General features: G+C 38.5%; 2 protein-coding genes and 1 long non-coding RNA gene across 3 annotated transcripts; 1 reads left to right on the top strand and 2 right to left on the bottom strand.

The window, feature by feature from the left end:
• The first annotated feature begins 24,608 nt into the window (after positions 1–24,608).
• LOC106984155 (uncharacterized) lies at positions 24,609–46,708 on the top strand. Its single transcript, XR_008296809.1, has 3 exons — positions 24,609–24,678; positions 42,896–43,058; positions 44,447–46,708. It is a non-coding gene; the product is annotated as an uncharacterized LOC106984155 (long non-coding RNA).
• TWIST1 (twist family bHLH transcription factor 1) lies at positions 34,672–39,161 on the bottom strand. The gene is made up of 2 exons (XM_015082350.3): positions 38,118–39,161; positions 34,672–37,601 (listed from the first exon to the last, which is right to left on the bottom strand). Exon 1 carries the CDS (start codon positions 38,760–38,762, stop codon positions 38,160–38,162), a length of 603 nt encoding a protein of 200 aa, XP_014937836.2. The 5' UTR covers positions 38,763–39,161; the 3' UTR covers positions 34,672–37,601; positions 38,118–38,159.
• A 23,692-nt stretch (positions 46,709–70,400) lies between the features above and the next one.
• On the bottom strand, positions 70,401–71,187 carry FERD3L (Fer3 like bHLH transcription factor). The gene has a single exon (XM_027072036.2). It carries the CDS (start codon positions 71,185–71,187, stop codon positions 70,693–70,695), a length of 495 nt encoding a protein of 164 aa, XP_026927837.1. The 3' UTR covers positions 70,401–70,692.
• Positions 71,188–72,089: the final 902 nt, after the last annotated feature.

Below are 72,089 nucleotides of genomic sequence, written 5' to 3'. Positions count from 1 at the left end.
TTAAAATGTCAATACTATCAAAAGTGATCTATAGAGTCAATACACAATGCCTATAAGATTCCAATGGCATTTTTCACAGAGGTAGAAAAAAACTGCTAAAATTTATATGGAATCACAAAAGACCCCAAATAGCCCAAGGAATCATGAGAAAGAAGGACAAAACAGAAGGCATCACACCTGATTTCAAACTATACTATAAAGCTATAGTCATCAAAACAGTATGGTAAGTGCATAAAAATAGACAAATAGACCAACAGAATAGACTTCAGCACCCAGAAATAAAGCTAAGCATACAGTCTACTATTATTTGACAAAGGAACCAAGAATACTTAATGGAGAAAAAATATTTAATAAATTGTGCTGAAATAACTGGATATTCACATGTAAAAGAAGGAAAATGAACCCCTACCTTACACCACTCACAAAAAATAATGAAAACAGATGATAAACTTAAATGTAGGACTTGAAGTCATGAAACTCCTAGAAGAAAACCTAGGAATAAAGCTCCTTGACATGGGCCTGTGTAATGATTTTTTTGATATGACACCTAAAGCACAAGCAGAATAAAAAATAAACAAATGAGACTACATCAAACTCAAAACCTTCTGCACAGCAAAAGAAACCATTAATAAAGTGAAAAGGCAGCTGATGGTTGGGGGAAATGTTTGCAAATAAATATATATTTATATATGATATTATATATATATATATATATATATATATATATATATATGAAACATGTATCTGACAAGGGATTAATACCAAAATATATAAAGAACTAATACAACTCAACAGTAAAAAAACAAATGGGCAAAGGACCTAAATAAACATTTCTCCAAAGAAGATGTATGAAAGGCTAACAGGTACATGAAAAGATACTCATTTGCAACAACATGGATGGAGCTATAGTGTATTATGCAAAATAAAATAACTCAGAGAAAGACAAACACCGTATGATTTCACTCATGTGGAATTTAAAAAACAAAACAGGTAAACATGGGGGGGGGGGGAAGAAAGAGAGGCAAACCAGAAAACAGACTCTTAACTATGGAGAACAATCTGAGGGTTGCTGTAGGGGAGGTGGGTAGGGGAATGGCTTAAATGGTGGTGGGTATTAAAGAGGGCACTTATTGTCATGAGCACTGGGTGTTGTAATTAAGTGATGAATCACTAACTTCAAGCCTGAAACTAACATTACACTGTATGTTAACTAATTGGAATTTAAATAAAAATGAAAATGGATACAGAAAAAAAAAGAAAGAAAAGAACTCAACATGCTTTCATATTTTCAAAGAGCATTGTTATTTCTTGCAAATTATTTTTCATTTAGTTAACATATTTTGCTATTAAAAGACCTTAAAGATATTTAAAACCCAGACCAAACCATCATTCCCACAAATATACCTATCTGAATTATTTGGTTGGATGTGACAGAGACAGGCTAGTTGGTTGCCAAATCAATTTCCTCTTTCTCCTGGGCACACAGCTAACTAAGCCAGTGCTACTCAAAGGGCCAGTCCACTACTAGAAGCTAGCACCAGAATGTAAATCAACAAACTGCTTCCTTCATCAAGAAAGTTGTAACTATACTCAATAGTGTCTTTAGTGACAGTCGATTTACATGCAGAACAAGGTCCTTATCTTACCAAATATCAGTAACAAATAGTTTAAAGATGGGCAGCCACTCCATGAACCACAATTTTGATACCATTTACCTAGACTACAGTCTGCCCTGTAGTAAGATCTAACCACTGGAATGTGGTTGGAAAGGAAGTCTACCACTTCCAGGGAGTGCAGATATAAATCTCCCATGTTCTTCCCCATGTGCAGTGACATTGGAAGCTATGTGATTGAAGATGATGTAGTTGGGCCAAGAGTCTAGGTCCCTTACTTTCCTACATAAATATTTATACTGAACTTTATATGTGAAAAATATACATTTCTATATAAAATCACTGAAACTGGGAGGATCATCTATTTTAAGTGTAACCTTAATTACTGAATTGTATAATACAGTATGTTTACATGTCAAGATCTTCAGTCAGAAATAATGCACTTCTAAAATCCACTGGCTTTATTTTTTAAGGAGTATCTCATTTTCAAAAAAGTTAAGTCAGTGTCTAACAAGTTAAGTTTAAATTTTAAACATTTTCTTATTTATTAATGTCACATTTTATTTTATTGTTTTTTAGGCCCTTAAGTAAGCCTTTCATTTTTGTTAAGCAGGCCTTGCCTGTCAATTTGCAATTGGAGCAAAGCGATTACAAATGGCCTGACTTGGGTATATATGCTCATATTACTTTTCTTTGGCGAGCACTCTAACCTGTAGGCCTTATGTATAAAGAATCTGAGTAAATATCTCTATCACCTAGAATAAACTAGGCTCTGGAAACTGTCTGTTGAATGAATGATGAAATGAACGCTGTCATTTTTCATATACACATTATCAGCCCACCCTTCCATACCGAGAAAATTGTTCATTTTAAGATGTGGATCATCACTTTTGATGCTTAAATATGAATTTGCATTTGTGCCTCTTTGCCTTATATAATGTAAAACATCTTTTTGTGTTAGTAGAACCCCATACAGAGCCCTCGTAATTCTGTAAATTGTACCTATTACCTATTAGTATACACAATAATAATAGCCAAAATTTATAGTGTGTCAGATGCCAAGCTAGGTGGTTTTAAACTAGTGTCACTAATCCTCATAATAACTCTCCCAACAGGCATTATGAAGCCATGTTGCAGTGAAAAACTAGGGATTGTTGAGGATACCTGTCCAAACCCACAATGTGAGTAATGAATAGCTATGACTTGTATTACATAGGCCATAACATTTCTATCTCATTCTACCATGCACATTGACTAATATAACTTGTACATTTCTACATGTCTTTAATGTGATTTTTACTGCACACGTTATTTGTAATCAACACATTTAATTACTATTCAACAGCCTGTGAGACAGACTAATTTCAAGTGTCTTCCATATGATGAATACTTCCTCTTCAGCATGAAATTAGGTGTTGTTCTAAGACCTCACTCTAGGGATTCTGTTTATTGGTTGGAATATGATACTAATATATTTCTTGTATGAACCTCTAATTCTTTTGTGATAGGTCCAACCTCTCTGGCAAAAAGAAGAGCAAGTAAGTGGGTAGTTCCAGACTTTCAGCCTACTTCCCAGTCTCTTAACATAGTTTAGTGATTAAGAGGCTGGGCTCTGAAACCAGGCAAAGTCAGGTTCCAGGCTCTGGTATTCTATTTACTGGCCACATTGACCTTGGACCAGTTTCATAATCTCTATAATTATCAGTTTCCTCAGCTTTCTATCTCTTGGAATTGATTTGATGATTAAATAAATGAATGCATATAAACCAGTTAACAGAGTGACAAGCAAGTGCTAAATGCTAAATAAATAGCAATTATTACTGGTCTAGATTTCTTGTTTCCAATTTCTAGGTTTGCATTTTGAATCTTTCACTGGAAACTGCCCTGTTGCATAGAAAGGAGACTGTGGCAGTATATTTCATCAGGGGCATTTCCTCTTTGGATGAATACATGGAAAGTAGGACTACAATACAATAAGCATAAAATGGGAAGAAACCTCGATAGAGAAAAATATTGAGAAATATGATAGGAATCCTTTAGAGTGATTTCAGTGGCATGTAAATTTATATGCTTATCATAAACATCTACCGTCCCTAGTGAATATGAAAAGTATGTAAATTAATAATTAATTTTAGAAGTGTTTTATATATCAACAATAATATCTATGGACCTCTGGTACAGGAATGGTTCAAAGGAAATAGGATCCAGCATTTTGAAACTCAAACATGGTATCTTTCAAACTCCTTATTTTTCATTTTTTAATTATTTTTTTGCCTTTCTTTTATAATAATATCTAAAATGATGTTATAAGATTTTGGTGTTTTAAATCCTTTTTAAGTTATCCTGAATATGGTAACAAGTTAGAAAATTTAACATTATTTAAAATCGCTCATGCTAAGAACATTTTAGAGAACTCTCTAAATATGCTGCAAATCCATGTTACAACATAAAAAACAAATAGAAACTGCTGTCCAAACTGACTATACAATGACAAAACAAGCATAAAAAGACAAGAAATAAAGCAATGCCAAAAAGTGACAGTTGGCAAGATTTTAGCATTTAAACACTATCCACCCAATGAAATGTTTTATTAAAAATATTTTTTTTAATTTTTTTTTCAACATTTATTTATTTTTGGGACAGAGAGAGACAGAGCATGAACGGGGGAGGGGCAGAGAGAGAGGGAGACACAGAATCGGAAACAGGCTCCAGGCTCTGAGCCATCAGCCCAGAGCCTGACGCGGGGCTCGAACTCACGGACCGCGAGATCATGACCTGGCTGAAGTCGGACGCTTAACCGACTGCGCCATCCAGGCGCCCCTTAAAAATATTTTTTAAACAATAAATCTCTCATCTTGAAAAGATAATTCTAGAGTTTCCTGTTTCCTCCACATTGTAGAACTTGGTGTTCTTTAGTGTAGGTGGAAAGAATCAAACACGAATTTGGTTTTTAGTGTTAAGCACATCTAAATACAAACCAAACTTTTAAAAAGTAGCATGAAAAATTATTTGGATTTATTAAACTAACCAGATATTTAATATATTAATGAAATTAATCCTTTCATGAGCTCCAAACAAAACAACTTATGCAAATCATCTAAAATGTTTTTATAATATACCAACCCAAATTTGATGGTCATAACAAAATAATTGTGTATACAGTATATTTTGCATTGCTATAAACATAACTTTTATTGGAATGAAAAGTAATATAATTGAAATTACACAAAAAATATGAAAAAATAATACTCATAATTATACCTGTATTTTAAAGTCTTTTTTCTACAAATACTTTAAAAATTCATAATTAAGGGGCACCTGGGTGTCTCAGTCATTTGAGCATTCAACTTCAGCTCAGACCATGATCTTGCAGTTCATGAGTTCAAGTCCCATGTTTGGCTCACTGCTGTCACCCTATCAGCACAGAGCCACTTCAGATCTTCTGTCCCTCCCCCTCTCTGTCCCTCCCTCACTCATGCTCTCTCTCAAAAAATAAATAAAACATTAAAAAAATTCAGTTAAGATTATATATACTAATAATTTTGCATTTTACTTTTTTCACTATGTCATAACTACTTTCAATATTAAAAATCCTTTCTAAAAATAATTTGATTATTGCATAATATTCCAACATGTGAATAGGCGCTATAATTTATCTCCTAATATAGGATATTAAAGATAGTTCTAGTCTTGATATTGTAATTCGATTTCAAATATTTTTAAGTGTGAATTCTTATTCACATTTACACACACACACACACACACACACACACACAAAAGCCTAGTAACTATCATTATTGGCCCAAAAGGTCCAACCCTTTAGATTCAACATCATTGACATGCCCTTCAACACTGTTTAACAATCAGGATATATTTGCTAATCTCAGATACAAGAGTTGGATATTTTTTAAATTTGCATTCCTTTGATTAAGTGGGTTTAAATTTTTTTTAGTTGTATTTATTTTAGTTGTATTTATTTTATCTACTATCTATTGCTTATGACCTTTATTCCTGTTTTTTTTTATTAATTTATGTCCATTTAAAAATATTCATATACCCAGAGTAAGAAATTTACAAACTATTGTATGATTCTCTATTTAGAAGCTATGCTATTCAAGTCAAGGATATGTTTAGATTTTCTTCAGTTAAAAAGCATGGATGTTATATATAAAACACACATAAGAAGGTGGAGAGAAGTAGGCAGACAAACTAGTGACATTAGGACACAAGGAATGGACAGGGTAGTATAAGTAGAAGCCTATTGGGCAACTCCCTACCCTTATCCACTGGTGTCAGTGGAGGCCAAGTGAAGAATCTGGACTTCCACTGACATCTGGCAGTAATGATGTGGCAGCTTCCTTCACCCAATGAAGTGGTGTCAGAGAGGGCTTGTTAAAACCTAATAATTAAACAAAATACAAAGTATTCTAACATAGTACCCAAAATATCCAGATTTCAATCAAAACTCATATGACATGCAAAAACTCAGGAACATCTCAAACTGAATGAGAAAACACAAGTTATCAAAAATAAAAGATGCCAACACCAAGATGGCACAGATGTTGGAAGTATGTCACAAAAATTTTCAAGCAACCATTGTTAAAATGCTTCAATGAACAATTACAAATACACTAGGAACAAAATACAGGAAGTCTCAACAATGAAATAGACTATATGAATAAGAACAAAATGGAAATTTTAGAAATTACAATTACAAAAATTGAAAATCTCAGTGATTAAGGGTTTGGATTTATCTCAAGAGAAGGCCCTTGTTGGGATGAGCACTGGGTGTTGTATGTAAGCCAATTGGACAATAAATTATATTCATAAAAATATAAATAAAAATAAAAGGACAACAACAGTAGTGATATAATGAAAAAAAGTCAAGAGATTGGAAGTCATCACTGCCATCCTTAAAAGAAAAAATAAACTAATAAAAAATCAATGACTTTTCTTGGAACCATTGTGGAGCTGAAGTGTAAGAGCAAATCACCACCCTGAATCTGGAGAGACAGGAGAATCCAGAACATCACAGCTAAGATCTACCTACCAGAAGCAGAAGCTGGTGGAGCCATAAACTGGTAGTAACACTTAGCTGACTATTTGATTAATTGTTGGAGACTGAGTGTGGACTAGTGTGAGAGTGAGAGTCTTCAGGGGTCTGCAATCTTAGGCAGGGTCTCTCAATTTGTGGACTTACCTCCCGGAACCCCATCAAGGTCTCATGATGAAAAGCACAGAAAGATCCCTTTGTGTCTCTGGTAGGGAAGGTGAAGGGTAATCATTGTGAAATATATTCTGAATATTCTCCATAACAAAGCTCTAGTGCTCCTACTCTCCAGGGGAGAAGACTTTACCAGAGCCTGATCCAACTCAAGGAAAGGGCATTTTTCCCACTCCAGTGTCCTCTAGACTTTTTGTCTAACCTAAGGGAGAAAGGGATCTTTACGTAAGAAATACGTAAAGATCACAGCTCCCCGTCAAAGGCCCACTAAAAGACTGATTTAATCACAATGTTATAGAATGCTTTCCCTCCCCCCACTACACCTTGTAACAGGGCTCCAATGTAACAGTGGATTACAGCTAAACAAGTCGCAGGACAGAAACTCTCTGAAGAGAAGTACTTTTGGGAAGGCCAAAGTCAACAGGGAAGAAAAGGGACAACTCCTAGTTGGGATGTATTTACTGTTTAAGGTTAACATAAAACTTCACACTAAAGACCTGTTTACCTCAGTTCCTATTCCTGGATACATCATATCCAGACTTCAACAACAAAATCACAAGGCATGCTAAAAGTCTAAAAATCCACCATCCAAAGAGATAATGCTTCTCATCCAAGAGAACCCAACTCAAATATGACATGGATTTTGAATTATTGAACAGAAGGGATATTTTAAAATAAATATAATTAATATGTAAGGACTTTACTGGAAAAAGCAGACAACATGCAAGAACAGATGGGTAATGCAAGCAAAGAGAAGGAAACTCTAAGAAAGAATGAAAGATGAAAGAAGCTACTAAAAGTCAAACCCACTGTATATTTTTTGATTCATTGATCTCCATATTGTTGATACTTATTGTCTGGTTTCTTTCTTCTACTTAATTTGGAGTTGGCTTTCTTTTATTTTTCTTGTCTTCTTTAGGTGAATTCTTGAATCATTGAGTTTAGATCTTTCTTCTTTACAAAAATAATCACTTAAAAATAGGAAGTCTCCTCTAAACACTACTTTAATGGCATCTCACAAATTCTTATATCTTGTGTTTTCATTCTTATTTAAATCACAGTATTTTCTAATTTCTCTTGTGATTTGTTATTTGATGTATGGGATTATTTAGAAGAGCATTGCTTAGTTTTCAAATATTTGGTTATTGTAAAGTAACTTTTGTTATTTGATTTCAATTTAATTTCAGTTGTGGTAAGAACTAAGTATACAATCTATGTGATTTCAGTTCTTTTACATTTTTGAGAATTGTTTTATGGTTGGGAATAAGGTCTATCTTGGTGAATGTTCCATGTACTCTTGAAAAGAATATATATTCTACTGTTTTGGTTACTATGTTTTATTAATCATCACTTAGTTGATAATGTTTTCAAGTCTTCTATATCCTTACTGATTTGCTATGAACATTTTCTGTAAATTACTGACATTTTCAACTACAACTGTGGATTGGTTTATTTTTCCCTTTTGTTCTCTCAGTAGTAGAAGCAGATATGTTGAAGCTTTGTTACTGGGTGCAAACACTTTGAGTTTTTAGGTCCTCTTGATGGAATTAACTCTTTTGTTATTATGAAATGGCCCTCTTTATCCCTCATAATATTCTTTGTCATTAAGTCTTCTTTGTTAGATATGAATATAATCACTATAGTGCTTACATGTATGCATGGTATATCTTTTTCCACCCTTTTACTTTAACATCCATGTATAGTAAATATAATACTACATATATTTTATTGTTATATCTTTATGTAATATAATGCATTTCTTCTAAATTGCATTACAGTTGGATGTATGTATTAAATTCATTCTTACAATTTTTGCCTTTTCATTTGAATGTTTAGACTATAATTAATGTAACTACCAATATGATTGGGTTTAAGTCTGTTACCTTTTCTATTTTTCCTGTCTTTTATTTATTCATGTATTCATTTTTTTTTATCTCTTTTCTGGCCTTGTTTTAAATAACTCCTAGTTTGGCTTAATAGGTATACATTTTCGTTTTGTTTTTTCATTTCTTTTGTCTTTTATTTTCTTGAGCTTAAATATGATGCCAAAGTTTTTGTTTTGATGTGATTTCTTTAATAGTTGCTCAAGAATTTACATTATGAATCTTTAACATATTGGAGTTTATCATCAGGTAATATTATACCCTATAGTGTAGGAAAGTAAAAGCTTTACAATTTATGTTTCTATTTTCTGCTCTCTTTATACATTACGTGGTTGATTGAATTTTGTTGCCGTCCTTTAACAAGAGTTTGTTTGGCAGTTTAGTTACTCTCACATCAGCTTGATTATGTCAAACCTTAGTATTCATAATAATCAAGATTAGAATGGAAATTAATGAGACAGAGAATAAACAAATCAACAAAATCAAAAGCTGGCTCTTTGAAACAATCAACAAGGTTAACAAACCTTAAGTTATATTTACCAAGAGAAATTTTGAAGACTCAAATTAATAGAATCAGAAATCAAAGAGGGGACATCACTGCTGATATTAAAACAAGATAAAAATAATTATAAAAGAATACTATGAAAAACTGTAATGCCAATACATTAGAAAACATAGATGAGGGGCGCCTGGGTGGCGCAGTCGGTTAAGCGTCCGACTTCAGCCAGGTCATGATCTCGCGGTCCGAGAGTTCGAGCCCCGCGTCAGGCTCTGGTCTGATGGCTCGGAGCCTGGAGCCTGTTTCCGATTCTGTGTCTCCCTCTCTCTCTGCCCCTCCCCCGTTCATGCTCTGTCTCTCTCTGTCCCAAAAATAAATAAACGTTGAAAAAAAAATTTAAAAAGAAAACATAGATGAAATGGACAAGTTCCTAGAAAGACACAAACTACAAAAATTAATTCAAGAATATACAACCTGAATAAAACTATAACAAGAGATTGGATTAGTAATTAAAGCTTTATGCACAATGAAAAGTCCAGTCTCAGATGGCTTCATTGATGAATTCTACTGATCATTTAAAGAAGAATTAATATCAATTTTTCACAAAATCTTCTCAAAAAAATGGAAAAGGAGAAAACACTCCCCAGTTCAGTCTATGAGGCCAGTATAATACTGATACCAAAACCAATCACAAGAAAACTACAGACCAATATCTCTGATGAATATGTATACAAAAGTCCTTAACAAAATACTAGTCATCTAGGAACACATAAAAATAATTATACACCATGACAAAGTGAGATTTATTCCAGAAATGCAAGGTCAGTTTAGTATCTGAAAATCAATTAATGTAATACACCATTTCAGTAGAATAAAAACAAACCACATTATCGTCTCAATAAACTCAGAAAAAGAATTTGACAAATCTAACATCTTTCATGATAAAAAAAAAAAAACCCAAAAACCAAAAAGCAAAAAACATTCAACAGACTAGGAACAGAAGGGAATCTTCTCAACCTGATAAAGGGAATGTACTTAAAATCCAGTCTAACATAATGCCTAATGTTAAAAGACACAATACTTCCCCCTACTAAGATCAATAACAAGATAAGGATGTCCACTCTTGCCCCTTCTATTCAAAATTACACTGGAGGGTCCAAGAGTTAGGTACTACAAAGAAATAAAAGACATAGAGATCTTGTCTATAGAAAATTCTAAGAAGTTTACTAAAACAACAAGCAAACACACAAACAACTAATAGAACTACTGAATGAGTTTAGTAAGGTTGCAGCATCATTACAAAAATCAGTAGTGTTTTCATAACTCGCAATGAACAATCTGAAAATGAAATTAAGAAAAATTCCCATTTATGGTAGCATCAAAAACAATAAAGTTTTTAAGAATAAATTTAACAAAAGAAGTGTAAAACTAAATCTGAAAACTATAAAACATACTTGAAAGAAATTAAAAATATCTACATAAATGGGAAAAAATCCCATGTTCAAGGATTGGAAAATTTACTATTGTTCAGGTGGTAGTATTCTCCAAATTAATGTAGAGATCCATGCACTTCCAATTAGAATCCCAGCTAACTTCTTTGTAGAAAGTGACATGTTAATTCTTAAAGTTTACATGGAAATTCAAGAGATTCAGAATAGACAAAACAATCTTGAAAAAAATCAATGTAGGAGGATTCACATTTCTCAATTTCAAAACTTATTACAAAGTAACAGTAATCAAGGCAGTATGATGGTATCTTAAGGATAGACATATAAATCTAATGAATAAGACTGAGAGACCAGAAATAACCCCATGTATCTAAAGTCAACTGATTTTCCGCAAGAGTTCTAAGACCATTCAGTGAGGAAATAGTAGTTCTTTCAACAAATGGACAACTTGATAGCCACATGCTAAAGAATGAAGTTGAGCCCTTACCTCATAATATATACAAAAATTAACATACATGTAAGAACTAAAAGTATAAAACTCTTAGAAAAAAACACAGTGATAAGTATTAATGACCTGGAATTTGGCAATGAATTATTAGATATAACTAAAAGAATGAGTAACAAAAGAAAAAATAGGTAAATTGAACTTCATCAGAATTTAAAACCATTGTGCTTCAAGGACACTATTGAGAAAGGAAAAGATAACCCACAGAATGGGAGAAAACATCTGCAAATCATATATGTCATGAGGGACTTGTGTCTACAATACATAAAGAACTCACATAATTCAATAACACAAAGACAACACAATTAAAAAATGGGTAAAGGGTGTCAATACACAACTTTCCAAAGAAGATATACCATGGCTGGTAAGGACATAAAAACATGCTTGGCATCAATAGCCATCAAGGAAATACAAATCAAAATCACAATGAGATAGTACTTAAACCACACTAGAATGGCTACAATCACAAAGTCAGATTATAACAAGTGCTCACAAGAATGTGGGAAAAAATGGAACCCTCAGGCATTTCTGGGGGGAATGTAAAATGGTGCAGCTACTCTGGAAAGCACTCTGGCAGTTCTTCAAATAGTTAAACATAGAGTTATTATATAACACTCAGCAATCCTGCTCCTAGCTACATCCCCAAGAAAATGAAAATATATATCCAAACGAAGACTTGTACATAAACATTTACAGCAGTATTACTTACAATAGCTAAAAATTGAGAAGAACACAATTTTCCATGAGGTGATGAATGGATAAACACACTATGGTATATCCATGATAGAATATTACTTGGCCATAGAAATGAGTGAAACACTGATACATGCTACAACATCGATAAACCCTGAAAACATTACACTAAATGAAAGAAGCCAGTCACAAAAGACTACATATTACATAATTTCATCTATATGAAATGTCTAGAATAAGCAAATCAGTAAAGATAAAAGTAGATTTCTAATTGCTTAGGGTTGGTGAGCATAGGGGCATTGGGAGGTTATTGTTAAATTAGAAACGGTTTCTTCTTGAAGTGATGAAACTATTCTAAAATTGACTGTGGTAGTCCTTGAATATATTTATGAATATACTAAAAATCATTGACTTGTATACTTTACAATTTTTTGTAATGTTCATTTATTTTTGAAAGAGAGAGAGAGAGAGACATGAAGTGTGAGCAGGGAAGGGGCAGAGAGAGAGGGAGACACAGAATCTGAAGCAGGCTTCAGGCTCCCAGCTGTCAGCATAGAGCCTGATGCGGGGCTCAAACCTACGAACTGTGAGATGATGACCTGAGCCGAAGTCAGACACTTAACCCACTGAGCCACCCAGGTGCCCTGACTTGTATACTCTAAATGGATAAGCTGTATGATATGTGAACTATAGCTCAATAATGCTGTAAAAAATCTACTTTTCAACATATCATTTGTAGAACTGAACAATATTTAGAACATTTGAAAGAATATGTGGGCAAATGTTTTTTCTCTGTGAAGCCATGTGTTAATAATACCTTTGTTTCTGATTTACTTACATGTAACTCATTAACATGGTTTCTAAGGAGGCAATTGATGACTAAGGGAACTGGTAAACCTTTTACTTGGTGAACCTTAGTTGGATGTTTTTCTTTTTTCCCTCTGAACCGTGATGCTGTGCTTGACAACATTAGTTTTAACTTAGTTCTGGAAAGGTTCATTTCCAGTTCCAAACTCAGATCTCAGGAATTGCAAGGGAGTCCTAGATTTTGTAAAAATGCGGAACATATTATTTCCTCTGATTTGAATGATGAAGTAGATTACGTGTGACACTGATGAGCAAGATAGCAAGTTCAAACGCTTGAAGTTTTTAGCCATATGTCAAGTAACACATAGCACCCAAAATGTGCTTTGCACTAGTTCTCTTTCTTGTGCTTGAGGCATTGGTGGGAAGTGAGAATGGCTAGCAGAAGAGTCCTTCCTTGAAGAGGCAGGATGGATAGTGTGATCAGTAATCAAGAAAATAGGGGTTTTTATTTTGTTACCCTTAAAATTTTGAGTGGTCAGAAAAGTTTTGAAAAAATACTGAAAATAATCAATCACATAAAGATTTGTAGACTAATGCTTGGTCCTAGATGTCAAGTGACCCAGCCTACCTCCCTCTCTGACACAATAGAAATCTTCCTATTATTAAGTCAGAAACAGTTTTACAACCTTTCTCATTGCTGGGGAATAGTCATCCTTACCTCAGTTGTTCCAGAGTTACTGCAAGTAAATCAGATTTACCACAGGAAGGGGGAGAGGAGAAGGGGGAAACCATTCATCCCAGTAAACTAATGTTATTTAGGAATGAAGGTACAACCTTCCAACCTGCCACCCTCACTATACACACACAATTTTGCATTTGTGAGTGTTTGTGAGTGTCTGGGAAAGGACTCAAAGTGTGGCAAAGCTAACACCAAATTCAGACTTGGGGTAGCAAGATTGTATGTTGACTGTGCTGCATCCAACTTGGCATTAGCTGAGGGATTCTCAGTTTCAAACATGCACAGAACTATAAGAAAAAGCGTTCAGAGATAGCTTTTCTTCCTTTCCTCAAAAACTAAGAGTGATATTTTTCACATCTTTTGTGATGATGATAATAGTAACCAAAATAATAACAAAACCGAATAGTTATTAGGGTAAGATGTGACAGACACCGGTCTATCCTTTACAAGGATAGGTAATCATATTTAATTTGCACACCCTCTTGAGACACATACCATTATTGTCCACTTAACAAACAGGGAAACTGAGTGTAGAGAGATTGAATATCATATTTCTGGGTAGCCGCAAGGGAGATGTGAATCAAAGAAACAGACTTTGGAGGCCATGGGCCTCACTAATATGAGACAGTGAAGGAGGGATCTGGGGCAGGTGACCAAGGCACATGGCTGGCATATTGGTTCAACTCACCAATCATTTACTGGAAGCCTCCTCTATACAGTGAGTATACACATGGACCCAAAACATATCTTCTCTATTCCATATCAAAATCCAATCACTAGAATTAAATATGGATGGAAAAGAAAATTTAATTTATTTTTAGAACTTATTTTGCTATGACTGGAAAGAAAGACTTTCAGTTGTGTATACAGAATTTAATTTATAAAGCATTTTAAAAAACAGATGAGACTCTGGGACTTCAGATTGCTAGAGATTATATAAAAATGACTACAGGGTCCTATAGAAAGTACCATAAAGTTAAAAGAAAACAAGTCTCCCTGCTGAAGAGCTGTAGCAGAGTTGTTGCCTAAATTAGATCAATCATATGATTTAAACAATTTCTCTAGGGGATGGGAAGGGGACATGAAGAAACAGGAATATTTAAGATATTTTTTTTAAAAGCCCTTCTGGAGACTTGAGAACAAACGCCGCTTGAACAATGTGGGCACCAAGCCCAAAACTGCCAAGTTGCCTTTGGGAATGCAGACACTTAACTGTGTTCCTGGATGGATAACAAAACAGACTGCTTTCCTCTTCTCCTACCTCCCCTGTAATAAATAGTCAAAGATGCATCATGTGAAAATACTGCGTCTGGGCTTTGAGACCATATGCTGACACTGAGAATCTGAAATGGGCTGACTCATGGGTCTTGTGAATTTTTTCTTCATTGTCCTGATTAATAAGGTTAGTTGAAGTCAAGTTATGAGAAAATCGGTTGAGAAAGGATGGATGATTTTCCTTTCTTTTCAGAAAATACCACCCAGTATTTAATTACACATGCTGTATTTATAACAACAAGGCAATATTTTTGTTTGACTTTACTGAGAGGAGTTGTATTTTGAAAATTCTTTTATCTTTCTAAGAAAGCAGGATATTTAAAAATATTATCAGGCTCTAACTAGCTGTGTATCCCCAACCCCACTAGAGTGGCCATTTTGACTAGAAACAAAGTTGGATAAGGGATGAGGTCATGGCACCTTGAACCTGAAAACCAAAATTGAAATCCTGGCTGTCTGTTAATGGCTGTGAAATCTTGGAGGTGACTAAAACAGACAATATCTTATCCCCATAAAATTTACATATGCAAAATGGGGTGGGAATGACAGGGACTGAGCTGCCAGGTTGGAGAGGCAAGAAATAGGCTATGAGGAAATGTAAGACAGGGTTATAGATAGGGCTGTGGACTATTTGTGTGGATTGGTCTAAAAAAGAACAGATGTTTGAAGAAGCTCTTCCTTTTTACAATGAAAAGAATGTTTCTTAGATTATTTGAATTTTTATCATTTAGTGGATTTACCACTTCTGATTTTAATTTAGGCTTTGATTAATTACTCCAGCTAGTTTTTTCATTGTTGTTTTTTTTTTGTTTTTTGTTTTTGTTTTTTTGTTTTTTAGTTTTATTCAAAAATCTTGTCACCGTATCTCCTAGGAATCCCACCTACAATTGTCAGGATGGTAAATCAAATACATTTCATGTTTTCTGCAGTGTCCGTAGGAATTGAGGGAAGAGATTTCTTTTCTCCTTTGGATAAAAAGGAGCTCTGTTATGCACTGAATTGTGTCTTCCCAAAATTCACATGTTGAAGTCCTAACCCTCTAGTACCTCAGAATGTGACTGTATTTTGAGACAGAATTTTTAAAGAGGTAAGATTAAAAGAGGTAATTAGGGTGGACTTAATTCAATATGACTAGTGTCCTTATAGGAAGAGGACATTGGGCCATAGGAACACACAGGAAGACACAGGGAGAAGGCCACCTGCAAGCCAAGGAGAGAGGCCTCCAAAGAAACCAACACTACCACACGTGGATCTTGCATTTATAACCTCCAAAGTTGTGAGAAAACAACTGTCATTTAAGTGCACTCTGTGATCCTTCCTTATGGGAACCCTAGCTAACTGATACAGGCTCCACAGTAATGTGGAAGCCATTTAGCCCATTTCCCTCTTCGGTCATTTATTTTTCAGGTTATTTGACCTCAGCTCATAGTAAGGATGTAGAATTATAATCATTTTTTAACATTTATGAAAGAACCTTAGTCTTCACCTTCTAGGACCTAAGGTATGCTTCCCTAGTTCAATTCTCTTCTTTTTTTAATTCCCTTTTGGCAGGGAGGTAAGGTATCAGACTGGGACCAAACCTTTCTTCTCTATAAAAGAGGAGAAACATTCCGACAAAAATGGCATTCCCATATGATTTCTGAGATCTCACTGGAATGCAACATAAAAGTTATATCCTATTCTTGGGGGTAGAGATAAGTCTGAACTGCAAAACTGTCTTAGAAGAGACTGAAATAATTTTGTTTATTAATTACTTCCTTGATTTTTCATTTCTCCCTCTCTCATTTCTCTCTCCTATACCATCAACCATCAAAACAAAAAAACAAAAAAAACAAAAAAAAAAAGAAAGAAAGAAAAAAAGGCAGAGAGGGTTACAGGTTAATAAACAGTATCTGTCAGCAGGAAATGATTTGGGATGGTATAGACGAGCTCTTGCTCATTGATATCTTAAATTTAACAGAAAGTCAGAATGCTGGACCAGCAGAGCAGGAAATTCCTTCCAAGCCCCTACTTCTACATCTGCTGCCTGTATTTAAATCCATTGAGTGAAGTTCAAGAATGTCCCCAAGTTTCCTCAATTAATCTGTCAGTTAGACATTGCCTACTAGTGCCTCGGTAGATGAAAGACCTCTAAGTCCTTTTTTCCAGAAACATTAATACTGTAATAATGTTTGCAAAGCAGTAATGAGACTAGGACTCCATTCATACACAGTCTGTGCCACACACATCCATACAGTTATCAGAATAGTACATTTGTAAAGTCCTTTGTATTTCTAAAGTTCTTCTTAACAATTCTCTCATGTAATCCTCAAGACAACTGTTTCGGTAAGTAGGCAGTTACTGTCCCTGTCTTAATAATTTCTGAGAGGGTATGACAGGGGAGGAGACCAGCGAAAGAGATGTCAACTAACTCAGGCAGCAAATAGGTGGACCTAGAACCCAGGTCTCATGCTCCCCATCTAGTACATTCCATTACATAAAAATACATAAATGCTGTGCTTATGTACACATATTTGACTTTTTTTGACAATCTGAATATACTGAATATACTGATCAACCTGAAATTACTGATCAATCAAGTGGAAAGAGTTCCTCTGGTCGTACATGTAACCACTGCCGTAGGGTCTGGAGTATCTGGGACACAGGTGTGCTTTGTTATGTCAGTGGGATTCAGGGCAATTAATGTTTTCTTTCTCCTGTCGCCTATTTAGCACACAGCAAGGCTGGCCTGCTAGAGAATCCTCATGTGATCCTTGATTGCATTACAAAATATGATCAAAAGACTCTACCTCAATGGGCATGATTGTGCTGCTTGCTAAACTCAATGGCAATTTATTTAAATATGATACTCTGCAGGAGAACTCCTTCAAAGAAAAGGCACAACAGGCAGTTTATCATTTCCATGCGAGGCATTTGGAGTTATTGCCTCTTGAAAGCATTGGGGAAACAAGGATAATGCTGGTGGAAGAGTTAAAATGTGATATGATCATAAGCCCCGCTCTCTATGAACAATGCCAGTTATGTCCTAGAGTTAATAGCTTGGTGGTCCCTTCTTAACACAAATCAGCCATCCAAACAGAGGAAAGAGATGGGTGTGGGTGGTAAGGAAATTAGGAGCATGGATTCTAGACAATAACACATCTGAGATAATCGAGTGATGCAAGCACATTACTATTCAGTGTGTGGCAGAGTGCCGCTAATTCACTAAAAAGCTAACTCAGGCAAATATAAATTAAAGCATGTGCAGGACAGAATTGTAAAAAATAAGAGCAATTAGCACTGCAGTATGTGCACATCTGCAATAATCCTGTTGGATGCATCTTCTATTAATTAACTTTATTGGAAGAAAAAAATCAGGTCAACAGAAGGAAATGCATAGCCTTTGGCCACTACAAAGCATTTCCAAACATTGACTAAGTTTGCCATGTAAATGTGTCAAATGCCTTCCTTTAAGCCCAGAATAGAAAGGCAAAATGATTCTTATTTGTAAAGCTGTGATTTTTAAGCTCACAAAGTTTAATCTTTAGAAGTGCGTTGTGACAACTTTTGTTCATGTGCTAATTTTTCTCCCTGGTAACATATTTCCTGTGTTTTAGGGGGGACATTATGTTTAAAAAGTAGGTTGAATAATTTCATTTATTTATACATGAACTGCAACCCGATCAAATCTATGATTTGGAATATGTAATGTGAAAAATTGTAATTAGGCTCCTGAATATGATAAGACTTCATTATATAATCTTTATTCAATAATATGTTTTAACATCTCTATGTTCAAGTGCAGAAAGCAAGATTTTAGATCTAAATTAATATATAAAAATTCAATCAGTGTGGAAAGTATTTTTAGACTGTAATTATTAGTCCTTTCCACAGTATAAAAATAATTCAACTCCTACTTAATAGGTTGCTAAATATTTCTCATTAAACGTTTGTTATTTTACTAGTAATTTTTCAAGTCACTAGCATAGGCGGGCAAATTATCAGTTTTCAATGAATTAAAATATATATTGAGAAATGAGCTTTTATTAAATATATCATCCATTGTCTCTCATTCTTATAGTCAATTTGCTTTTAAAACAGAACTCTAAAATGAAAAAAAAAACCCTATATTTGGTGAGTTAATGTTCATATCAAAAAACAAAAATTAGTTTTCTTAATTAAAATTGAAAGCAGTTTATGCTTTCTGATTCATGTAAATTCTTTATCTTTCTGATTCCAAATGTGCCTACTTTAAGTAACTGATACATTGGTTTTCACCTTTCTTTTCCATTTACAAAGAAAGCAAATAATATGACAGTTAATGAAGCAATATATTAATTCATTACTTAATTATCATTGTCTAATTATTTTGACAAAACTCTAGCTCAACAGAAATACTTTTACAAGTATATGGTTACCATTAATATGACAATTCATTTCCAATAATACCATCAAGGGCATACCTACAATACAAGCACTAGAATTCTTTCTTTACTTGTAGATTTAAAAATGTGAAGCATTGGACTCAATCCAATGATATATTTTGCTGTGAATTAGGTTTGTGATAATAAAATATGTATTTAATTATTTAAATAAACCACTTTTGATATAGATGTTCTCATTCAAATATATTTTCTGCACTAAGTAATAATTAAATATTAAAATGGAAACAACAGGCAGGTATAAGTTCTTGAGGAAAAGTATTACATTGTTTAAATCAATTAAATACAATATAATTACAAACTGGATCAAATGTTTTCATCAATAGAAATTTTCTCTCTTGATTGATTTATGAATTTTAGTTTCTGTATGATGACATGTAAGGTAATGTCTGAAAAACAACACTTTAAAAAAATACATCCACTAAAATCATGAATTTTTGCCTTCTGCGTTATGTACATCAGGAGATTTTATTTCCTGAGACCTAGTCTGTGTAAATAGCCTGGTCTCTTAAGTGAAATCAGTAAAATAGATACACTTGAAAGCACTGTTTATCCATACACCATATGCAAAGATTGTACAAGTGAATATTACCTCTAAAACTTGATTTCAGAATATCCTTTCTGTTAAGTTAATACTGTTAAATACATCTATGCCACAGATCAAAATCTGCACTGTCATTTTAGAAGTGTACTGAATTTGTGACTTTTGACTACATTTTAAGGTTAGGTAAGAATTGGTATTTATGAAAAATATTATTTTATAGTAAGTCAATGTGAATATTGGTGTCTCAGAGAAATTGCACTAATCATGCGTGCCCTCTCCCACACCATCCTGCCACTACCGTATTTTTTTTTTAATATTTGCATGTATGTGGGCTGGGCTCTACCTGTCATTCTTCAGAGGTCTAACGTCCCTTGGATATAGAGCCAGATCAGAGCTTCCGCATTAACTCTCAATTTCCTGGCTTTTTGAGGGCTTCGGCAGACCCATAATGTTTCTTTAACATTGGGGTTTTTTTTGTGGTTTAATATTTCTAAAAGCAGTAAATTATTTCCAGCATATGTAAAAAAGACAAATTTCTCTGTGGTTAGTGACCACAAAACAAAACAAGAAACAGAAATACTTCAGAGAATGAGTCCTAGGAAAAGTTTCAAGTTTTAAACCCTTACTTTGATGTCATAACGTGAAAAAGAAAATTTTGATGAAAAATTGTGAACTAATACTTTAAAGAATCCTCAAAGCCAATATACATCCCTGTACCTATCATTTTTCATTATCAGTAATAAGCATGCCAATTGTACGTGTAAACACATACACTCATTGTCTCTCATGGTCCATAGCTACGAACTGTTGAATAAGATTAATATTGACTAGTAAAGATACCTTATGATTTCAGATAGAATTATCTTTGATTAAGGGATAAATAACAAATACTTTCCTTTAACAAGAAAATGGTAAAGTTAAACTATTAGCAAATGACTTTTAAAAGCAATGAGATGTTATCGATTTACCACTACTTTTGCATTTGCTCCCAGATTTCAAGTTTTTATTTTTGCTTTTTAACTATAGTAATTTGAAGTTCAGAAAGAGTTTTTTGATTTATAAATAATGCTTTATTTCACAATTTTGAAGTTACAATTTTTTTATAAAATACATTTTACTTGATCTTATGATGTAAAATTTGGCATCTGACAGAAAAAATGTCTTGATAAGCTAGCTGGCAATGGTAATTTAAAACTGCATTTTATTGAAGCATCATCAGAGATATTAGGTCGTACAATGACAGAATGATAATGCTTGTGATATAATCTACCACTCTCCCCAATTTTAGAGAACCTGATGCCCAGATAAATTCAGTTAATTGGCAAATAACACAGCTAATAAGTGGTGGAGCTTACACTAGACTTGTTCTTCTTTTTTTCACTCATAACCTAAACTAACTCAACTATACATCAGAAATGGAACTTTTATTTAGGGCAAAATCAGTAATGCAAGAAGGCCTCATAACCTCAAAACAAAGATACATGTGCCAATGAAAAGGCTAGCATTAAGGGTTTGATTACTCTAAGAAAAAGAAGAGCAAAAGCCATACTCAGATTATCTAATAAAGCAGGAAAAAAATCTTAAGCATCTTTCATTGTTTGACATTGCTACACCTTCACCTTCTTTCTCAAATATGGCTTCATTTGTAGAGTGAGCACAAAGCAATGGCGATTTCATGGAAGAGAGAGACTGATAATGGCAAGTTACAGTACAGATTCTAGACTCTCAAATTCAGGCAAAGTAAGATCACTGAGTTTTTAACTTTTTCATCATTTCTCCTGCTTGTTTATGCATATTCCTTCTGGAGTAGATCAAAACGAGGCTGAGAACCTAGATGGTATGTACAGATAAAGAAAATGGGCATATCACTGAGATTTCTACCCCTGATATGGTAAAACCAATGTTATATATGGAACAGCTTTTCCTAAGCTTTCTAAATTACATATCTTGGATCTGAGAATGTCTAAACTTAGAAAAATAGGAAGGCACACACCCAAGATTTTTTTTTCTTTTTATATATAACTGTCAGTAAAATGGACTAATGACAGCTTCAGGATATATAATATAGAAATCACTCCAGAACTTTTTGCTTTGACTTTTTGTAAAAATCTTTCACTTTGAAAGACAGGTTCCATGTTAGAAACTCAAATGGAATATAAGATAAAGGAAAGAAAAACAAAACAAATAAGTTTTTGTTTAATAAATTATTTTGTTTCAAATGTATAATTATTCTCACATGAAAACTACAGTCACATTTATTATGAAGTACTGTCTATTAAAAATATATATACATACTCCGTCTGTTAGTTTTTCTTACTTGAATAAAATACAGAAGTGACTTTACTTGCAAAAGCAAAGTTGGGATCCATGCTCCCATGAATTTTAAAAGTAAAAGTAAATTATCATATGGTGTCCCAAGAGGACATTAAAACATAAACGTTAAGTGTAATATACAGTCAGAATTATCAAACATGGAGTTAATAGTAAATTATATATAGTTATACCGAGGAATAATCCAGATTCAGGGCTCTTCCAGATTAATAACTGTGATGTGAAGCCAGTAGCAATGCTTGAAATGATGAGCAAAACAAAATTCCAGGAAAGAAAAAGACAGTTACAAGTAAGGTAAGTTCCTTTAAGTTTTAAAATGTGCAAATAGCTTAAGGAATTTGCATGTATAGCTATACATAAATACATATCCCACTAACGCTATGCTTCCTGGCTGAGACCAACATGTGCTCTCTTACTTACAAGGAATGGAATTTAAAGATCATACTTCCACTTTCTATGTGCAAGGGATATTTCTTTTATATTTTAGACTTACTAGTTTGAACAGAAGCTGTGATTTTTCTGAAGAAGTAAGGCCCACACATTTCATCTTAAACATTTCCAAAGTTGCTACTCTATTCTCCTTTTTTATACGCACAAGGGTGCCATTTCTTAGAGATTTTCATTCTGAAAGGGCAAGGAGCAGATAGGTGGGATGTCAAAGAAACAGAGCCTTGCTAATGGTCTGGTAGATGTTACTACTGTTTCCAGCAGTAACAAAGACTCCACTGTGTGCCCTCAGGTGAGTCACTTAACCTGCTGTGTCACAACTGCTCCATCTGCAAATTAGATAATCACCTTTGCCACCCATCTTCCTCTCAGGGTTGTTTTGAGAATGTCATAACTGGCCATTTGTTTGATCTATTCAAGAAACACTCAGTGCCCTTGGCCCCTGAATGTGCATACTCAAGTGCAAGATCAGTTATGAAACTACATCCAGCAGGAATGTTTCCTTACTGAAAGAGACAAAGGGCAGCCAATTGAAGAATGCCAGACCCAAACGACATCTTGAAGGCCTTTGAGATTCTCAGATGAAAGGCTTTATATAAAAATAAAGTATTGTTATTACCTAGGCAAAGAAAAATGCATGCATTTTCTGTCAGCATTCAAGAGCCCTATATAGTGGCGCCCTCTGCCCCCCTTTGATATTTCGTTTGCATCCAGTTTGATGACAACATAGATAAATTCTCTGGTTGGTGCCACTGGACCTGGGTTGCATTTCAGTGTGCGGAAAATGACGAAATGAAAGAGAGAAGCCTTTGAAAGAAAGTGAAAATAAATGTAATAGCCAAAAGCCAAATAATAGTCATAGTATATTTAAAGTCTATTAAAGAGCAGCAGTCAGGGTATCAAATGCACACACTCTCATCCTCTGTGGTCAGCCTACTATGTGGACCACCTGCCTTAAATTACACAAGTTCACCACATCCCTGGAGTGAGGGGGGAAGGCAGGAGAAGAACGGGTGTGGGGAAGCAGCTTTCTCCATTCATACTAATCATACCAAATCTAAAATAGTTTTAGAATACCTCTTTTCAACTCACAATCAATTATATTTAAATCTCTAAACCACCACTCTTGGGTTTGGAATAATGTATGCATATATATGCAATAAGTAAGTAACTTGGAGTTTCAGTTTTTCAGTAGATACTGATTGACATATACTGTTTAGTTACCAGTGTTCATACTGTTTTAGGAGGTGATGGGACAATATAGAGCTTTTTATAGCACAGGAATATAGGAAAATAGAATTGGCTGGATCAGGAGAAGAGACCCTCCCAGTTTGGTTTAGAAGCACATGTGGAGACTCTCTATTTGGGTCTTTGACAGAAATCAAGTGGAATCAATTTCATAGACTTGAAAACATACTGATAACAAGCTAGCCAGATTTCTTATTACATTTGACAATTATTGCTCTTGAGGTACCAAGGCTGCTACCCACGGTTGTGAGGGATGTTTACTGAACAAAGGCATTTGGTCCATGGGGCAATGGGACCTGATGTCAGCCCTGCTCTGACAGGCAAGACATAAGCCCTGGGAAAAAGGGATCCCTTTACTTATTCACACAAAGAAATCATATAGGCAAATGGCAGCTATGGGCTCCATATAGAAAGCACTCTAAAACACGTAAGTTAAAATTAATGTCTGAATCTCAAAGTTTTAATAATATTTTCTTTTGTGCTTATTTGGGTTTTCATTCTAAACATGAGATACAAGTACATGAATTTCCCCACCACCACAGTATGGGACTGTCATAGTGTCTTTTTTTTTTTTTTTTTTTTTGGTTCTTTAGATGTGAATTCTGCCTCTCTGCCTCAGTTTCCCTAATAGTATAGGAGTGATATTCAAATCAACAAAAATGCCATGTGACAGGTCCTAAAGCAAGATGCTGAGATTATAGTAGTGAGCTGGATAGGCATAAAAATCTTAAAGTCTAATAAGCAACTGTATAGGATTTTGCTACAGATTGGTAAGTGTCCATTGAAAAGAAAGACAAGTGGCAAAGGCCAAAAGACAATGTTCTTAGAGTCACTTTTACTGTCTGTTCTAAAGTTTCCACTCTTAGAATACTAAATGCAGAGTGAATCACTTTTACTCCTATTCTTCCATAGGTAGGGGGCTCTAATTTTCTGCACCCCCCAGAATATCAAAGAAAAACAGTTGGCAAGGCCTTCAGCACATGTGCAGCAAATATCCACAGGTGAGACCAACCTTCTGTAATTAGAGGTTCCTTTGTTTGTTATGATGAACATGACACAGTCACTTCTACATAGCCTTTAGGCTTTACAGAGACCCCCAAGAAATGTTTGTTGATTGAATAATCATGCATTTGTTTAACTGAAGGCAGTGTCACAGTGGCCACCCACGCAGCCTGTCACTTGGGGAAAAGCGGTTGGGGAAGAATGAACATTTTGAAACTGCCTCTGCAGATCTACATGATATTTAACTCTAGCTGTACAATCAGACAATTGGGTAGATCTTTCACAGGAGTAAATGAGAGCCACTTGTGGCCATACATTCGAATAATTTCACACACTCTTTACCTGGGTGTTACTTTTCTTAATTCTACTACTAACAACTTGATTTCAAATTGTTCTTTGCATCAGTAACTCATGAAAACAAACCCCACTAGGAAAGCATGTCAGACATAAGAACAGCATCACAGATCACCAACTGAAAAGACCTCTGGGATCATTCGCACAAAGTAGGAAAACCCACTTATGATCACTCTCCTTTGGTTCTGCTTCATTCCATAATCACTCCATGGGGCAAACTACACTCCTGGTTTTTCTGCCCAACAAACAGTTTCTGCACATGCTAGTTAAATTATCTTTCTTTTTCCATCAGTCTTAAGTTCGTAAGAGTATTCTTAGTGGTAATTATCCTTATAAAAGGCAAAAATAATGGTCTTGGGGCATTTTTCCACAAACAAGGCTTTGTACCAGTAATTGTAAAAATCAAAATAAAATAACAATACTCCGAAAGGTACACATATAAATAATATTACTATTAGAATTTTTAGTATAAATAAAGCCCTACTCATTTTCATTCTTAGGAAATGAAAGGATAAAACAGCTAAACAGGATGCTGGCCAGGTGTTACATCCATACACAGAGTGAATGGTGTCCCGCCTCACTTGTTAATAGAGAGTCATGGTCTTGTGTTATCTGCTTTGTTTATACAAAACTGTAGTAAAAGAGAAAAATAGTGAGCCTTGGGGAATGGTTGATCAGCTAGAAGAAAATGGGTAGTTCTCATACTCAGGCCAATTCTGGAGTTTACAAACCTGCTTAAAATTTTAAAACCATGCTCCTAAGTAGAGAAAAGAGCACCAGATTAGGCCCAGTTAGTCTTGGGCAAATATCTTAAACACTTTGTGCTCCAGAGTCCTTCGCTGTCAGTTAAATGGGTTATCAATCCAGGAAGGTATGCAAATCACCATCAGGCTAATGTTGACACTGAGAACCTCTTGTCTAGGGAAGCAGAAAACGAGGTACCAAAGAAACTCTTCAGGGCATTGTGAAGTGAACCACAATGAAACCTGGAAATGATGACAATGAAATCAAACCAACTATCAGGATTTATCAGAGGACTGGTCCAAAAGTGGCAGCTGACCAGCAAATTAACCTACAATTCAACAGTTAAAGTTTGATGTCATTTTTTAGAAAGCAAAAGTCCTATGGAAGCTGTAAATGGAAAACAAGCTAATGCTTCTAAGTGGAAAAAAGTAGCTACCTAAGAGACCCTAATTACATTTTGGACATTATTCCAAGTTGCACACCAGTCTTATCACAGCCAACTGCAGAAATAATACCACCAATGTCCCTTCCAGCATAAAAGGCTATCTCTCAATACGGCAGAATTATAAGCTGGAAAGAAATTTTGGATGTAACGTTTCAGAAAAGCAGTTTGTGTTAGGTATTAAAAATCAAAAATGGCCACACCAATGTACACCTTCCCTCCATCCCCTACTGAAATGTAATTTGCTATCATAGACATCACAGTTTTCTCCAGAAAACAAATGCCAAACACATACGAGTTCAACACTAATTTTTCCTTACACAGAATACAGATGACCCCTTTGACCACCAACCTGTCTTTCATGCTAGTTTTAGAAACCCTGTCAGGAAGAATAAAAATTTCTGTGGCTTGTGGAACTTTTTTCAGGGTATAAGGTCTTGACCAGCAAATATGAAAGTATATTGTTTGGTTTCCTCTCAATATCAATACTTAGTATCACATTTTGGGTCTTGTAAGTGCTCCCATATGTTTCAGAAATAATTAAATTTTTATTGACATTTTGGCCTGCCTCCTAAAGATGAATATCCGTCAGCTGTTAAACATTTGATAGGTTTGAAGTTGGAAAAGTTTTTTATTTAATATTTTTATGCTCTTGAATGTATACATACAGAAAAGACAAGAGGTGACCTGAGTCTTTTGATGTAGTGATTGGAACTCTAGGAAAAAGGTAGTGACTTCCAAAACCTCTCAGGCTGCCTTTAGAGAGGAGGGGAATAATCGGTTTGTCTTTTGTCATATGATTAAGCTTATCAAATCAGGATCGTTTCTGCATAAACCAATAAACTCTGATCTGGTTCTTTGTTTTGCAATGTTATAAAGAATGAAGGAAGCTTGTACTTTAGAAAATACGTGGGTTTTTTTTGTTTTTGTTTTTGTTTTGTTTTGTTTTGTTTTTCAGGTTCTTGAGTTAATCCATTCTCTTTCACCCAGGAAATCAGGCTTACTTCTCAATTGGGAAAACAAACCTTTGACTTTGTAGTAGTTACTAACCTCGAAGGGACATGGGAGAAGGGAGTGTGGAGACTCGTCAGAGAAAGGCTGAAATAGACACTCTTTCCCAAATATCACAGATTCCCAGCCTTGTGGGATTCTAAGCAAATAACCAGAATATCACTCAGGGCTAAACCTTCCTCTGTAATCATACATTTTCTAGCAGTGCCCTGGCCTCGACCCTCCTCACCGCTGGTCTTCGAGGCTGCTCCGCTAATTCCTTCCTTAATTTGCCTTCACCTTGGGAAATAAGAAAGAAAACAAAGTTCCTCCTTCCCAGTGCCCAATCAGCTACATTTTGGAGAAGAAACGGCTAGAAACCGTCGTTTCCTCTGGGAAAAAGCGTCCGCGAGAGGCTACTGTGGGTCGGGCCCACCTTTAGCTTCAGGTTGACAAATGTCTTCAGCGCGCTCTCTGCTCTGTGGGCCCTAGGGGTCCCCTAAAATCGCACTAGCGTCCGCCCTGTCTGACCTGCCCCCCTGCAGCGCCGCACGTTTCAGCTTTTCAGCTTCACGGTGGAGCTCGCAGTAATTGAGTCGGGAGGGTTATTTTTCCTGGCCTCGCCTCACCGTCCTACGACTGCGGGGAGCTTTCGGAAAGACATCGCTTCCACCCCCACCCCCCACTCCTGCCCCGACGCCCCGGCTGCTTCTGAGCTCGGTCCCGGCCTCCGCCCCGCGGTAACCAGGATTGCGATCCACGCGGCCTCGGCCAGAGACTGAGGCCGGCGGGTGAAACCACCAGGGGTCCCAACGGAGGGCTTATTCCCTCCCCGCTTTACATTGGTGGGTCAAGTCGCATTAACACCAAACCACCAACGGGGCGAGAGCAGGTGGTTCGTTAATTGCATAAACTAGAGTTAACTGCTAGAGACTAACTTGACAGAGATGACTTGGTTTCTCATCCCAGCTTGGTTCTCAAGAAAAGGTTTCTTCCTCCTCCTTAAGTTGGAAGGAGGGGAAAGGTTATCAGCTGCTCACCAAGGCTGGTGGTGTGTGCTGTCAATTTAAGGTGACCCGCAGGGTGGCGCGGTAGGCGCGCTGGCTCCCATCCTCGCGGCTATTGGAAGCAGGTTTCCCTCACCCCTTCCAGGAAGGTAAGAGCTTTGGCATCTGGAAGTGTCAGAAAGGAGCCTTTTGCCATAAATCATCCTGAAAAGCATTCAAATCAGACAAGCGTCTAGAGACCCCTTAGACACTCCACCCCCAAAATCCTAGATCAAAGTGCAATTCCTGGAACCATAAACACCTATTATAAGCAAAATCCTACTTATCTGGAGGATGCTAAAACTGAGAGAGAAGGAGTAAGAGGCATTTGTCGCTGGAAATCCCTCGCACAAATTCACAAGCTCTATCTTTTCTTAGATTTGTCAACTGCTTTCTTGGGGATGACCAACCACAGCATTTCTAAACTCGCCCAATACGCGTTGCGAGGGTCCTCCGAACAGCTGGCTGGAGAGTTTAGAACGCGGTACTGGACATTCGCTTTCGCTTGTTTTTTCAACCAAGAGAAGCAGGTGCGAGAGAGTCTGGGGCTTGGGAGATGGAGGCGGAGAAAGGGAATTCGCTTGGTCTGAGTTTAGAGACAGCAAGTGCTCCTTACAGATTACACTGGTGCGGCAAACGTCAGTGCAAAGCACTGTTCATCTGAAACTTAGAAAACTCGGAACAGAAAACACCCGCCCAGGCAATTTGTGCTCTTGCCGAACTGCCTCTATGGGCTGAGTTACATTTGCACCCTAAGGCTGCAAATGTCCAAGTTCTCCCCAGAGGGATCCTCAGAAGGACAAGGACACTAAGAGGGGATCTAGAGTGGGAGATGTCTGCGATTCCGAAAGAGCAACGTTCTGGCCTCAGAAATGAAAAGACTCCAATTTTTACCACGACTTCCTTGGTCAATCCAGAGTCAAACGATTGTACTGAATCTCAAGCCTGGAGCAGGGATGGCCCAGCCGGGCGTCTACGGCGGAAGCTAGGGGGCGGCGGGGTTGAGGGTAGGAGGTTGACGGGGGCCGGGGCGGGGGTGGGGCGGTTACTTGCACGGAGAGACCTCCCCCCACATACATTCCCTGCGGAAAGACGCGTTCGCTGCCCGGGTACCGCGAGAGGGGGCGTTAGGAACGGCGCTGGCAGCTAGCTGACTCCAGGGTTGAGATTATTCGACACGTGTCTTTTACTCCTTACAATCCGTCTCTTATGGGTGATTTATGAACGAACCTCTTTGATCTGGGACGGTTTTTATCTGTCCGCTGTTACAGATGACAGACGCGGCTGCTCAAATCTCTGGTTCCCGCTGCCTAAAAGGTTGCTCCCCCTCTTTCCCAATGCTGTTGCTTTTTCTCTTCGTGATCCCCACCCCCTGCCTCTTCGTTCTCCTCCCCTACCCCCAGCCCCGTCCGCTATATTAGTTGCAGTCCCTCCGGATGTTTTAAGTCAACAAAAAAGCGCTGGGCAGGGTCAGCTGGGAGCCAAGGCGGGCAGATTTGGGGCACGCCATCCCCTTGGTGTCACATGTGTTGGGGTCCTAAGAAGGCCTCCCGCCAGGGACCGGGAGAACTAGCTCCCAAAGCGCGGATGCCCACATTCGGAAGGGAGAGGGCGAAGCCCCAGCAGTCAAGTTCCCGGGGCGTAGGCGGGAGCGGGGGTAGGGGTAGGGGTGGGGGAGGGCGCTGCCTGTGCTTTGAGAAGGGACGAGTAGCGGAGGGCAGTGTCGCTGTGGTTAGGTGCGCCGGGACTCCTCTGAACTATCACTTTAGCTTAATTAGGGAGGGAATGAGGCGGGAGAAAAGGGGGAGAGGGGTTCACGTTGCGCAGCGTGCTAGTCCCTAATAGGTAAAGGAGAAGTGGAGTCTCAGAAGCCGTTGTTAATAGATCTTTCTTGTTTCTTTTTCTTTTCGTGAGTGTGTGTGTGTGTGTGTGTGTGTGTGTGTTAGTAGTATTTCATTAAAACCATATCCTGGAACAAAGAGTTGTTCTTTCATGTTTCTTTGCTTTGTTATTACTCTGACAGGAGTTCTAAAAACAGGATTTTCCAAATCAAAGAATCCCTGGAGTCCGTGTCCCCTCCCAGCCCCCCTTTCCTTTACCAAACTGCTCTTGGTATCATTATCCTACTACGGATTCTTATACTCTTGATTTAGCCGGAGGACATTTAATAGCTGACTGGATTAAATATTGCAGACTCCAGCCTGGGCTATTTGAAAATCCGGGTCGTGGACTGTGCCTAACTTCAGAGAAGGAAAACTGATCTATGAGATGTGTTTTAAGTTTCACTCAGTCGAGGCCTGGAGAGAAGGAAGAGGAAGAAGGATTCTCTGCTCCAGGTCTCTTTTTTATGTTACAAAGTTAAAAGTTTTAAAAGGTGTGTGTTGATGGGGGGTAGGGGGGAGGGCGAAGCAAGAGAAGCGAAGGGTGGAATGAGGAGAGAGGCAACCTTAACAAGATGCTAACAGAAATTTCCTTCAGTCATAATGAAAGAAGGATTTATAAGAACATTTTAAAGAAGGCTGCTCTGCAAGGTAGCGCTCTGCCCAGGAATGGAGCACACTGTTGCAGGGGTGGCATCAGCAGACCTCTCTGAAGGATTCATTATCACTGCTAAACTTGCCGTCTTGGCATGGTCTGTTTTTGCTGCATGTTGGTTTTCAACAATAGTAACAATTTTTTGATTGGTGTTAAGTTTCATAAACAAAAGAAATTTAGACTGTTTGGTCCAGTACTATGTTTAGAAATGGAAGTCTGGAAATCCCTAAGGGAAGCAACCGGTATCAGAGTCAGGGTGTGGGGGCTCATCCAGGCTGGGCAAACCCAGAGGGGCGGGATCTGAGGTCTTCCTCCAGGACGCTTTGGGGGCCATAACCAGATATGATATGTACCCAAAGGTAATAACTCAAGGTTAAGTTCCTCCAGGGACAGCTGGATGAGTATTTGGATTAAATGCCATAGAGAGAAAAGATATGTCTGTTTATCTGCTCTTGTTGTTTTTAAAACCGTCACCCTTAAAGTTGATCATTTTGAATTTATTTCAATTCTTTGGAAATCCAAAGAGGATTAACATAAACTCTGACAGTAAGTTTAGATTTAATATTGTGGAAGAAAGTTCCCCAACTTTTAAATTAAAAAAAAAATACAGAGCTGTATGGGCAGCTATATAATAATTATAAGCCAGGTGCCATGTCAATTTTACAGAGACTAGGAATACTCTGGCATTTAAACGAAGAGCCATGGAACAGCTCGTTCATTTAATGTACAGTCTTAAAAGTATTGTCAACAAATATTTAAAACCTTAATTGCGCAGAGATCCTGGCCTGAGCCACGCATTAATAGTCACAATAGCTTCTAAAACATCTCTCTTAAGAACAGAGAAAGGAATTGAACTGTCTTCCACACAACTGGGCAACTACTAATTCATTTTAGTTTTCTTTATGAACTGAGCTTCCTTCTTGCGTGGAAAAAGAAAAAAGCCTCTTATTTGTATAAGTGATTTTTAAAAATCCTTCTCAATCAAACCGATAATTTAGCTTCCTAAAAGCCCTACCCCATGGGTATCAAGGATCCCCAGAGCCTGGGTCCCGCCCCAGGAGTGAGGGATCACCGGTTCATCTGCTCATCTTTCAGCCCATCCAACCATCTTGGGGGTTTAGGGTCTGTCAGGCCGGGCATTCCTTCTCTCTTCTTATCACTCTCTACCCCTTCAAAAAGGCAATTGATTAGTTTCAGCTTTTCCTAACCGAGATCCGATACGTTTCTCAGGATCAAAAGTCTCTGAGAGGCCAAGACAGAAACGTGGGGGATGGGGAACCTGAAGAAGGAAAACGCGAAGGGAGAAGATATTTGCCAGCCACCCCACCCCTCTGCACCCAAGACACATAGGGGATGGGGAGTGCTGGGAGGGGATAGGATTGCGACTTCTGCTCCAAGAGGCACTTGACGATTTAAGATGTGTCTTCTCTTTCTGGTGGCAAATATTTAAAGGAGAGAATAGATAACTAGAAAAGGAGGTTGATGATTTATGCCTGGATTTTCCTCCAAGCATTTGCCTCCTTGTATTTACAGGCGTGGCCCCATTTGCAAATTGTACATCTGTTCTCTTCACGTGACATTTCATAAAAGCCCTAACATCTGGGCAAGATAAACTTCCTTCAGGTACCTGCTTAACTTTTCACTTGTCACACTCTTGTCCCCCCCTCCCCCCACGCGTCCTTTTAGCCCTCCCGCCTGCTTCAATGGCGGGGTCTGTGGCGCGTTTTGTTCCAGCCCCCACTCTCTGGGCCCCAGTCTCAGATGACCCCACACCGACCCCCTCCCAAGGCCAACCTTTGCCAGGGCCAACTTCTCTGGCAGACCCCCATCCTTACGTGTCCGCCTCTGGCTCCACTGTGCAGGTAAGTGAGAGCACCATCTTGAACCCAAGGAGAAAAGTCATATTGCCTTCGATTCCGGCTTCAAACCAAAAACAAAACAAAACAATTCAAAATGCCCACTCAACAATATTCAGACTCGCGCTTGGATTCCACAGTCTCATACGCATCTATATATTCCTCAGTGAAATGAGAAAAGAGTGCTGCTGATTCTGATGGTTGTCTTTTCATTGAACATTCGCTCATTTCTGGTCCATGTTTAAACTGCATGTTTTACAGAAACTTAATTTCACTTGCTCGTAATCTTCAATCTCCCCTCCCCCAAGAAGGCTGCCTTTAGGAATGAATGTTTTTAGACATTTTTTTTTCTTTTCCATAACGGAATTTTGTTCACGCATAAGTACGAAGACACATCCACAAACTTAGTGGGGGGGGGGGGGCGGGGGAATGGAAGGAAAAGAAAACAGTCCACGTAAACAAGAAGGACAGCCGTTGGAGGCCTTCGCTGAAGCAAACCCCAAACGATCTCATTGCAGGGCGCCCACGAAATCCCGGCTATAATTGAGTGTTTTCTTTGAGGTTTTCTGACCATGTGCTTTTTACCATGGTTACTATGACTCTGATAGGAGAAGCTGGACATTCATTACGATCCCGTCCCATCCTTTCCCCAAGGTTTACCTCCCTGGCTCTTACAAAGAAGGGGAATATAAAGGGGGTGGGGGGGGGGGGACTTTGTGCCAGTGATTTTAACCTGCCCCACCTTCCAGTGACCTGCCACATGCTCCTTCTTACTTTATAGACATCTGGGAATTCCATACATGCCTTAAACTCCAATTACACACCTTCTTCAAAGGACACGTGCTTTGATTTGCTAAGAACATTAAGTGGGCTCACGTCCTGGGGCCTTGGGACAAAAGCAAATGGCAAATGTATCCCATGCCCGGTTTACTGCGTCTATCTTTTGCTGTTCAGTAAATAAGGATAATTAATAATCCTGTTGGCATTTTTGAGGTCTCGGTTTCGAGGTTTCCGGGAAAGAGTGGGGTTGCCGGCTTTGAGAAATTACGAGGAAACCGATTTCTCCTTCCACTTTGACGGTGCACTTTCCTTCCACTTTCGCTGGTGCTGGGGGTGGGGCACAGCTTACGACGCAACAGGCAGAAAATTCTGCAGAAGTGGCCCCCGGGGATCCCCCGCCCGACCCCTGTTTGTCGCTAATACAGGCCTGTCTCAGGAAATTTGAGGCTGGGCCTTTGCCTGACTCTGTTGCTGCTGCCGCCTTTGCTACCGCTGACACTTGGAACCGCCGCCTCCGCGCAGCGGCCAGACGCGGGGCCCGGAGCGGTCTACGCAGTCGGAGGAGGGCACCGACATCGTCTTTCTCTCCACCGTGCGGCACCAGACCGCCACCCACGCAGGGGAGTCTGGGCCTGAGCCCCCCGCCCGCGCCCGCCGCAGGTGAGACTCCCGCTCCCCACGGAGTTCTGTTTGGGTTTCCGTGGCGTTTGTTCCCCGCAGGTTTGTTTGTTTTTCTTCAAATTACAGATGCAGGGAAAACCGCCTGACATCATGAGAGCGGGACAAACGCTCACTTTGAAGGATTCCTGGGCAGGACTTCAAGTGAAATCATATGCCTGAGAAGAACTTGATACCGGTCTAGAGAAAATAACCAGTTCTGAGTTTGCCAAACCGTGGAATGTGCAAAATGCTCGACTTTTTTGCAAGAGGCCAAGTGTCCCTTAAAAAGCTCCATTATGAATATGAGCCTGAAGACTGCAGGAGCAAGAAGCTTGTGCCGTTGTTGAGTGTGGGAAAAAAGTACACACAGTATGTGAGTTGTTGCTATTTAACATTATTTTATTAATAATTTGTACCACTTTAGAGAGGATACCTGCAACTGTGAATGAATTATCATCTGTGCATGTGCTTAGCAAGTGTGTGCACAAAGAAGGAAAATAAATGTGTGTGTATAAGAACAAAAATTTACTTTCTTATGACTGAAGGCTATCAATCCAACGAAATTAAAAGCAAGATTTAAAAAAAAAAAAAAACTATGTGCACAGTAAAGGAACCATTTTTACTCAGTGGTTTATAGAATTCACCCAAGGCTATTTTATACAGCATTTTTCCCTCCAGTGAATGCATTCTGGCTAAAGGGTAGAGTCCCCCAGTCCAGCCATCACATTAAATTCTCACTTCTGAAGCAGAGGTAATTCATTTTAAGTGTCCTTTAAATAAGAATAGGTAGCAAAAAGAATTAAAACAGGAAAAAAACAGTAGAGCAAAAGAAATACAGGTGGCTTTATTTCTATTCTAAAAAAGAATTAGCATTGTTATGTGCAAGGGGGAGGAGATTGGCAATACAAAATCAGTCTGCAACCTGAAAATTGTATTCTAATAGTTAATATTCTGCATGAATTATTCTCATTCAAAGTAAAGCCATTCGTCGCCTTTCATTCATTCATTCATTTCTCTGAAAATCTAGGGGAAAAATATTACCTTCAGTTTAGCAACACAAATATGGTATTTGCTTTTCTCCACAGGGTTCTCTTATGAGAAAAGAGAACAAAATACTAAAGAAAAAGAAAAAAAGAAAAAAAGAAAAAAATTAAAAAGGCAAATGAAAGGCTACCTTTTGTGAAACCTCTGGGTTTTAAATCATCAGAGATAAGATAGAGATTACCTTCTCAGCAATGACAGTCAGCTCCATCCTGATGTACGTCAAGAAATCTGAAATATCAAATAGTCAGACCAAGCTAGTGAACAAGGAGATTCCTCCATGAACAGTTTAGAAAATGGAGGTGTAGAATGATACACACACAAGAGAGAATTAGCATCTTGATGTGCTCTCCCTCATTCTTCTAGGGTACCCTTACATTTCTACCCTATACACACGCACTCCCTCTCTCTCTCCACTCTGCCAATACACCCACACCCTACAAATACATGCACACATAATCACTTTCCCGGCTCATGTAGTTATTTGGTAAAGGAATACCAAAATCCAAAAATTAATTCCCCAAGCCTTCACTAACCTTTCAGTGTAAGTAAATGCTACAGGGTCCTTATCCGAAAATACGGTCTCAAATATTCAGAATAGTAAATTTACAATATTGTTATGTCAGCATTCCCTGATGTTGTGTGGGAGGGAATGAAAAACCTTCAGGTAATAATAGCCTCAATCTGAGTTGAACAAACACAACCTGTTTGCATTCATATACACTTATCTGCCATAGCCTTTGTTTGAAATAGACAACAAAATTATTTTCTAGTTTGAAAGCTTGCCAGATTACACCTGAATGCAGTAAACTAGATGTAAAAGTTAAGCACTGAGTGATACAAACGTATTGCTCCTAATGATATTAGTTATGAGCCAATATTTTCCTGGTTCAGAAATAACCATAATGAAATAAAAATCAAGCCCCATTTGCCCATTTAACTTAACTTCATCAGATTTTGTATACCTATAAGTAACCAAGGAAAAATTCCGTGTAATTTTGGATAAAATCTACTTGCTAATGAACTGACTAGAAAATGAATAGCTATTGCATTTAAAATTGTAATTGTTCCAATTGTTACTGAAGATACTGGAAGTTCAGGTTTTTTGCTTATTGTATTTGACTCCATTGTTGTATGTTCTTTATACATATAAAAAAGGAGCATGCTTCCCAAATAGATAACATCAACATGGGCAAATATTCTTCACTTTGGCTTTTCTTTTAAGCAAACATGACATTAAATATCATTTTCATTCATGTAAGAGAGAGATAAATTACAACTGGAATTCTCTTTCCTGCTGAATTAAACTTTACTATTTTCAGTGCATTTGTATTGATTTATACGTGTACAGATAGGTCATTTTAAGAACACTTTATACACCCGTTCACTGAAATGAACCTCTTATTTAAAAATCCTCACAAACAGTGGAGCTCATGACAAAAATACAGAGTTAACAAGAGAAAAAGACTGCTGGCTTCATATTGCTTATATGCGTTGAACTGTTCTACGACTGCCCCCTCAAAATATAAGCAAGAGAGGTGAGTAACAAATTTAAGTTTTCGCTGTTTAGAGAACTGGTAAGAGATGAAGGATAGATGCCACAAAGCCCACTGAACACCAAATTGGAATAATAATAAAGCTGTCTTTCTAAATAACATGCCTGTGCCTGTCAGTAGCTAGTTTATTTGCGTTTTTCACTGCTTTGTTTATATTAGTGCCCCCTCCCTCCTGGGTGCCTCCAGAGTTAAACAAGCAAGTATTTACCGCCAACTTAATCCTGAGCTTTAAAAATATAGACCAAACTCTGAGGTTCTTAAAATTTTCAATCATATTTATTTATTGCAGAAAAATAATATACAAAGATATTTACAAAACAATCATAAAAATATGAATGCATTTAGACACCGGATCTATTTGCATTTTACCATGGGTCATCAATAAATAAATAGAATGTTGTTTTTTGTATTTTAAGTTTTTTTTTTTTTCCCTCAGAGGAAGAAGGTGAAAAGGAATGAACTGACTGTGATTTTGCAAGTCAGTTTGATCCCCGTATTTTTATTTCTAACGATGTTCTTAAAATTCCTCTGGTTGTTACCATTTTAAAATGGAGAAAGTCCATAATGATGCCTTTCCTTTCAGTGGCTGATTGGCACGACCTCTTGAGAATGCATGCATGAAAAAATAAAAATAAAAACATTCTTCGTCAAAAAAAAAAAAAAGGAACACAAACAACTGTTCAGACTTCTATCAGAATGCAGAGGTGTGAGGATGGTGCCGCTGCCCGTCTGGGAATCACTGTCCACGGGCCTGTCTCGCTTTCTCTTTTAAAAGTGCGCCCCACGCCCTGTTTCTTTGAATTTGGGTTCTGCTCTTCTAATTTCCAAGAAAATCTTTGGCATATATATTTATTTTTAGTTATCCAGCTCCAGAGTCTCTAGACTGTCCATTTGCTCCTTCTCTGGAAACAATGACATCTGCAAAAACCCAGAGAGGGGAAAGTTGGTTATTGTTTAGGTCTTCGTGGCTGTTTTCTATGACTAGTGAGCTCTGTTCTTATCACCACTACTGAGAAATTGCGCTGAACAACCTGGAAGGATTTCAGCCCAAGGGCAAGAGGAAGTGGGTGGGCGGAAAGAAGGAGGAGGTGGAATTTGGAAACATTTGTTTTAAGGAGAAGGAAAACTTAAAGCCAAAAAGAAAGGGAGGCGCTGGCAAGAAAACTGTCCTTACCCATGACCCTGGAGTCTTTCTCAGACTTCCCTCCTGTCTGGCACGCACACTCACGCACACGCACACTCCTAACCCGGGCGCATCCCCCCTCTCTCCCTAGCGGGGACCGACCAGCCTTTCGGGGACGTTCAGGGGATGAGGTGGCGAAGGCTGAGAGCGGAGTGGGAGAGGGGGCTGAGGAAGGGGCAGGCAGCCGCGGCCCTGCCGTCAGTCCGTCCGCCACCTGAGCGGCGAAGGGGCGCAGAGGCGTCGGTCCTTACCTAGGTCTCCGGCCCTGCCGAGGGGGTGGGGAGCTCCGCCTGCTAGTGGGACGCGGACATGGACCAGGCCCCCTCCATCCTCCAGACCGAGAAGGCGTAGCTGAGCCGCTCATGGGCCACATAGCTGCAGCTTGCCATCTTGGAGTCCAGCTCGTCGCTCTGGAGAACCTGGTAGAGGAAGTCGATGTACCTGGCCGCCAACTTGAGGGTCTGGATCTTGCTCAGCTTGTCCGAAGGCAGCGTGGGGATGATCTTCCGCAGCGCGGCGAACGCCTCGTTCAGCGATTGCGTGCGCTGGCGCTCCCGCACGTTGGCCATGACCCGCTGCGTCTGCAGCTCCTCGTAGGACTGCGGGCTCCCGCCGCCGCTGCTGCTGCCGCCGCCGCCGGCGCCGCCGCCGCCGCCACCCGCAGATTTCTTGCCGCGCTTGCCCTGGGCCGGGCTGCCCGGCTCGTCGCCGCCTCCGACGCCCCCGCCCGCGGCCCCGCCGGGCCCCGCGCCGCCGCCCGCGCTGCGCCGGCTGCTGCGCCGCTTGCGCCCCCCGCGCTTGCCGCTCGGCGGCTGCTGCCGGTCCGGCTCTTCCTCGCTGTTGCTCAGGCTGTCGTCGGCCGGCGAGACTGGCGAGCTGGACACGTCCTGCATCATCTCTCAGGTGGCAGCGTGCGGCCTCGCAGGCCCGGGGCAGAGGGGCGGCCCGGGAAAAGGAGGAGAGCGGGGCGCCTCAGCCCGCCAGCTTCCCCCGCGCGCGGCGCCGGCCGGGGCGGTGCGGCCCGCCGAGGAGGGAGCGGGAGGAGGGACGGGGTGGATCTCCGCGGGGAGGGCGCGCGGGGGAGGCGGGGAGGGAGGCGGGAGGGGGAGGGGACGGTGTGGATGGCCCCGAGGTCCAAAAAGAAGGCGCCCAACGGCCGCACGCACACCCTGCTCGGCCTCCTGGAAACGCTGCCGGTGCCGGCGAGCCCGCGAGGTGTCTGGGAGTTGGACGAAAGCTGCAGACTTGGAGGCTCTTATACCTCCGTGCAGGCGGAAAGTTTGGGGGCAGCAGTGTCATTGGCCTGACGTGGGGAGGAGGGACTTTTCGAAGTTTTATAGGAAAGTTTCCGCTTTCCAGCCCCCCCCCCCCTCCTTTCCCCGTCCCCAGCCCCCACTTGCTCAGGGTCTAACAATTCGTTCTCCCAAACCATTCAAAAACGACCTGGCTCCGGCGGCCGGCCCCTCTGCCCGCCTCCTTGCTGCCCTCCCTCTTCCCTCCCCGCCGCCCTCCGCAGGCGGGCGCGGGGCGATTTCCTTCCGCGCCTTTGCGCGCGGGCCGCGCCCCCGCACCCGAGCGCAGCCCCGGAAAGCGGCCGGAGGGGACCTCTCGGCCGCGGTGTCAGTCCCTCCCGGAGTGGCTGTGACAGCAGCGGCAGCAACAGCTTCTACGCAGTGCGTGATGTCTCAACTCTCCCCAGTACCCTTTAGGTCCGTGGGGCCGCCTTTGGGATTGCTGGGGTGGGGGCAATGGCAAAACTGGCAGCCGCGGAGCTCCCCCAATAGTCAGGTAGACGGGCCCCTAGAGCCCCAAAGGCCAAACCGCTGCGGCGGGCCCTGAAGTCGTGGGCGTTTCTGAAGACGTGGCTGCGACACGGGGAGTGTGGATCTGCGCCCCGGCCTGCGCTCACCCCTCCCTGAGAAGCATCTGGGCCTTCCTTTTCCCTCTACAGTGACCCAGTCTAACGCTTCCTACCACTCAAAAGGCTACACCTCCGACGGTGCTGGAAAGAGACAGAAATTCATTCTTTCTCGGAAGTCAGTTTTGTTCTTGGAGAAGGCAGCGGGGCCAGAGAGGGACAGCGCAGCGTTTTCGCTGCGGCCCTGATCTCCTGAGCTGCCAGCCCAAGGTGGAGGACCCTGTGGCCATTTCATCCCTACCCTACTTCCCAATAAGGCCCCGCATTGTGACCTCTAAAGGTAGGCTCGTAAGAAAGTGAGATGAGGTCCCAAAGCCCCTGAACACAACGCGGCTTGCCCAAGCCAGTTGTGAGAGACACCTTCTCCACTCCTCGTTCCTAGGAGGTGGAGTGGGCAGTTATGCTTCGTGCTACCCAGACGTGGTCCAGTTACTTGGACGCTTTTATATTTTAAGCAATTCTGTCTAATACATTAACAACAAAGAGCCCCAAAGAGGGTGTTAATGCAGCTTCTGTCAGATCAGAGGCAACAAAAGTTGGTGGGCTGGAAGGAAAGCCTCGTGGAAGAGAAACCCATCTTTGCAGTTCCAGACTTGTTTCTCTTTATTGGAACGAGTTGGGATAGAATAAGCTTTTCGTGTTCATCCGTTAGTTGCAAAGCAAAGCATTAGTCGATATTCAGGGGTAGGTTTGGGGGTGCGGAGCTTGTGTGCCCTGCACAGGCCAAGGTCCTCTCACGCTATCCCCAGACTGGACTGTCAGGGGAGAATTAACTTAGCGAAGGACCCCATTCTGGGCCTGATGGAGGGTCGTTGTCCCGGGTGTCAGGAGGAGAAGGAAGAGGAGGAGGGAGCCCAGGCAACACGAGGGCAGGCCATGTGGCTCTGCCCCGCTGAGGCTCGCAGATTCAGTCCGGAAACCCTGGGGTCTGGAGCGCCTGGAGCTGGCTGAAGGGCTCAGACTTCTGGGGGAAGTGAGGGCAAGAGGCATCCCTCCCGTGGGGGTGAACAAGGCAGTGCTTTCATGGGAGGTGTGACTTGCAGGGTCTATCACCATTTTTACAAATATTCGGAAACAATGCCCACAGCATGCTGACTGGCCTGCTTGAAGAGCTCCTGCGGCATTTTAAAATGAGAGCCAGTCTGGAAAGTGGATTCTACTTGACCTCCACTTAATAGTGTGCAGGCAGGTATCCTTAAAACAAAACTCATTATGATAAGTCACCCTTTTGTTTTCATCTTCTGCCTGTAGGATTTTATCTCTTGGAAGCAGAGAATAAGGCAGAAATTCTGCCCCACTCTACCCAGTGTTCTCTCTTATAAATCTGAATTGCAGATTATTCCGCAATTCTTATTTGAAGGTGGCTGCAGAAATCTTGAAAATTTTCCACCTTTACCTTTCTTTTTTAAAGATCAATCTCAAATCTTAATTTTGTTTTTCTTTTCCCTTTGGTTGAAGTCTTAAAACTAAAGAGATTGAATAATTGGACTTTTTCCTTTGTGGCTATGGACAAGCAAGACAGGAAAGTGTGGGCAAAGTGTAAAGGGAAACCTTACCTGACCAAGGGGAATTGGGGTGGGGAATTGGGGTTGTGGGATGGAAATGAGGGCAGAGAAGCTGGAGGAGAAACGAAGTCCTCTGCAGCTAGCAGCCAGGGATCCTTAGCCAGCCAGACTTGCAGAGTCATCAATCTCCAAGACTAGTTCTTAAACAAATTAACCCAGCCCTGTTCTGAGCAACTAAACTTCTAGGGAATGAAGAGCTCCTGGCTGCTGGGCACCAGGGATCCCCGGGGGCTGAGGCTGCGCTCTGGATGCCAGAATGCTTACAAGAGGGCTGAAAATGAATGACCTAACTAGAACCATCTCGGCATGGAATCTTCCTGACAGAGTCATAATCAATGACTTTAGTTCTGAGAAGAAATTTCTCTTGAGCTCTTTGAAGAAATGGACGAAGAGAATGAGTGGGGTTTTCAGTGCCTACATGTTACTGTTTGAGCAGAAGGCTGTGGCTTGCCAAATGAATTACCTCTCAAAATGTCTGGGGCTCGATACTCCCTGCTTTGCAAGGCTGTAATATTTGCTGGTCCCACCCTGTTCATCTGCAGCTATATCCTACGTAACATTTTATCTAACAATTTTCTTGTCCACACTTGCTGGGGGAAAGCATCCCTAGTTCTAAAATCCTAATTTCAGGCTCTTAAAAAACGGTTTTAGAAATTTCCCCTTGGGGCTGAACTCAGCCTGACTTGAAGAACGTTAGTGGAGAACTGCCTTCTTTGGGAATACTGGATTAATTGAAATTAAATCATTTTGTCTACTTCTAAAACAAATTCCCTGAAAAAAAAAAAGAACTGAAAACAAAAAAGTTTTTCTTTTGCACTTGGATAATTCAAAACGAGCTTTGTTTTCAAAACTGCAAACTTGGCATGTTAGCAGTCCTTCCTGAGGAATGTGTGCTGTGTTAAAAAGTGAAAAAAAAATACTGTTAGAAGAAACAGAGTTAGGAATCTCCTACTGAGCAGATGCAGTAAGTATGTATGTATCTGTATTTTTACGGTCTGAATGTGTACCCACTGGCATTCTCTTAGCAACATTCATCTATAAATACTTTTAGAGAAGGAAAAGAAACATGCATATACTATAGAATTGTTAGCAAGGTGGTAAATTTGGGAGCTGGGATTGCACAAAAGGTGAGCGCTTGAGTCTCTCTCTTCCTACTCTTTCTCCTTATTCTTTGGATGACCTACCACCTGTAGGCTGGCTTAGAGTTCTATGAAATAATTTCTCTGAATCGCATGAACGTGGCACAGGAGTGTTCACACAGAAGGGGGCGCAAATTGGAGAAGGCTGCAGTTGAATGGACATCTTAGATTTCATCTTGTTTTGAACACTCCATGGGGGATTGCCTAGTTTGATGGTTAAGTAAGAGAATTTTTTCAAAGCGGAGTATGAAGTCTGTGTCAGCACAAGTGACTTGGTTTGGTGACACAGGCAGCCTTCGTGTTTGAACACCTTACCCTAAAGAAGAGGTCATCCTCTTTCTCTTTTCATGGTAGTTTAATTCATGAATCTAACTGATTCTATATTTCTCTTTCCAAACTTCTTTAAGGATCAGGAACTAAAATTATCAAATGTGAAGCTTTCAGTCTGGAAGTAAAATGAAAAAGGATAAAGCATAAGAAATTGAGTTGCCAGGAGCACCTTAAACAAGCAAATCAAATTTCAAATAAATTAATCTTTACAATATCTGACATTGTGCATTCAAAATGAAGGTAAGATAAAGAAACAGCATATGCTGAACTTGTACATAAAGAGGAATCAGAGAGTGGAAAAGTATGGTGTCTTGAAGAGCGTCCTCCCCACCCAGCTTTTATTAACTTGTTGGGTGTGCAGGCTAGAGAGACTGTCCTGTCTTTGCTGCCAGTTAACCTTGGTGACATACACATTCACCTATTGCAGAGAGCTGCTGGAGTAACTGAAGAAATAATGTAAGAAATATGTACTTATTCATAGCGGCTTTTATCATGACCATAGTCTTCCTACTTAGTAAGCGTTTTTATCTTTTCTGTCTAATCATCAAGCAATTTAAATATAAATCTAATGGTTTATATTCTGTGTTTTTCCAGATAAAGTTCCTACTCTGATTACTCCTAACTTGCATCTCTCTACACTTCAAGGGATTTCCTTTTTTCACAAATGGCTTTTCCTGAAGCCTTAAATCCTATTTCCATTGTTTTGATTGATTCTTCCTGCACAAAACATGTTGTTTTTGCCAGTGACCACAAGAGGACACAATTTCCTAGAGAACTTTGTTTAAAAAGACACTTGTAGAAGGCTTACAAAGTAGCAAAAAATATTGCACAGTGAATGTCATTTTGGGGATGCCTATTTCATTTATGTCACTTTTCTTAATTAAGTAACTTTGATGTAAACTAAAAAAATTAAAACTTAAAAAATAAAAATCATTTAAAAAATAAATGAAAAAACCATATATACACATAAGTTGGCATTCAAACCTGGGATGTCTTGGAAGATTTTATCTTTTCTCTTTATTGTAGAAAATAAAAGAAAAACATGTATGAAAATGTACTAAAAAATACCATTTTAAGGGAAAACATTTATTTTGCATTAGTAGAGGTTTGTACAAAACTCTGAGTGATCTGGAGTTTTACTTGCTCAATTTTAGAGCCATGTTTGGCAATGAAAAACAATCTTTTTTAAAAAGTATGTTACTATTCCAGAATACCTTTGAAAGTTTGAATTTTTAGTTTCAGCATTTGGGTTGTCTTTATGTGAACAAATGCATGGAAATTATGTTTTATGATTTGCCAGCTCTATTTTAACGCATGTCATAAGAACTAAATTATTTTTGAAAGATATGGAAAAATAGGATATTAAGATACAGATTCCCAACACTTTCCCCAAATTATGATACACACTCTTTAATTTAAGGTCACCGTCCTCTTTCCTATTACTTCTTCTCAAAAAAGGTTTCAGAGCATCTGATTACTTTGTAAATTAAATCAAAACGAATTATGTCTTGATATTTTTTTAGATGAATTTTATAGTTCTGGTAGAATGTTTGATAGTCAAACTGGGGAATCGCTGCTTCATTTGGAACTCAATGCTTTTTTTGTTTTGCATTTGTGTCTTCTTGCAGATACATTCCTAATCACACTCTCTGAGACCCTGCTGGAGGAACTGAGCTGTGGACCAGAGATGCTGGAAAGAGAAGGAAAGAAAAGGACAAGAAGGAAAAACCAGAGCAAAAATGAGAACAAGACAGAGAAGAATGTGAAGAGAGTGTAAGAGGGTGCTGGGACAACTGGTGGGAGACCGAAAGAGAAAAAGAATAAGGCTTAATATGGAGGGGTCAGTGACAAGAGAAAAGGCTTACATCTGAAAAGAAAGAAAGAAATGCATTTAGTGGGAAATAGAAAAGCACCTGTATTATTTGCCTCAGTTTCTGCTCACAGAGATTGTTGTAAGTAGCTACCTGTCCCTTGGTGTAGGCATTTGATTTTAAAAATCCCTGTCATTCTCGCTGAAGTGCTAACAAAAAGTAAGGAACTTGGTGGAGGGCTGGGAAACTTTTAATGGAGGGTAATGTTCCTTGAATAGATACGGTCTATCTGGAATTAGAGTAAAGGTATTACATGTTGTTGTTCTTGCCTCTCAAGATGGTAGAGGGGAAGATGTCTGGGGGGACACTTGATGCCATTACTGTGTGAAAAATGCTTTGAATTATGGTAGGATTTTAGAAATCCTGGCTCATTGTTTTCTATTTGACCTCCATAATGGAGATCAAACTTGGTGTTTTTTCCCTGTGGTTAGCCAGCATCAATGCCTTTGTCTTCCCCACCTCAGACACCTCAGGGAAGACATAGTTGTAGTGATATATTTTATTCTCACTCACTCCTAATCAAGACCTTGAGAGATTGTGAGATTCTGGTTCTGCCTGATGGTGCATTCAGGAGACCTGAATTCTGGTTTCAACTGGCACTAATTAGTTATAACATGTCTATTGATTCTTTCATAATTTAACAAAAATGTGTCCACCTCTAATTATGTTAGGTACTTGGAGTAAGAATATTTAACCCCTGACATCAAGGACGTCACAGTCTAATGAGAAATAAAATCTGAAAACAGTTTTGTGGCATGGAGAGCTAACTACTGTGATGGATATTTCAAAGAGTACCAAGGACCCTGGACCTGGTCTGAGGTGACAAGATGCCTTGGTGCATTGGGAGATTACCTCACTGCAATGATAGCCTCCAAATATATTTCCAGGAAGCTTGTCCCAGCCAGAGACACACACAGAAAGGCCCACAGACCAAGTGAAGATGTACATATCAACCTGGTTTATTAAGTTGATTAGGAACATACAGTAAGAAAGGGAATTACAGTAGGTTAATATGCTAGAATAGGTAGCAAACAGGCAGGAAGGGCCATGCTACCCAAATCCTGGAGTACACAGGTTCACCGTGACTCTGCCCTCCAGCAGCCTTCTTTGCTGATGGTGTGGTTAAGAGGTCCAAAGTGAGGGTTAGCAATGATGTAGGGTTCCTGGAGCTAAATTAACTTGCTCTGTTAGAAAAGGCAAATACTCTTGTCCGTAGCTGGGCTTGATATTAGCCTCTGAGCGGCTGTGGGTTTTATCTTTAAGTCTTGGCCAGAGGACAAGTGGGCCAAGTTGAATGTCACCAACAGGGAGCTGAAGACCTCATGAATATGGAATTCCCTGAGAGTTCATGACTATCTGATGCTTACATAGCCTTTCTGTCCATTCCTACTTACTTTAGTGATGTCTAAGATGTCTTACAGGTTACTTACTTCCATTCTTAATGTCATCTATTTTCTTTGTTTCTCTTATTCTCTTCAGCAGAATGGAATATTCATAAATCTAACAGGAAGCATACATTGCAGTCTTCCTAAAGTACCCTTTATCTCAGCTTTAGTCTTCAAGGATGTTTGGGGTGAACCAGATGAGGAGTAGAAAGGGGAGGAGGAAGGAAAGACACTGGGAGTGGCGTGGATAAAGGCAGGGAGGCAGGAGCGTGTATGACCTGCTCAGGGTCCTGTAAGGAATCTTGCATGGCTGGAAATGGAATGGGTGTGGGAACGGCTGGAAATGATACAAAGTTTAGATCACTAACTGTGTGACATGCTAGAGAATTTGGGTTTAGCTCTAAATGGAGTTGGGGAAACTGAAGAATGTTAAACAGGGAAAAGACACAATCAGATTTATATTTTAGACCTATGAGCCTGTGGACGGTGCAGGGGATGGGTTAGACAGTTATGTGATTATATTTAGGAAGTTCTTGTGTCAGCCCACAATATATGTCCTATAAATGCATCAGTTTACTTATGAGAACTTATACCATTGCAGTAGTTATGGGGTATGTGGACAGTAGAATATAAAGCTGAGGGAAAATGGATTCAGGGAAATTTGGAGGTATCAGTTTCCTCATCTGTAAAATGAAGTAGTTGGATAGATAATATGAAAAAGTTCAAAAAATGTTTAAACTTGAAAGATTTTAGAAATTATCTAGCCTCTTAGTTTTATGGATGGAAAAGTTTTCTCTATGACTGCTTCTAACTCTGTGATTTGGCAATATCTAGAACCTGAAAGCATTTTCCTAAGTAATGAGAATGAATTTCCGTCTAGTTCTGGAAACTGCTTGTGGCCAACTGTGGTCCTAAACTTTTATGCCAAAAATGAGTAAAATAGGTAGTGAAATGGTTTGAAGGGGATTTCTCCAAAACCACTTAATACTTCCCATAGCCATGCTTGAAATCTATCACTGACAACTCATTAAGTTGGAGCCTGCCATTGTCTTCTCCAGGCTCGTCTTTTAGATGGTAAAGTCCCCAAGGTGAGGTAACACATTAGCTCACTGACACTTTTGAGTGAATTTGATTGCATGACATTTTTCTCAGGAAAGGAGGGGCCTAGGCTAGCCGAAGGATACTGGACAAATTGAAGAGCCCTGACCGAAAGTCAAGGAAAGTTGTGAAGAAAGAAATGGTTGTAGTACTAGGACCTTTGCACTTTTTCTAGGTGGGTGTTGGACTAACATCCTGGCCTGTCTGAGCCTTCCATGCCTTCAGTGTGACTGATGTCATCCAGTTCTGTCTTTTGGATTCAATTCTAGGCAGAACACAATGAGCTAGTGAGGAAACCGGAACCCACTGCCCCTGTCTCATCATCTCGATTTCTGCCAAGGTCTTAGAACCTTGAAAAGTGGCTATCAAATAGAGCATAATTTTCTGTCTCACTATCAGATGTGTGTTAAGAACAAACAATCACAATCTCTTTGCTTTGATCATAAGTGACCTATTTAGATGTACTTATTATATTCATGGGTAGAGCTATTTCTAGGGAACATGAAGTACATATAATGACTGAGAAAAACAGAAATAGCCATTGGTGGTCATAAAGCAACTTTAACAGCAATTTTAATTTCACAGCCAAGTTTTTGGGCTGGGGATAAATAATTGTTAAAAATACTCTAAAGAGGAAGACACAGATGTTAAATTTGAAGAATATCAGCAGGCTTGAAATGTCTGAAGAACCAATACTGCAAGTGAGTTATATTTCTTCTTTAACAGAGCTATTTTCCAAAATAGACTACAGTCTGATACAATTATTCGGAAAAATCAACTCCACTTCTAGGCTTATGTAACATTTATTCACTATTGTGTTCATTATATTGATTCTTACATGAAAAACTGGGCACCCTGATATTTTATAGAGATTCATCAAAACACTTTAAAGTACTTTGTTTAGTATGCATTTTATTTTTTTAAATTTTTTTTTCAACGTTTATTTATTTTTGGGACAGAGAGAGACAGAGCATGAACGGGGGAGGGGCAGAGAGAGAGGGAGACACAGAATCGGAAACAGGCTCCAGGCTCTGAGCCATCAGCCCAGAGCCCGACACGGGGCTCAAACTCCCGGACCGCGAGATCGTGACCTGGCTGAAGTCGGACGCCTAACCGACTGCGCCACCCAGGCGCCCCTAGTATGCATTTTAAATGGGAGAGAGAGAATTTCATGGCAAACTTTGGTTAAGACAGAAAGACTATTGGTTTTTATTTGTGAATCTATCAGCAATGAAAGCTGCAATCACAAGGCGCTGTGGCTTTTGTCATTTACTTGAGGTAATAGGTATGGCAGAAGATCACATTATTGGAGAACAGAATTGACTAGGATAGAACAGAATGAAAAATAATGAAAGCGGATTAAAAATAACAATCTGCATAATTTCCCTAGTTAAATTAAATAAGATGATCATTTTCATTTAATTTATTATAAAATTCTTAAAACATTACAATTGCAGAACTGGAGAAACTGCTTATATTTCAAAAAAAAAAAAAAAAAGCACTTCAGTAAAGTCATACACTGCTAGAGCAAGAAGATGATTTAGAAGTCCAGAGTGATTCTTCCTTTCTGGCAACATAGAATGGCCATAGAGAACAGTGTAGTACCTGACAATCCAGATCCTGGAGACAGTCAACCTAGGTTCAAATATGACTCAACTTCTCACTACCTGTGTGTAATCTTATATAGGTTACTTGCCCCTCCATGCTTTCTGGGAAAAAGAGGGAATAATGTGCATCATTAGTTGTCATGATGAAATAGAGTCATAAGTGCTTAAAATGGTGCCTGGCACTTGATACGTGTTTGATATTATTACTTTAAATGAGGACTGAGTTATGCAGTACCTTGTAGACTGAGATGTAGCATTTGTATTCAATTCCAAGTATAAAGGAAGGGCTTAAAGGGTAAATGAGGAAATTAATTGATGATTGAGTTCTGTTTGAAGAGCATCAGTTCCTATATCCTTATTTCTGTCCCTGAGGACTCAAAGTTTAGGATGAGGACACTAATTGGAGGAGGTTCAATAATTTATCCATGCACTAGCTACCAAAAAATGGTAACAGGAGGCATATGACCTCCATTTTCCATACTAGGCGGTATCTTGTCTGAGCTAAAGACTCTCATATTCAACTGTCCACTTGATACTACAATGCAGGTTTCTCACAGACATCTTGAAATTACTGTTAGTCGTAATTTGTTCCTCCCACAATTTCAGTAAGTTGTTTGTCTAATTGCTTAGCCTAAAAACCTAGAAGCCATCATTAATGTGTCTCTTTCCCTCAGCCCACCCTTTCCTGCATCCAGGTGATCACAAGGAGTGCAGTTTCCCACCAAGACACACAGACTGAGTATTCACCCAATGGTAGGAAGTACTATTTAGTGTTTGTTGAACTCCAACAGAGATGGCATTTCCAGGGTCCACACCATTGAGACTCCCGGTAGCATAATTTAGTGTTAAGTGGCTTATATTGGAATCAGTTTCATTTGTGTTAGTATTTTATTCCCAGCAAGGCTACTTGCTGTAGGAAACCAGACTTTTCTCGTATTCCACATGGGCTCCATAGTGTGCACAATGGGTACTCCATAAATACTCATTTATTGATTATTATTCTCTTTAGAAATGTACAAAAAGTGCAAGTACAATCACAAGTTAAATATACCTTAGTTTACCTCAGTCTTATCTTAAATTTACATTTTAGCCAGTGTACTCAAACAACAATAAGATAGAGTAATATCTATTCCTTAAAAGTCAGAGATTAAAAACACTTTCTTTAAAAATACTAATTTGAAAGGGTGCCTGTGTTGCTCAGTCAGTTAAACATCTGACTCTTGATTTCAGCTCAGGTCATGATCTCACAGTTCCTGGGATCAAGCCCTTGCATTGGGCTTTGTGCTGATAGCCTGATTCTCTCTCCCTCTCTCTCTGTCCCTCCCCTGCTTGTGTTCTCTCTTTCTCTCTCTCAAACTAAACAAATAAACTTAAAAAAATAATTTGGAGACTGTTTCCTTCCACAGATATTCAATCAAATATTACCACTAACTGGATTCTTAAATTATTCAATAAACATATCTAGTATTGTTATAGCTATATATGCCATATATACACACACACACACATACATATACATATATAGGATATGTACATATATATATTTAGCAGTTTTTTCCTATATATATCCTATATATATGTGTATATATATAGGATATATACATATACATATACACATATAGGATATGTACATATATATGTGTATATATATATGCATATACATATATATATACATATATATATACACACACACACACACACACACACACATATATATATATATATATATATATATATATTTAGCAGGTTTTTTTCTATATAGCAGCACCAGCACAAATATTGGTGAGGAGGGAAAAGACTACAATAAAGCAAAAAGTATCTGTAAATTCTGTTTTATTTTCTTTGCAAAGAAGAAGCTAAAGCAGTTGACCCTGACCTGGAAGACAAGGAAGACTTTTCAGCCTAATTGTTTCAAAGAGCTGGAGGTTTGTGTAATAAAATAGCTGGAAGAAAATACTAAGGGAATGTCCAATCTAAGGCTGTAGCAATTCAAATGGGAAGGATGGTCAGTCCTTTGACTGCTGAAATGTCTGTCCTGTTCCTTTTCTGATTCCTCGGGATGATCCAACCATTTAAGTGGTCCATTCAGTCATATGAAGATCTCACTCCACCACAAGTGTCAGAACTCAAGATATTCATTTGATGATATTCCTGTGTAGAAGAAGAAATAGTATTGACCCAGAATTGTGCCAAGGTCTCTGGCATGTATGGGCTTTTCTTCAAGGGAACAGAGACTAGTTAGCAGGCCACTGCAGTAATGTAGATGAGAGGTGTTTATGACCTAAACTAGATGTTAACCGTGGAGTTGGAGTTGGAAAGAAGTGACTAGATTCTAGATATATTTTGAAGGTAGAACTAATAGGATTCATTAAAGATAACATATGAGGTGTGTGGAGGAGGCATCAAGAATGACTTTAGGGCTTTTTATTTGAGAAAAAGTGAGGCGGGGTGGGGGGCATTGGCAACCCCTGAGATGGAGAAGGCTGTGGTGGAACACATTTCAGGGGGGAGAGTTCATTTCAAACATGTTGAGTTTGAGATGTCGGTTAGAAATCCAAGTGGAATTGCTGGGTGGCAGTTGGAATTATGAGTCTGGAGTTTGTGAGAGAGATCTGGACTGAAGGTAAAACTTGGAATATACCAGCATAGCAATGGCCTTTGGAGCTATTTAACTGGAGGTGATCACTATGGGAGTATATGTGAGGAAGAGTTGAGTGAAAAAAAAAAAAGATGGTTATCACTCTATATAGAAAACAATCAGAGAAGGGATATAGGGATTAATGAGGAGAGTACAATTTTGAGTAGGGTGATATTTGTGAAATTAGAGATAATTCATTTTCCCAAGAAGAAACTAGGACAAATTGAGAAGCAATAATCATTAATAAAAGACATAATTCTCCAGAGTAGGAAAAAAAAAAAAAACTAACACAGTTCATAAAATGGAATGGCACACTGTATTCCAAGCAAAGTGAATGAAAACAGATCCATACCCATTAATATTGTCAGAAAAATATTGAATGTTGAAGATAAGCCATCCTATAGGCATCCAGATAGAGAACGTAGGTTATTTATTAAAAAAAAAAGAAAAAGAAAATCTGGCTACTTAGGTCTTTTCCAAAAGAACACAGGCCAAAAGGATATTGTAGTCCATGAAGTTCATATAACCAACCAAAGTCACATTTACACGTATGAACAAGTGTGGAAGACTCAGAAAATACCATTTTGTCCTCTTAACAACAACAAAAGGTCAAGGTTACTCTTAGCTTACTGAGAATGACACAAGAATGAGATGAGCAATGATACAAGGAAATACAGCAACCGAAGTCTAATCAGTTGTTATAAAAACAAGAAGAGTAAGTGTGAAACTAAACACATTCTTTTAAAAAAAATTTTAATGTTTTATTTTTGAGACAGAGAGAGACAGAGCATGGGCAGGGGAGGGGCAGAGAGAGAGGGAGACATAGAATCTGAAGCAGGCTCCAAGCTCTGAGCTGTCAACACAGAACCCGACACGGGGCTCGAACTCACAAACTGTGAGATCATGACCTGAGCTGAAGTCGGATGCCCAACCAACTGAGCCACCCAGGTGCCCCTCTAAACAAAAACTTCTTAAAAAAATTTTTTTTTGATGTTCATTTATTTTAGAGGCAGAGAGACTGAGCACAAGCAGGGGAAGGGAAGAGAGAGAGGGAGACACACTCTGAAGCAGGCTCCAGGCTCTGAGCTGTCAGCACAGAGCCTGACGTCGGCCTTGAACCCACCAACCATGAATCATGACTTGAGCTGAAGTAGGGCACTTAACTGACTGAGACACCCAGGCACCCCTAAGCAAAAAATTCTTGAAGGAGAACATCTTATAAAAATATTCATGTATTAATAAATAACACTTCCAGAGAAAGATTTAAGGTAGATGACATGAATAGAAAAAAGCCAGAAGGAAGACATACGTTAAAAATAAGGAAGATACATGAATAATAAAAAAAAAGAAACTGTATAAAGTAAAACTCAAGTTAGCAGAAGAATGTCCTATGTATTTTTTGAGGACTTACAGCTTATATTTCAGATGCCAGGGATTCTAGTAAACTAGTTGTCTTTCTTGTTCTATATATTTTTTAATTATCAGAAACTTGGCTCTAAGAAGTCTAGTATACAACATGAATAGGTATCACAAACAATTTGTAACATCTATAGCGTCTGTGAAGGAAACACACACACACACACACACACACACGGAATCCAGAAGTCCGACTATTTCCGATACTGTGACTTGCCTGAAAGAATTTTTTTTTAACTTAATTGGGAAAGGAAGCCTTAAGGTTAATAAAAGACAGTATTCATGACAATATATATAAAATATCCAATAAATTTCACAGGGCTGTTCCTTTTTTAAAAATAATGTTATTTAATATAGGTTTGTGATATGGTGGCAAAAATGATTTACTAATTTGCTAATTTCTTTCTGATTATGGGGTTTAATCCTGTCACAGAATGTTTAAAAATGTGCTTTAAGTTTATTTACCTATTTTGAGAGACAAAGAGCATGAGTAGGGGAGAGGCAGAGAGAGAGGGAGAAAGAGAGGGAGAGAGAGAGAAAATCCCAAACAGGTTCTGACTGTCAGTGCAGCGCCCAATGCAGGGCTTGAACTCAAGAGCATTGAGATCATGACCTGAGCCAAAACCAAGAGTCGGACTTTTAACCGACTAAGCCACCCAGGAGCGCCTAATTCTATCAGAGATATTTGAGTATCTTGAATAATATACTTCTGGCTATCTTCAGTAAATGTTGTCTTTCTTAGCAGAGATACTGAAAGTTATTGAGAGGTGATTTTGAGATTATGCTCCCTGAAATTTGATAGTAAAATGCAGTAGTCTAGGTTGAGAAAACCCTTGAGTCCAGCAGTATCTGAAATGGAAGACATGCTGAATTCGAATGCTCTGTTGCCCCTATTTGGAGGCAAGGGTATAACAATTAACAGTTACCATCTTCTATAGTTTGGTACTTTTAGCCCAAATGTGCATTGTCAAAGAGAAAGTCACAACAAAAGACAGATAAACTAAAAGTCTGCTAAATTTCTTATAATATAAAAATTTGAATTTAGATACATTTTAATTGTTTTTTGAAAAATTTTATTGCATTCAAATTTATATTGTTTATACTGTCATAGAATGACACTAGCTTTCAGCTGTGTATTATACTGCATAGAAGCTGATTTTCCTCTTTCACATTTCATGCTTTCTTTCATTTTGTAGAGCTAGACTGTTTTTTCCCTTCTGAGACATCACAATGGTACCCTTCTGAGACATCACAATGGTGATGTTAGGGTATGAGGAGCTGAGGTGTGTTACATACTGGGGTAGGGAAAAGGCATAGTGTGTAGTTCTCCCTCTCTTATATCAGCTTGTTCAGAAGAATTGCAATGTAGTCCTTGCGTATTTGTACTCTGGCCTTAGGCTTAAAAACCTATGTAGTGTGAGATCATTCTGCCCCTTAATGGTCCACAATATTAATGAAACCCTGTTATATGTCAGGCACTGTCCTAGGTACCTGGGAGGAGGAGACACATTAAGTAGGATATGGCACTATGATAAAGAGATCAGAAAATATAGTGGATTAAACAACAAAGTTTATTTATCTTATCAGAAATTTGGATAGGTGTTACAGTCTTGGCTCACTGGCTGAACCATGGTGGAGATTTAATGTCTTATTCTTTTGTCCTCAAAATAGGACTTCCATTTCATGGACCAAATGGCCACCCCAAACTCATTTCAATTTTGCATTCTAGCCATTGGGAAGGGAGAAAAGCCAAGGGAAGACATGTCCCTCTTTTAGGAGCCCTATCTAGAAATTACATGTGGCTAGTGCTCATATCCCATTACTAGATTCTAGTCACATAGCCACGACTAACTACAAGTGAGGCTGTGAAAGGTAGTCATTAGCTGGATAGCCATGTGAAGTATAACCTTTACAGGCTATATTGTTAAAGGAAGAAAGAGAGAATGGATATTGTTAGGTAACTAGCAGGCCATTTACCAAGTAGTGAACAAAATGATCATGAACTTTGGCTTCAACTTGGCTTTTAGCTTAGAATTACTCCTTTAGACCTAGTCATAGTGTGCATGCTGGGTATATAGCCCTTTCACTCCACCTGCCAACACTCCTCCTCCCAGAAGCCTCAACCTAAGGGCATTTAGGTATAGGTTACTATGAAACTTACAATATATTAACTACCTTTCTTCTATTATATCCCAATAACTACTGTTTCTACATATCCCATCCAGTGTCTACACAAGCTGGTTAAGTGTATGTCTCTCATTCTACTATGAGCTCATTTTAGACAAGATACCTTAACTGAATGAAAAAAAAGATGTTGAGAACAGAGCCAAGTACAAGTAAACATCCAATAAATAATTTGATAGATTTTTGTTATTTTTGTTAAATTGGTAGTGAAAGTTAGCACAGGAACTGGGTACTGAACGGAGCAAGAAAACTCAATTCGATCCAGCCCAATTTAAATGTAAACTGAGCCTACATTATTGCTACTTTTCACTCTCTCCTCACTATGACATTTATGTGCTTATTTAGTTTAGGGCTGCACAGAAGAATGACCATGAACATTGACTTAGGAAAGGGGAGTCAGGAAATTGTTCACCTTCTTGATCATTTTGTCAACTTCTTTCTCCCAAGGGAGATATTTATGTAGCCCACTAACTTCACTAGACTGAATAAAATATATCTTGATGTTTTCTTTCTCTATAATTTCTGTAGAAAACATTTGCATACATGTTCACAGAAGGAAAGAATCTAGAAAAGAAACTTAATTTTCTATGCTACTATATAAAATTTAGTCAGTGAATCCAACAGAATGATGGCATGGACAGGAGAAAAAAAACTGTGGGGAGAAAGAGAAGAGAAGGGAAGCAAGAGAGATCTGTAATGATTTTGTTTAATTTTTTCTTTGTCATACATAGCCACTTACCTTTGTGACAATGAGGGATGAATAACTAGAACTGTAATACAGAGTAATATATTGAAAGCCAATTACTAATGATATAGGAACACTAAAAAGCAACACAACTAACTTGTAGCAAATCAGCCAGAGTTTGAAGGAAAAGCAGATTTATAAAATAGTATCGTCTAAAGAACATCACAAAATCAGAGACATAATAATGGCCTTAAACTTTAAACTGATGAAGAAAGTATTATAAATTGTATCTTCTGACATGGAAATTCTCCCAATGGTTGGAATTTTATTTCAACAGAACCTCTATTTCTGAATTAAATGTCATAAATCTGAGAATTGTATTCACTTTTGCCACTTGATCCGTTCGGTAGTAAATTTGTGGTCAGCCTCCATGAAGTTTCCAGCCACCCTCAGGTTCATAGTTCAGGTTAGTCTGAGTAGTACCCTTTCCTTTTAAAAGATTCTTCTTTGGGACTTGTCCACACTGTCCTATTGCAGCTAGGACTCAGCATTTCTGACCTTGGTAATGCTCTTGACATTGTTTTGGGTTTCTTGGCTATTACATCATAAGTTGGCAAATTATATTTTATACCAGAATTGTAGAGATACAAACCAGCCTTAATTTCAACCCAGAAGTCGTGTTTTTCTTTTGTGGAGATGATGAAATAAGTACCTTTATGAGCAAATTTTCTCTGTTTTAAGGTTAAAATCTCACATTTAAGAAGATCCTCTCAATTTAATTTTAGTTTTGCTGAGGAGCAAGAAAATGAAGTGAACAAAAAGAGAAAAAACCTGAAAGTAACTCTGTCCAGTAGGACAAGTGTTCTGATACCCAGTTTGACTAGTGGGACAGACCTGCCAAAACACGGGATAGATGTATCTCATGCTTATATATTATGCTTATATCTATGCTTATATCTAATGCACCTCCCTTTTTGCTGTTCCAAACATCATAAAGATGATAAATATATATAGGATACTTTAGCTGATGGTATACCTTATGGTTAATTATGAATCAGTTTGTAATGAAATGAATCGTGTGAAGGAAATATCAAGGATTATGTGATCTTGAGGTGGTAGCCCTTTTGTGATAGGATCAGGCAGTTGGAAGCTATACCTTTATGTCACATACACCCACGGATGTATTTCTGAAGCATTTAAGAAAACAGCCCAGCTTAGATGGAAGAAGCTATTTCTATCACACTCTATGAACACAAAACAATAATAATATAGAAAATGAGTGTAAAGGAATAAAATACAAATTGCATGGAATAGAAATTATCCCACTAGCAACAAATACGCTATTGAAAGATGGTATAAATTGAATCCATTAGGAACTGATAGTAATTCTTAATTCTTCAGTCTATGCTGTAACCAGCTGGACACACAATGAATGCTGGGTCACCTTTGCAAAGAGTATATGCTATTCTTCAGCTGATTGACAGAGGCATAGAGCTATATAATGGCAATGTTTGTCACCATTACCTCCAGAGAAGGAGACAACTGGGTCAAAATCTGGCTCCACCACTGTCTAAGCTTGGACAGGATATTTCATTTAATTTGAACTTAATTTTTTTATTTGTAAAGCGTATATTAATATTCATCATAGTATTTTGTAAGGATTGGATGGCATAGTATATGTAGGCAGCCAGTGCATAGTAGTTGTTCAATAAATTAATTGCTGCCCCTACTGGCTTGTGGTTCCTCACTCAGTACTGTCTGCAGTGGGGTGGGGGAGCACTAAGTCAGGTGAGGAGTCTACAGGAGTGCCTGTGAAAACTGAGGCCAAACACTAGCTAAACAAATAAAATGGGAATTATCGTTCATTATTTTTCAGTTTGCCCTTTGTGTTTCTTTTGACTAGTGGTGAAGATAATGGAGTTGGGGAAGAGTAAGTAAACACTGTTGTTTTTGTGATCTTTTCTCCTTAGCGTTCACCCAAATTTTCATAGTCTTGATGACTGATTAGGTTTTGACAATTAACTGTGAACAAAGAAGAATTGTAAATATGGTGTAACATGCATGAACCAACGAACGGTGTTTTATTTTGTTCGAATTAGCTCTCTAGGGGCTAATATGACCATATTCTAGGTATTAATTTAGCTTATGTGGCTCCCACTGAAACTGTTTTGGTTTCTATGGAGACTTTTGCTCTGGTTTACTGGTGTATAACTATTTCCTCACCTTTTCATTTCCTGAAATAGCACCAAGTACAGTATCTAAATTTTGACTAATATAAATCAAAGCACATGCTTTCCTTTCAGTAAAGTCCTCTATTTCAACATGTGTGCAGGATTTTCCTTTTTAATGCATTAGACATCTGTTATTGCTAATGGGGATAAAATGTCACATGTTAAAAACAATAAAAGTTATTAAAAGCAGTGCAAGTTTGAAATATTTTGAAATTACTTGTTAGAAATGTACTTTTTTTCTTTTAGTGTATGGCAGTTTTCAAACGTGAATATGAAAAGTCCATGAAAATGAATATGCATATGAATATGTAAAGTTTTGGGGATCACACTCACTTGGTTCTAATATTAATCCTTTTAAAAAATGAAGTAAACATCAAATGTCAATACAATATGTACCTTCACACACACATGCACACACACTCATATATGCATTGTAATTCCCATGGGGCTAAATAGGAAGCAAAATTGTGGTACTAATTGTTTAAAAACCAGGAATATCATTAGAAATAAGTATAGTTTACTGTAGTTATTTTCATTAGGAGTGTATTTGTGTGTATGTGTGTGAATTGCGGGTGAACTCAGCTGTTTTTGAGAAGGCTCACAACACTGTTAAAATTTCCATTTGCATTTTCCATTTCAGTGTCAATAAAATTGAAGTGCATATTTGTGAAGTACTTTTCCTTTTAGTTGTTAACTCTGTGTATTTAAAGGTAAATTTAATCCCTATCTTTCTAATTAATTTCAACTTCTCTTGTATGTTGAGGGTCAATGTCAGAATACTTGTTTTATTGAATACAGATTTATAATAGAAAAGCCCTCTTTTCCCAAAACCCAATGATTGCATTTATATAAAACAAAACAATAACTGGGAAGCGAATCAAGGCTGTTAGAGATCAGGTTACTGGATATCCTTGTAGGGAGAGAAGGGTAGTAAGTGGAGGGAAGCATAAGAGGGGCCTCTCATATGCTGATAATGTTATGCTCTGTAGTATCCAAAGAAAAATATTACAGAATATCATGTCTAAGTATGTTAAATATCTAGTTTTAAATGTTTTAGTGTTAAGAAGGCAATAGTTCTCACTTAAGTAACACCATCCTGACATACAACTAGCAGAACTCACAAATTTTACTGTGTGGCTATTTTTAACATAAAATAATTTCATTATTTTTATGTTTTTGTTTTGATGACATTTAACAGTTCTCTTGAGAACTTTCAATTCTGTAATACAGTATTGTTAACTATAGTTGCCATGCTGTATATTAGACCCTCAGAACTTATAAATGGAAGTTTGTACCCTTTGACCAACATCTCCCCATTTCCTCTGCTCTGCAACTCCTGGCAGCCACCATTCTACTCTATTTCTATGATTTTGGCATTTTTAGATTCCACATATAAGTAAGAACATACAGTATTTGTCTTTCTGTGACTTATTTCACTTAGCATCATGTCCTCAAAATCCATCACTTTGTTGCAAGACAGAATTTCCTTCTTTTTTGTGACTGAATAGTATTTCATTGTATGAATATCCCACAGTTTCTTTATCCATTCATTCGTCAGTGGACACTAGGTTGTTTCCATGTCTTGGTTATTGTGAATAACGCTGCAGTGAACACAAAGGGTGCAGATATCTCTTCCAGATAGTGGTTTCATTTCCTTCAGATAGATACCCAGAAGTGGGATTGCTGGGTCATATCATAGTTTTATTTTAATTTTTTGAGGGCCCTCCAAGCTGTTATCCACAGTTGCTGTACTAATTTAGATTCTCACCAACAGTGCACAAGGGTTTCCCTTTCTCCACATCCTTACCAATGATCATTATCTCTTATCTTTTTGATAATTGCCATTCTGACGGGGTGTGAGGTGCTATCTCATTGTGGTTTTGGTTTGCAATTTAATGGATGATTCATGATGTTGAGCACCTTTTTATGTACCTGTTGGTCATTTGTAGATTTTCTTTGGAAAAACGTGCATTCATGTCCTTTGCCCATTTTTAATTGGATTATTTGTGTTTTTGCTGTTGAGTTGTATATATTGTGTATTTGTATATTTTGGATATTAACGGCTTGTCAGATAGATGGTTTGCAAATATTTTCTCTTATTCCATAGGTTGTCTTTTAATTTTATGATGGTTTCTTTTGTTGTGCAAAGCTTTTTTGTTTGATGTAGTCCCACTTGTTTTAAAATAACGTTAGACTACAAAAGATTGCTAGAAAACTGGAAAAAATACAAGCAAGTATAAAAATGACCAGTTTTCCTATAGCATATATAAAATGAACATTTATATATATAAAGATATGCATTCATGCACACATATATTTACACATATTTCCATATGAATACTTTTTCACATATCATTTATTGGATTCATCTTCCCATAGCACAGTCTCTTTTGTACATCACCCATAACAGTTTAAAACAAGGACTTATATTAAAGGTATCTAGGTTATTTTCTCAATTTTGATGTTATAAACAATACCCAGATACATCTTTTGTAATCTACTCTTTGTACATAGTATTGATTATTTCCTTAGGCACCAGTGAAATTTCCATGAGCAAGCTGTAAGAATCCACAGAATGTCCCTAATGTTATAAAATCTGGCTTAGATCTTCCCAACTAGAGCCAAAGTTCAGAGAGCATTCTTGAATCCTTTATAACGCCTTTCTTGATATGGTAAATTACCTGAACTTCAGATAGTCTTGAATCTCTCCAAGAGGAAGTAGCTCTGCTCCCAGGGAAAATTCTGTTTTTCTCATTGAGTAAATGACCCTCATCTAATCAGTGAGTGTTCTGTAGGTTTCCTGAATGGCAATTCCAGACACTTTCTTTTCTACAATTTACTGGCTGCTGTTCTTAGTAATTATATACAGGTCTGATATACTAATGTGGAGCTAATGTTCAGTTGATAATTGGAGTAATTTTGGGGCTTGTTTTCAATATATGTAAAGACAAAGATGCCCACTTGAATTCTGCTGACAAAGGTTAGAAAAGTTCAACAATCATTAATATTATGACCATATGAAATATTAAGGAAAGAGATGGCTGTTAGTAAAAAACAGTAAAACTACCAAAGTATGGAGAAGGAAGACAAATGAAACCATTTTTAAGATTTGAGCTAGTAGTGAAAAAAATTTACGTATGTACCATCCATTCTAAAATACATGTGAAGGCATTCTAATAAAAATACTTTCACATGTGTGCATGTTTGCATGCATGTGGCTCATACAACGGGAGAGGGGTTATAACCATAGAGAAGCTCTGAGGATGTCGTAGTTAAAGACCATAAGGTTTGGACTGAGATATTTGGATGTAATTTGGGAAAATTTTTGTTGTGTTTTGTTGTGTAATACTTTTGAGTTCTGGGTATTTTTCAGCCTTTTTCATGTTAACTTTAGAGGCAGTTGATTGAATTTGATGAAATACAATATACGAATAAGGGTATGAAATTTAATTTGTGGTTGTGTCATCTTGAAAAAAAGTGGCGTCCAATATGTATATTTTAACTGAGCTCATCTGCTCTAATTTTAATAAACTTCGATGAGATTAAACAAATGAATAGTGATGAAAGAAATGGTATGGTATGTTCAATAAGATCTACAATTAACAAAACCACTACTTGTCAAATGCTTGTTAACTACAGTTACCACATTTTTTAGTAAAAAATATGAACCCATGGTGAGAATATTTGAAACTGGTTATGTTTCCCAAGTCAGAAGAATTTTAGTAAGTTTCAGGAGGCCCTTTACCATCAACCCTCAAATAAACCATTTGAAGCTAAATCAAAGCTTTTGAAAGGAACAAGACATAATTATCCTTTTGTCTTTCTATGCAAGGAAGAAAAATTATTAAAATAGATATAAAAAAGGTTACCCATTTTTATTATTTTATTTTATTTTTTTAGAGTTACCCATCTTGTTTTAAATTTTTTATTATTTTATTTTAGAGCGAGAGAGAGCTCAATCAGGGGAGAGGGGCAAAGGGAGAGAGGCAGACATTCTTAAGTAGGCTCCCCGCTCAGCGTGGAGCCTAATGTGGGCCTTGATCCCATGACCCTGGGATCATGACCTGAGCTAAAATCAAGAGTCAGACACTCAGCCAAATGAGCCACCCAGCTGCTCCTAGAGTTACCCATTTTTAAATGTTGAGAAATGATGTGTAAGTTCAGGTCAACTTTATCTTTTCAAAAACCTCCTATTTAAATTGCCGGTAAGTTTAGGCCAGAATATTCAAAAGTTTTTCAAAGATTTTGTATAAATCTACTAGCATCAGAGTGAAAAAAATTATGCGAGTAAAGAGGATAAAGCCAGGCACCAAGTTTTCAAAAAGTGTAAATGGCAGAAATAGCACAGGATGATGTCCCAGAGTGCACTTCTAGATCCAGCTTCCCTCTCTGCTGCTGCTCCCAAGAGGGGCCTTTTCTCTTTTCCTCCCTGACTGTCCTCAGTGGAAAGCAGGTGGTGGTCATTTAACCTTCTTAGGTGCACAGGGACTCCTATGTCCCTCGGGGAACCTAAAACAAGGCATGACCATGTACTCCATTCCTGATTACGCTGAGTTCCAGATTTTCATACTTCCTGTTTGTCTAGATCCGATCAGGTATAAACGCTTGGTAATCGAAGCAGTCCTACACAACACCACAGCTTTCAAGTTGAATTTGCTCAAAAATAAATCCCAGAGGATATACCAATACAAGTATCAACTTTTCATATAAAAAGCTTTATATGCAAATTTTAGAGGTTATTTAGAAATGTAGGGTTTACAGTGGCTTTCCTGGCAGATCAAAGATTGTGATCACATGTCATGAACCAGAAACTTTGTCTTTAAATTTCTATGCTTTAAAAACAAAATTAAGCAAAAACACACTATTCTGATGGCAGATTAAATTTGCCACAAATGCCATGCTATTTAAAAGACTGATTCTGTTTAGGAGAAGCAAGACAATTTATTATTGTTCTTGTGTGTGTTCTCTTGAGTCCTTCTAAAAGGCTGAATTGTCATTTTTCTCTGTATACACATTGAACATTGAAATAGCATGAACAATAATAATAACAGCATTCCCTAAATATTTACTTTGTATGAGGCACTGTACTAAGTACTTGATTTAACCCCTCTGATACTTTAAATAGTTCTGGATTTATTACTTGTACTTTACAGACCAGGGTAGGTATTGAAGCCCAGACATTTTAAGTGAGTTATCTAATTTTGTAAGTGGCTCCTCCAACACTCAAATCCATACTTGGGAATGTATTTGGTCAAGGAATCCAGAATCAGATACTCAATTCTTGGCTATGACCTCTACCGGTAGAGTCCTGATTTTCATTCCAGGATACACATAATACCATGCACAAAACTTGTTTTCACTTTCATGAGACCCTTGAAGAAAAATTATAGAACAGGACATGAGTCAAGTATATGTGAATGTCTCCCTAAAATTAATGATAATTTACATTTCTGAGGCGCTCTATAGGTTCAAAGAAATGCCATAGTAATTATCTGATTTTTTCATTTTTTGTTTTGAAATAATTATAGATTCATAGGATCTTACAAAGGTGGTACAGAGAGGTTCCATGTACCCTTCACTCAGTTTTCTCCATAGGTTACATCTTACATAACTATAGTACAATAGCAAAGCCAGGAAATTAACATTAGTGTAAAAAGACAGTTTTATGTCATTCTGTCACAAATGTGGGTTAGTGCAACCACTCTTGCAATTAAGATATAGAACTATTCGATCAGAAATTATCTGATTTGAATAAATGCACACTGTTGTGGAAAATATATACTAAACTGTAATATCTAGGCTGCTGATAAAATAAAACTTCTCTGAATGAATTCTGATCACTTTTTCTCAGATTTAAAGTGACTTACTTATGCTTTCTTTTTAATATACATGTTATTGCAGTAGCACATTAAAGGAGAGGGTTTTGAACTCTGTTCATTTGTTGGGTGTGTATTGTTTTACTTAGAAAGATACATGGACCAAGACTAAATGCTGGCACTCAAATATTCCAGGAATAAGGAAATATTGGAGAATTAAAAAAAATCTGATTTTTTTTCAATTCATTTAAAAGTATTATATAATGAGTTCTGTTTTTTTCTATATTATACGCTCATGTATTACCATTGGTGGTAAAGGTGATGCTTTGTTATAGAACAGTTCTTTGTTGCCATAGAACTGGGAGGGTTACGATGATAATGGTAATGATGATGATGAGTATTTTAATAGTAGTTACCATTTAGTGAGTGCTTGTAAAGCATTTACTCTGCCTACATAATTCAGTCAATCCTCATAAGGGCCCTGTTTGCTGAATATTATTATTCCTAGTTTAAAGATGAATAAACTGAGGGTCAACAAATTTAAGTAAGTTGTACTAGCTTCTAGAACATGATGTGATGTACTTGAAATTCAAACCCACTTCTGTCAAATTCCAAAGCTTGTGTTTATAATCATTATGTTCATCAAAAGAGTTTTGTCTCTTCTTTTCTGGCAGGAATGCACTGAAGCCACTAGAGGAAAGTTGTGGCTTTAGAATATCCATGGAAGATTATTTCAAGGCCTCTTCAAAAACTTACACCAGTAGGTCACCTTTCCAGTTTCATTGCGGAGACTGTATCCCTCTGGTACATGGTAAACCCATGTTCACGTTTCTGATCCTCAGTAAAGATAAAAATAGTTTTTTATTTTTACCATATCATTTCTACTTAAGAATAATAATCATATATTCATTGACAAATAACCTCAGCCCCTAAGAATTTGGTCTCAGATTCTTGATGGGGTGTAAATCTTGATTGAACCTGGGAAAGTTATTTAACTTCTCTATTCCATCGTGTCTTCATCATTACTAGGTGATCATAATGTCTATATCCTGAAGTTATTATTCGAACTATGTAAAGAACTCAACTCAATATAAGTAAGCAATACAATAAATATATGGTTACATATATTACTACTTATTATTATACATATTATTACTTCATCCAGACCTAAGAATTCAATTATTTGGTTTTTCTCCTCGAAACCGTTTCTAGCTTCTCCAATATTTCACTAAACTATGGGATTAAATATAGCCAACATTTCACTAAACTGTAGGACTAAATGTAGTCAATTAGTTCAAGATATGATGAGTAACAAAGACAGCTTGTGATTTTACTAAGTTTTGGAGAAGTCAAAAAATTATCTGCAGTAAAAACAAATTGTGTAATCATATCCATTCATTCGTTCATTCAAACACATGTATGTGATGTTGTTGCCTTTTATTGTTCACCAACTGTTTGATCTATTTCCAAATTCTCATAGATATTTTCCTCCCTTTTGAAGACTGGAAATTATAAAAAGCTGTCTATAACAGCTGCTTTGAGGTCATCTATGTTTGCTGACTGCAGGTGGAAATCTCTTTCACAGAACTCTAAATAGAAGGTGGTAAAATTTGGCCTTTGAGGGAGCCAGACTCTACTAGCTTTTTGTATAATTTATCATCCACAAAGTGTGTTAAGGTGCTTTTGATCTTTGGAAACAATATCTTTGAAAACAATGTGTTGCTTATATGTGACCATTGGTCCTGTTTAGGTTATCTTGGTATCATGCTGATTTTAATGAGTGAATGAATTTTTAAGATGGTACACTGATGACTCAATTTAATAGAGGGACTCTAGATCGTGTTAAAATCCAATTGGGAGGATCAAATGAGAGGAAGTATGTGAATGGTGCTTTGAAAACCATAAAGCGCTAAGTAACCATAAGTCATTTTATTCTGATAATTTCCATCATATTTATTAAATTCTTGGTTTCACTGAATATTAAAAGTTCTATGCTTTCTGCAAGATTGAAGGTGGAATTCTGCCAAATATTAACCATAAAGAGTGTTTTAAAATATGTTCATACTATTTTTTGCAATTATTTATATTTCTTTATGGAATATGTTTCAGGTACAGAACTAAAAATTTGAGGTCACAGGGAAGATTGTGGAATTTTATAGGCTTTGGTTTATAGAGACTTGAAGTCTTTTTCCATGTTTCTGGTATTTTATTCATTTCAGCCTGCATGGATTTTTTTCCCTTCCTTCTCCTCCTCCGCCAGGTTTGGTTTTGAGCTTTGGATTCAAAGAAACCCCAAAGTCAAAACAAAATGGTCAGAACTGCTGACTTTTGTTTTGTAACCTTTTTTAGTTCAGCATTCACAGGAAGAGAGGGCGCTGACCAGAAACTGGGACTAACTTCACCCAAAATGTTGGCAAAGTTCAGAAACCTTTGAGTGAACTTGCACCAAGATACAGATATGTACCAAACCTTTAACACTTTTCTATTTTACATTAAAGAAAATTTAATGAAATGTCACCCTATAAAAAGGAGATTTAGTACTTAAAAATTCAACATTAATCTGCCAGTTATTTTTGATCAAAATAAAATAATTTGCATTTTGTATTAAGTACAGTCTCTTAGTTTTTCAAATTGCAGGACCATTTTGAAAGCCTACATGTGAAATGTACTCAAGTGTTTTCATTACCTTTGAAATTTTCTTTGAAGATTTGTAGTTAAGAATAACAGTTATGCTAAACGGTGCTTATCAAATTTCATCTCAGAATTTTTATAGTTTTGTTATAAACCTTCTACCACATTTTTTTTATAATGGAAATGCTGACAAATGCAATAATAAATAGCAATACAAATCCTAGGATCTTAATTGTATGTTCATGCAGAAATTATGCATAAATACTAACATAATATTTGATTCAGTTTTCACTGCTACTTTTGCCAAAATCGGCTTTCACATTGGGCAGCTGTAAAAGATGATCATCCTGAATGGCTGCCTGTTGATGGCAAAAGCCTCTGATTTTTACTTTCCTTGGAAAGTCTGATTATGTCTTTCAAATATGATTTCATTTAGATCTTTTTTCTTTGGTATAAATGTCTAAATACTACTAGTAACCTGAAAATTATGGGGAATTTAGTTTGAGACCAAAAGGCAGGTTTCAGTCAGTAAATTGTATATAAATAAATCACCTCTATGCAACGTCTAAAATGGTATTTAGATACCAAATGTCCAAATAACTTTTAGATTTCAAAAACATTATTAAGAATTTCCAGAGGTAATTGACATTAGGATTTTTTAAAACTGGTGGAAAGTATTAAAAAACCAGTATCTACTGATATTTTATTGGTGTTGGTTTAAAAGATAAAGAATAAAACAATGTTAACATAGGTTACATTATACTAAAAACAGTTGTGTTAAAACATACACTGACAGGGGCACCTGGGTGGCTCAGTTGGTTAAGCATCCAGCTCTTGCTTTTGGCTCAGGTCATGATCTCATGGTTCTTGTGATGGAGCCCTGGGTCAGGCCCTGCACTGATGACACAGAGCCTGCTTGAGATTCTCTCTCTCCCTCTCTCTCTCTCTGCCCCTCCCTGTACTCTCTCTCTCTCTCAAAATAAATCAACATTTAAAAAAAAAATACAAAGTACACTGACAGATGATAGCTGCACCTGTGGTGAACATAGCATAATGTATAGAGTTGTTGAGGCATTCTGTTGTACACCTGAAACTAATGTAATATGTGTGTCAACTAAGGTAAAAAAAAAAAAAAAAGAATTAAAAAAATTAAAAGTATGCTGAATTTATGGATCTAAAATGAAAAGAACTAAAACGGTCGCATTGCTTAAGAAAAGTTGAGTGTTGAGATTTGGAGGTGTAGTGGATTCATGTTCAAAATGCAGATGACTTATCTCTGTGGATAACTTGGTGTAAGAAATAAGTCAACCCATTTCTCTGTGTTTAAAATCCTTGTTTGGCTTCAAATTATTCTATCAGTACAATGATTAAGAAAATGCCTTAAGTGACTTTGCATTTTAGAGCAGCTTCTAAACATACAAAAAATTTACAGAGAACAAAACCTTCATGCGATTTAACAGACTGAAAAATTGTGGGCATAATTCTTCTGGTAATAATGGGGAAATCACTTTTTATTTGGAGGCTCTTTAGATTTTATTTATGTGCTGAAGAACTATTCACTGTAAGATATTATGTGCTTACTAAGAACGTAACAAAATGGTCTGTAACATGAGGGAGAGGATTAAGCATGATGGATGCTTGTATTTACTCTTTAGGACCCAGTGGTTTAGAGGTCCTTTGTCTACACGCATTTCTTTCTTTAATTTCTGGTTTTTAAAAAATGATGATTCCTGGATTTGAGCCATTTTTTAAAAACTTAGCACTTGTAGATTTTTTTTACATGATGTTTAATTCTCAGGGGGGCTGTAAGGGGGAGAAATAAGGAAGCTTCTGCAAGTTCTTTTAGTTTTGAACTCATTCACACTATATGTAAAATGTTGACACATTTTTTAAAAAAGTATTAAAAAATAACTGAATAAACATGAGGTATTGATGGAGACACTACCACTCCATAAGAAGATAGGGAACAGAATTCTGTTTAATGAAAAGTTCAGAAATAATTATTTTTGTCAACATATTGAAATGAGTAACTTTAAATTTATCTTTAAAAATACAGATATACTGGCCTCAGTAGCCAAAAAGTTGTCTAGAAAAAGAAGTGGAAATGAGTAATTTTATTTTATAAAACTGATACAGAGGTCACTGTCTAAGTTTCAGTTTATTTTGTAAAGTGACAAGAGAATAAAAATACACTCCCTAATTTTGCTGGTTTTTTTTTTTTTTTTTGGTCTTACCTGGTTACATTTTTTCTTTTACCTATTTATCCTGACGTTCCTATGGTAGAGGTGGAAAAAATCCTAGTGAAAAGACACAGTCAAAATAAGAATTGTCTCTGGAAGACAATTAGAATTAGTTCTGAAATGACAAAATTTCGGAACTAATTCAGTTCCTATAGATAGGAGAACTAGAAGAGTTTTAAATGCAGACGCTTGAGAGACAAGTAAATCCTGGCAGTGCTGGTGGGAAAGAGTGTGGACTGGCAGAACCTACCTGGAAGGCAATCTGGCCATTTGTAGCCACAAACTGAAATGTTCATTTGATGAAGAAATTTTATTTCTTATACTCTAATATCAGGAAGTTATCACAGGCAGACAAGACATCTAGAAGAATGCTCTTTGCATTGCCATTTATTTTTTAAAAAGGAAGTATCTTAGCTATGTACCTGTAAAGGACTGGCATTAAGCTGTGATACATCGTTATGACAATAAAATACAGTAATCAAATTATGTTTGAATAATATTTAAAGTCAGGGGGAAAGGGCTCTTTCTATAGTGATGAGTGTGGGGAAAGATCAATATCCAAAAGTACCTCAAATTTGTTAAGCATATTTAATTCATATCTATACAGAAAAAAAAGACTAGAAGGAAATAAAAACGCTAACTATGTGGTGATGTGGAGTGATTTAAATTTTATTTACTTTTTTAACTTTTGTTTTCCAAACCTTCTAGGATAAGTATATATTAGTTATTAATAAAAATATTTCTAAAGGTATGATAGGGAGAATGTGTGTGTGTGTGTGTGTGTGTGTGTGTGTGTGTGTGTGTTTGGGTGCACAAAGGTGTGTCAGGTGAAGTGGCAAAATAAAGAAATACGGAATTTGCCCTTGGGTGGGCCTTGTTCATTCGGATTCCTCTCCTCACTTACCTACTCCTATCTGAAGAACCCCAGTTCAGGTGTCAGCAGGTTGCCCAGAAGGAAGAACCGTGGAATGGCAGAGGATCCAAACTGAAGATGGGTCCTCACCTTGGTCCTGCTTCAACCTCCTCTCCATTACACACATATTTGCAAAGTGGAAGCATGCATCTCCTCCTCTGAGTTTTGATTTTCTTGTTCCTAGTTGTGACTAGAAAGGAAGCTGTCTTCTCTACCTACAGATAAAAATGTAAAAGTGCGCGCTGAAGCTGCGCCGAGCCTGGGAAGACCAGGTCCTTTTCCCGGAAGCGCAGGGGAAAAGTCCAGCTCCGCGGCCAAAGCTCGCAGCCCAAGATCCTGGCAAGCCCAGGAGCGTCCCCGCCGGTAGGACTGGAGCTCTCTCCGTCCTCCTCCGAGTTCGAGCATCAGTCTCCGGGAGGAACACCAACAAGGTTTCTGGTTCTGCGCCTTAAGGCGAAGAGAGGGGAGAATGATGTCCCTTCTAAGAGGTCGCTTGTCCCCTGGACTTCCGTTCCTTCTTCACTTCCTTCCTTCCTTCCGTCTCTCGACAAGCCTAAGAGGATTGAACAAGAGGTCCGGAGTCCCTCGGCCTCCGAGGAGACCCTCCACCCTGCACCCCTGTGTCTGTTCCAGGACCTACCTAAGCGCTCGGACGGGGAGCTGAGCGGAGCGCCTGCACAGAATTGGGCAGCACAGACTGTTGAGGCAAAAAAAAAAAAAAAAAAAAAAAAAAAAAAAGTAGGAATGTCTATTTTATTAATTTTTTTTTTTTTTTTTTTTTTTTTTTAAGGTAAAGAGAAGAGTTTGGACTCCGTAGAAGGCCCCAAAGTCTACAGTTTGGGGAGAGGATTAGCTCCCCACCCACTAGGCCGGCAGAAACCGCTTCTGGGCTGTCGCCTCAACAGGCCCAGCGAATTCTACCTCCTAAGGCGCCCCAGGCTCCTTAGAAAGCAATCGCGTGTATGTTAACTCTCCGGCTGCCACTCTTCTCGATAGCTGTGGGGATTTCTCAAGTCCGGACCAAGCTCCAGAAGGCCAGACTTTCTGTCTTAAAGAGTCCCTCCAGGTCTCTCGGCCGCACCCTCCTGGGTCCTGATGCACCCCCAAGCCCGCGCACGCCCACGAGAGGAGGGGACAGACACCTCCATCCCACCCGGACTCAGCCGGTTTCCTTCTTTTCGAAGCTCTCCAAGAGCTCGGTCATGAAGGAAATGTAGACGATGGCCAGGCGTAGGGTCTCGATCCGGGACAGCCTCTTCTCGTAAGCAAAAGTGGGCACCTTCCTTCGCAGCTGGTCGAAGGCCTCGTTGAGGTTGAACATCCGCTTCCTCTCGCGGATGTTGGCTGCCTGGCGCTGGGCATAGGTGATCACCCTTTTCCTCTTGGGACGGCCCAGCGGGGACGCGCCTCTCCCATGCTCCTCTTCCTCCTCCTCCTCCTCCCCCTCGTCTACTTCGCCCTCCTCTTCGGGATCCTCCTCCTCAAAGCGTGCCAGCCTCCTGCGTCTTCCCTCTCGGAGCACAAGGTCTCGGTCCCCAAAGGGAACCCCAGGTGCGAAGTCGCAGAGGAGTGGGTGCCCCGGGGAGGCCAGGGACAGGTCTGCGACGAAGTCCAGCACGGTGGCATCCACGCACCTCTCTGGATAGGTCGCCATCGCGTTGCCTTGGCCCTGCCTCTCATCGGTTTCTCGCAGGGAGGGGCGAGATTCTGGTGAGGGGCTTCCTAACAGCTCCCAATCTGATGCCGCACCATCACCGAAGGGCCAGGGGAATTAACATTTATAACCAAGCTGATAACAGGATTAGTGGCACCGATAGGGAAGGCTCTGACAAAGTCCGTCCTCTCGAAACTGATGGAAAAAGACAAGCAAGCTTGAGCGCGCTAGGGAATCTCAAAGGGATAGGCCTCCAACGCTGAGATCCTTTTCGCTCGCCACCTGGGACAGTTCCTTTTTGGCAACAACCCCCGGCTCTTACCTGCTGTGGTTTTGTGTGTCTCCTCACCCCCGCAGCCAACTAATATTCTTCAGGCTCCTTATCTCATGTAGCTCTTTAATTTAGCTTTGGATTTTCAAAGCGAGGATGTTTTCCACCGCTCTGGCTTCTCCTTGGCTTCAGAGTAGAAGTCCCGAATCTTGCCACCCGAGGCTGCCAATGGGTCTGAAACAAGTGCATGTGCTTTTAATGATGTCCTGAAGAGGGGCCCTGTCTGCCAGGGGTCGAGGAGAGCTGTTTGTCTGGTATCCCAGTGCAGCGGCTACTGAAAGGCAAGATCTTCCATTAGCTTAAGTAAGCACGGTAGGGGGGGCCGAGAGCGCATTCCCCAGAGTCGCTGTTGGAACCGGCTTTCTCCTTCCAGGGCATCTAAACGGCTCTCCTGCCGCGTTACAAACCCTGACTTCCAAAGTCTGTTTTGTTGTAATCAGCCTAACAACTGAGATACTTGACTTTCCTTTCCCTACTTATATCCTCCTCATGTAAAGTGGAAGATTTTAATTCAGGGGAAAATGATAATGGGGTGGGGGGGGAAGGGAGCTCATAATATTTTCTCCCCAGT

This window comes from Acinonyx jubatus, chromosome A2, assembly GCF_027475565.1.
Source record: "Acinonyx jubatus isolate Ajub_Pintada_27869175 chromosome A2, VMU_Ajub_asm_v1.0, whole genome shotgun sequence".
NCBI lineage: Eukaryota > Metazoa > Chordata > Mammalia > Carnivora > Felidae > Acinonyx > Acinonyx jubatus.
This window is presented reverse-complemented; position numbering and strand designations above follow the sequence as displayed.

Coding starts and splice junctions, on each gene's coding strand:
- TWIST1 (XM_015082350.3), bottom strand. CDS start 38,762: ATGATGCAGGACGTGTCCAGCTCGCCAGTCTCGCCGGCCGACGACAGC.
- FERD3L (XM_027072036.2), bottom strand. CDS start 71,187: ATGGCGACCTATCCAGAGAGGTGCGTGGATGCCACCGTGCTGGACTTC.